Source organism: Onychostoma macrolepis, chromosome 22, assembly GCF_012432095.1.
Source record: "Onychostoma macrolepis isolate SWU-2019 chromosome 22, ASM1243209v1, whole genome shotgun sequence".
Lineage (NCBI taxonomy): Eukaryota > Metazoa > Chordata > Actinopteri > Cypriniformes > Cyprinidae > Onychostoma > Onychostoma macrolepis.
The window spans coordinates 5,717,174-5,789,262 of record NC_081176.1 but is presented as its reverse complement, the minus strand read 5'-3'; the positions used below and the strand labels follow the sequence as shown (position 1 = coordinate 5,789,262).

Sequence of the window (72,089 nt, the reverse complement as noted above, 5' to 3'; positions counted from 1 at the left end):
AGGAAATTCATGAATATTCATGCGTGCTCTGCCAAGTGACACCAAATAGTATCTCAAGATGTAGAATATTTTAGAACACCGGCCCAGGACTATTAGGCCATGTAGTCATTTGTTGTTGAACAATATAGGCCTACAAGAAGGTGCGCTACACCTTGATAAATGTGCTCACGTTTATTATATTTATAAACTCAGCAGGGAATAAGAAAATGAGGGAATAAAAAATGCGCATTTCCAGCGTGTAGAAAAACGAAACCGAAAGTGTTGCAGCTATGCTCAAAAACCAAACTTACCGATTGCGAATAATGGAAAAAGAGCAATTGTAAGTGCGCTTTTCATCTTGATGTAGAGTTGCGTGGTTATATATGATCCGTAGAGTTACTGAAATCCTGAGTGTTTGTCAGAGATCCGTTTCTGAGCCGCGCCCTGAACCGGAGATCTGCAGCATGAGCCGACTAACAGAAAAAAACAAAAAATGTAAAAAACATTTTTTTTTTTTTCAAAAACTTCTTACATAAAGAGTTTTACACCGATTAGCATTCATTAGTGAATTACATCAGTTGTTTACATTACTCTGATACAGTCAGGTCTATATTGCTTATTTTCGAGAACAGTAAAAAGCGCAGTTTAGTATGCTATATACCAGTGGTTCCCAACCTTTTTCATGGGCCCCCCCTACGTACACATATGATAATCTGAGCCCCCCCCCCCCATATTATATTTATACACGCCTATATATATATATATATGCAATAATAATAATCTAAATTTTTAATATTTGTCTCTTAAAAATGCACATTTGACATTGATTTGACAGTAGTAGTTTGAGTTAGGATGCAGATGTAAATTTATGTTCATTTTCAAAATCAGTAACATCTGTAAAAAAAATTGCAACAACCTCCTTTTTTATATGGTGAAATTTTAATTTTCTGACTGTTTGAGTTAAAATTAACCATTGTTCTTCCATAGTAGCATACATTTACATCATGATAACCAGAGTTAAAACCACACATATAGCACCTCAATGCTGTGGTAAAAATTCAACTATATGTTAATCATATGTAGCCTATTTATATGTAAAACAGTAGTCTACATAAATTTATTATAAATGCACAAACGATAACTTATAGCTTAATCACAAATATAGTGCAATTACATTCCATTACTCCTTTAATACACGTCTACATTAATATAATAAATTTGACATAAATACCACACATTTCTGCCACAATACCATGGTGCAGTTAATGTTACTACAGTAAATCCCTGGTAAATGATGGCGATTTGTAGCTTGAAAAGCCTTCTGACTGTATCGTTGCACAGTTTTTTTTTCTGCTGTTTATCAGCGCTGTTTCATCTGGATTTAAACTAGTTTATATCAGTTGACTGATATCGACTGATACTAGTTTATACCAGTCATTTGTGTTCCTCGCTGAATTCAAGTGCTTCTCACTGGATCTCACAGCGCTGTTTAGTGGTCGCGTGATCGGTGAGTAAACACCTCTGCTTTAGTGAGCTCGCTCTGCGATGTGCCGCTGTTTGAACCGAGAGGATATGGTCCGTGTGGCGCGGTTCAAATGAGTAGCGCTGTTTTGTTCCGCTTTTCCCGCATAACCATTACATTGAATGTTTATCGAACTTGTTTTAATTATAAATTGTATATTGTAAATTATAATCACTATAATTGTAGTTATCGTTTTATCACCCAGCCCTACCTCAAAGTATATCTGCTCCCGCGCCCCCGCTGTGAACTCTGGCGCCGCCCTTAGGGGGGCGCGCCCCCCAGGTTGGGAACCACTGCTATATACAAAGTCTCTATCAGACGAATGCGCATAGCGACACTATAACGAAAGCCACGAACGTCAGGAGGGTAGAAGTAAGATTGTGGTGTCTCTTTTATAGGCTATTGATTTATACTTGGAGCATATACATCTAAGTTAACTATACACTAATTGTAGATACTATGTAGGCCTATATGATGGGGGAAGATCCCCTTAAGAACAATGAATTTACTTTTAAATTGGCAACATTTTAACATGTTTAACATGTTCAGGGTGATGATGCATCAGCCGATGTGTTATTATAGGAATAGAAACATTTGCTACTTTAGTTGTCATAGCACAAAACGTAATAATTATTTAGAGAGACCATCTTAGGACAAGATACCAATGAATCTGTGAATCCATCCATTAACAGGTGCATTTCTTTCTTAAAATGTCCATAAAATTTGATTCTAAAACTGTAACTTGTTTCCTACCAAGCTATTTTCTCTCTTTAGTTTAAACAGGAAATGTAACTGTCAGCTGATGATTCTTCTCTTCTCTTCTCCACTAACAGAGATATTTAATTTACGATCCATATTATCAAATGTATCAATCCATATTGTAACATATTGGGTAACACTTTAGAATACTGTTCCATCATTAATGAATAACTACACAGGAACACATGACTAATTAACATTCTAACTACTATTACTAACAAGAAACTGATTAACAATTTAGTAAGTAATAACACTCAGTTGAAACTGGTAGTTCACTATTAGCTAATCAGTAACTATATATATCCTGGAGAACTACTGTATACAGGTTCATAATTCATGTGAATTATGCATAATGTATCATTAATTCTAAAGTGATGCTCACGGTAACCCACTAACTCAAGTGTTACTACATCATTCTGAAGAAACTACTAATTATTTGGATCAGTATTCTAAAGTGAAGATCACGTTAACCCACTTGTAGGAGCCAATGTGTTAATGTCGATGTATTTTGGGCTGTCACCACTTGGGGGAAGTATGTGCACATAGGGTTTTTAAGTCGGTGTTTCATTCATTCACATAGAGTTAGCAGGCTTGGTGTAGGGAATGTATACAGTTTTTTCAAGTATGTATTTATATTATGTTCAATAAAGTAATCTTAGACTGAAATCTACATGGATGTGTGCGTAAAGCGTGCGTTGCTATTCCAAGCCTTCGGCAGTTAGCTGCTGATACACCACTAGTAATGATTTAAGTGTTCTAGCAAAATTAATTACTAACCAGAACCTTAAAGTTTACAATGACTTAAGTAATTACTAGGGAGTTATCACGATCTTCATTTTATAATAGCCTACTGATCCAAATAATTAGTTATTCCTTTAGTAGAGTGCTTACAATTGTGTTACTCATGTGTTCTTGTGTTCATTAATGATGGATTCTGAAGTGTTACCATGTATTGTTTTAATTGTTACTTGGCTTTATGCATAAGCATGTCTGGTCACAAAATAATATTAAAGCCATCCCATGATTTATATCACTTTTTTTCTTTTAAAATTGTGAGGGGCTCACACTGTCCATTTAGCTACTTTTAGCTTTCATATCAATCATTTTAATTAGTTTTTAAACAACTGGAAGAGGCACACTGTAACTGTAAACTCAGTTGTGTATTTCAGATGCATCACATCCCACAACCATGATCATCTGCAGAGAAACTGCCACTCAATCACACAAGAATACACACATAATGATGGACTTAAAGGCATCACATAATTTCCTCATTACATTTATTTTCTTTTTCTATTTTGTGTTGTACTTCATGTTTTTTTTAAATATTATATATTCATAATAATAATTCATAATAACATTAATTATATAAATATTCTAATATTAATGAAAACAAACTGTTACCAAAAAGGTTCTATATAACCATTAAAGTATAGCACTTTCAAACATGTCTTTTTTTTATATAAATAAAACCTTAAAAGGGGTTCTGCTCTTCTTACAAGCTGAAGGATCCTAATTTGGTGCTATTTAGAACCATTTGTCTTGTAGCAAAACAAACAAAAACACACAAAAACACTGGCACTTGAACACGTATTTCCAAAACTACTTTAAATATCTAAATAATGACAATTTTAACAGCTGTGTTAAAGCTGAATGGGATACACACAAAGAAAAAAACTTGGACAACAATAACTGACTACTGAAAAAAAAAAAGTACATTATTTCAAAAACTATACACCCCACTATAAACAGATTTCAATGCACAGATTAAAGCACACTTTTAACATATATTGAGACTGTTCCAGTAGGTGGCACTAATGAGCTACATAAACTATGTTTATTTATTTATTGTTTTATGCCAGCCATGCATTACATTTTTTCCCCCCCAAAAACAAACAAACAAAAAAATAAACAAAAAAACAGCTAAAACCAGCCTAAGGTATAGTTGAATAATGTCATATTAGTTTAGAAGCTGTATTACTTACTGAATATTAATATTAAAATAATGCTAATATTAACAATTGAGAAGCCCCAGAGAAATCCACAGGTTAATTCAGCCAATGGGCACAGGTTTTTTTTTTTTTTTTTTTTAGCTTAGCATTAGCATCACTTTTCTTTGTGCACTTTAAAGGATTAATTCACTTCCAGAATAAAAATTTCATGTCATCCAAGATGTTCATGTCTTTCCTTCAGTCGAAAAAAAATTAAGGTTTTTGAGGAAAACATTCCAGGATTTTTCTCCATATAGTGGACTTCAGTGTGACCCACCGGGTTGAAGGTCCAAACTGCAGTTTCAACGTAGCTTCAAAGGGCTCTACACGATCCCAGCCAAAGAATAAGGGTCTTATCTACTGAAACGATTTAAAAAAAAATTAAAATGTATATACTTTTTACCCAAAAATGCTCATCTTGCACTAGCTCTGCGATGTGCGACTTCGCACATTACGTAATCACATTGGAAAGGTCTGTGTACTTCAGTTCAAAAGGTTAGGGTAGGGCAAAAAACTCCATCTCATTTTCTCCTCCAACTACAAACTGTCTAACTTTCTTTGCACGTTCGCTTTGTAAACACTGGGTCAGTACTTTTGCATATGTCACACATCACCTATCCATCATGATTACGTAATGCGTGAGGTTGGGTTGGTGCAAGACGAGCATTTGTGGTTAAAATATATATTTAAGTGACCTATTGTTTCACCAAATAAGACCTTTATTCCTCGGCTAGGATCATGTAGAGCCATCTGAAGCTGCATTGAAACTGCAGTTTAGACCTTCAACCCACTGGCCACCATTGAAGTGCACTATATGGAGAAAAATCCTGGAATGTTTCCCTCAAAAACCTTCATTTCTTTTCCACTTAAAGAAAGGCATGAAAATCTTGGATGATATGGGGTGAGTAAATTATCAGTACTTTTTTTTTTTTATTCTGGAAATAAACTAATCTTTTAAATACAGATACCACAGTGCTGTTAGATCCTGTACTGTCATCTATTTAAGTTGATCAGCAGGATCCTCTTTTTATGTAAAATACACTGACAGTAGTGACATTTAGAGAGAGGTCCACACAACAATTAGTTCCTGCCTAAAAAATAATAATAATAATAATAATAATGATTATTATTATTATTATTATTATGAAGAAATGGATTAATCATTAAAAGTACTAGGCTTTAATCTATAAATCCAGATTTTTGTTGTCTGAATTAAATTGCGGTCTGGCAAAACAATTCATCTGTGAGGGTCTGATGATGATGGTGATGATGTCTGTTCCGTTCTTTCCTGTTAAACTTTTCTGGATGTGATGTCATACACCACAATAAAAGCAGCAGCCACGCCCACCAGAACAGAGATGACCAATCGAGTGATAGCTTCAGGAACATGACAACAGAATGCGCAATCTGAGGAAATAAAAGAACAACATGAAACAGAACTGTATATTTAGACAGTTAACAAACAACACTTGATGTACCCAAGTCAGGCTGGTCATAATCCCCTTTCACACATACAGACTTTACTGGAAAAATACTGGTAAATTGTCGCAAAGAAATCATGTGTAAACAGGACCTTTTCAGAAATACCGGTAAATTTGTACAGTATGAGAAGTTGTAACATTACCAGTTGTGAATTGAACAATATAGAAGGATATTAATCAAGCCACAGCCATATCACCCTGCAGCCCAAGACTGGTTGCCCATGGAAGCTAAGCAGGGCTGAGCCTGGTCAGTACCTGGATGGGAGACCTCCTGGGAAAACTAGGTTGCTGCTGGAAGAGGTGTTAGTGAGGCCAGCAGGGGGTGCTCACCCTGTAGTCTGTGTGGGTCCTAACGCCCCAGTATAGTGACGGGGACACTATACTGTAAAAAAAAGCACCGTCTTTCGGATGAGACGTTAAACCGAGGTCCTGACTCTCTGTGGTCATTAAAAATCCCATGACACTCATCGTAAAGAGTAGGGGTGTAACCCCAGTGTCCTGGTGTTCCCTCCACTGGCCCTTGTCAATCATGGCTTCCCAATAATCCCCATCTACTTGATTGGCTCTATGACTCTCTCCTCTCCACCTGTAGCTGGTGTGTGGTGAGCGCACTGGCGCCGTTGTAAATAAAATACTCAATAAAATAATCACATTTCTGTGTGTTTTTGAAACATTTGATTTTGTCGGTTTAATAACGTTACCTTCTTTGCGAGTATGACTCGCTTGTGAATTAGCAGAACTTGAACAGGGCCTTTCTAAAACGCTTAAAGTGGCTTTAATGCACCGAGACAGTGATAATAAAAGATCACATTCTGTACACACCTTACTAATAAATCATAATATGTGCAGAAAAACAGATGAGCCCAAAATATGAACATTAAATATCACTGTCTTAATCCATAAGCGCTTTCTACATTACGATTTTCTAAAGGGAGGGAAACGCTTAACGTTTAAACATGTCGCTCACCTGCATGTCTTTGTGCATCACTGTCTTAGTACATTAAACCAGCATTTAAAAATGCTACAAAACTGTTCCCAAGATTTTGCTTGTCATTTGTTGAAATAAATATAAAAAGTACAGTGAATTCGTGACTGTTCGCTGAATGTGACCCGCAATCTCTGATTCTCCTCCGTGGCATGGAAAAATGAATATTTATAATGACAACAATTATACTTTATCATTTAAAAGTTTCCAACAAAGAAATGGATCGACTTCTGTCAGCTTGTTGAACACAACGCGTAAAAAGACAGTATAAATCATTATAATCAGTAATTGTGTCCTCACTGGATGCAACAAATGCCTCGTTTATAATGGGTTTTATTGTTTTTGTGTCGTGGCGTCGGGACACGGCGTCACAATACGGTAACTTGAATAAAGTACAAATCCCCCCAAAATAATACTTAAGTACAGTAATCAAATAAAATGACTCAAGTATTTTACACCTCAGCTGTTCGTGCATTACAGAAGTATATAACCAGGACTGTCTTTTTACGCGTTGCGTTCATAACAGGGTTAAAAAGCACATGTAATTTAAAGAGTAAAGATGTGTGAATTTCATAAAATAAGGATTTAGTTGTATTGGTGTTCGAAGGCTCCTCTCCTGTGGCTGTTAATAGTATTGCAGATATAGTATTTTGTCCCACTTCTCTTTTCCAGAGTTTCGCTGCTGTGGGTATGTATGATTTTCCACGCTCTAACTCATTAATGTATTAATTGTGGAAATATTATGTTTTATGTGAATATTTTTGATGCAATTGATTGAATTGACGTATTTGAACATGAGTATATAATGTATTTAACACTTTAAAGGTGGGGTAAGCGATTTCTGGAAGCCAACGTTGATATTTGAAATCACCAAAACAAACACAAGGCCTACCCCAAAAGGGTCTCGCCCCTATTTTGATAGCACCGCCCCACACATATGTAGCCTACGCAACCCAGGCAACGATTCGTTACTATAGAAGTCATTATAATCAGTGATGCTGTCTACACTGGATGCTGTGCAGTTCGACATGACAAATCTCCGACAGAAAACTGCTGCCGCGTTCTATTTATGACGTGCTGACACAAATTTCAAATGATTTTCAACGGTTGCTTTATCATGTCCAATGTAGACAGACTTTAGCTGTTGTGGCACAGCACGTCCGATGTAGACACGGTGTTACTCACCGATCGAGAAGAACCAAAGCAACCTCGGCGTCCGATCACAGGCCTTCCGCTCCTTGAGCTCTCTCCAGCTCTGGAAAGCTGATCCGATATTTACACGGGTCCTACTTCTTTCCTTATCGTTCCACAGACATTTTCCTCTTTTGTTTTTTATCCACCATCTCTATCTTTCTGTTGCTCGGCTCGGCTCTTCACTGAACGCTCTCTCCTCCACATCATGAGTAGACCAGTCCCTTACTGCTGATTGGCTACAAGTTTGTTTTGGTACTCGGCCCCGACTCGGTTTTCTAAAGCGTTTTTGAAAAATTACATACCCAACTTTAACACGGTTGTTGAGTTCATTATAAATGTGTTGAATTTCCTCGTGCATTCACAAGCGGGAATGAGTGCATTTCATGTGGTCATTGTGTCGGTCTTAAAATTTCTGTTAATTAATTGTAATATGAGTTGAGTGAAAGTGTCATTTCTATTTTTCTAGTCATATGTATATCTGCAGTATATTGTCTCCTTCAGCCAACCTGATCTGTACCCGTTTTTCTATCAAAAAGATAAATCAAACCTGAAGAAATCCCATGTGTACGTGTGTTCTTTCACATCTGTTACACGTTGCATCGAGTCTGCATTTGTGATTGGAGAAACAACAAACAACAAGCACTACTCTACACTCTAATATTTGGGTTGAACTGTTCTGGAACAGTGTTGTAAATATAACTTAACCACTGATTTCTAGTTGCGTCCTCTTTTGGAAGCCCAAACAAAGTAGTTTCACTTTCTCAACGAAACACAGCTCCAGGACATGGCGCCGGCAGCAGCAATAATACTACATCGAGAGTAAAAGTCACACCCCTTTCATTGCGTAAACATTTGGGTGGTGTTTTGCAAATCTCCCAACACCGTGACGCAGACATGTGGGGGCGTGTTTAAATGAGCCATTTTTGGGTGGCATGGTCAAGTCTTAACTTTTATAAAGAATAACTCTTTGGTTTTGAGACTTTAACCTTTGCAACTTCAGGGATCTTTATCTATGCACAAACAGCTTGTAACACTCCAAAGAGGAAGGAAACTTGAAATAGCATCATATGACCCCTTTAATTAAATAAAAATCTCCAAAAGTGTTTAACTGAAGATTTTATGTTAAATTAAATGTAATTCATGTTTAGTCATGTTTTTATCAGGTAGTGGATAAGTTGTATTTATAATATGTCATTATATGACACATTGAGTAGGATTTATATCTGTCAATTTAAATTTTTTAAATCTTAATAATTACATGATTTGCTCATTAATTAATCTTATTAGTTGCAAATAATTTATCAATATTTGCTGAGAGAGAAAAAAAAACAAGAAAAAACTCTAAATGCCCCAAATAACCAATTAAATGATTAGTTTTCCTATTAGACAGTGGTGTTAAATAGACAACACAGAAAATGGCATTTGAGAACTTTAATGTTGTAATTCTATGACACTCCTCATTAATTCAACACATTCTTGTATTCTGGAATATGTTTCTAGCCTCTGCATCACATCTAGCTCTTCAAAGGGATAGTTCACCCAAAAATGAAAATTCTCTCATCATTTACTGACATTTATGTCATCCCAGATGTTTATGACTTTCTTTCTTAAGATGAACACAAGCAAAGATTTTTAGTCCAGATAATGCAAGGGGACAGGACCACTTCAGACACCACACATCGTTTCACTTAAGACGACACTGATTCATTAACAGGGGTTGCATGAGTTACTGTCATATTCACTTTGTGTAGTTTTTGAAGTGTCATTTTTGGATGTCCCATTTTTTTTTTTTTCTAAAACTCTTAGTTTGTGTTCATCTGATAAATGAAAGTCATATGGGATGGCATGACGGTAGAAAGGATGGAGTTTCCTTTTAATCCCTTTCTCTGTATTTTTCCCCCTGTGTTCCACTGTGCTGCATTTTAATTGTTGTTGTTGCATATACGTGTTTGACCTGTGCCATTGCATTTTGTTTCATTTTCTCCTTTAACCAAACTTACGAATGTCTGTCATAAAAGAAAGTACTTCTACTTTTTTAATACTTGAGTACAATTTAAAGTTGTACTTTTTTACTTTTACTCAAGTATGTTTTAGGCCAGATACATGTACTTTTAATTGAGTAAAATGTTCACTGAGTGTCTGTATTTTCACTTGTTTTTTTGAGTACTCAAAAATAGCCTAGCTTTATTATGTTTTTCTCCGCTGCAGGTGCGTGATGTGATAGCTATGATGGCCATGTGAATCCTCATGTTCTGTTGTTTGCTGCTTTTTGTGCATGTAAAATTAATCCCCGGAAAACAAATGTTAGTATTTTAACGGGTCACAGACACTTATTCTTTCTAATTTAATTCAGTTCTAATTTAAAATAATCTTGTCGGTTAACGGTTAATAATCGGTTAACCAGGGTCGGTTGTCGGTTAGGAAAAATAACCGAAATGAACATCCCAAGCTCAAACAGCAACATTACACACTAACTAACGTTAAAAAAGTGAAATTGCAATCAACCACCCCTTTAATAAGACTGTGGACTTGTGTTATGGTTCTGTCAGAGGTGTATATAAGTCCATTAGTAATCCACCATTGGGGCTGTCTGACCATAACACTGTGTTTTAAAACAGGTTTAAAAAAAGTATAAGGCTGAAACCAAATCTATCAGGAAATGGTCTGAGGATTCGTCTTTAGCATTGCAAGGATGTTTTGAATGCACAAATTGGGAGGTTTTTGAAAATTCATGTTCTGATATTGATTATTTAACAGATGTTGTTTAACAGATATGCTTATCCCTCAAAAAACTGTGCGAAGTTTTGCTAATACAAAATCTATGAAGTCCCTCATGATTGAAAGAAACAAGGCATTTAATGCAGGTGACTTGGAAAGAAAGCATGATTTACAAAAACAAATAAAGTGTGAAATTAGGAGGACTAAAAATAAGCACCAGGAGAAAGTAGAGGGGGATCTTAGAGGAAATAGACTTGGCTCTGCCTGGGAGAGTATGCTGGATCTAAGAGTAAAAGTAATGCCCCATAAAATTGGTTGGTTATCAGTCCGATATACAGTTGGCACAAGAATTGAATACTTCTTATACTAGATTTGATGTGGAGGATTTTACTAGTGAAATGAATGTGCTTAGGAATAAGACTGTGTAATATGGAGTGTAATTTTTTTTTTAATCAGCAGGATGTTATAAACGTTTTTAAAAAGAGCAAGGTGGGAAAATCTTCTGGACCAGATAAGATTGGGGGACGTTTACTAAAGACATGTGCGGATCAGCTAGGTCCTACTTTTTATAATATATTCCAAAAGTCACTTTATCTTCAAAAAAATCCCTAAGTTGTGGAAAGAAGCCATTGTTGTGCCTGTATGGAAGACAAGTTATCCTAAGCCTCTAAAATGATTTTAGACCTGTTGCTCTGACATCATTGGTGATGAAATGTTTTGAGAAATTTGTCAGGGATGAACTTTTATTAAAAATGTTCTAGTAAAGAAATTAATTTCAGAGTTTAAATTAGAACTTAAGATAGTGGGGTGGTTATTAGATTTTTTAAGTGATAGAATGCAGAGAGTAAGAGTAAACAGTACCTTTTCAGATCCACTTATTACGTCCACAGGTTCTCCCCAAGGATGTGTTCTCTCACCCTTGCTCTACATTTTATATACTAATGTGAGTAGACACACAGACAGGTGCATTTTAAAATTCGCTGATGATACTGTCATTGTTAGCTTGTTGACTGGGGATGAGAATAGTCATGGTCCAGTGGTGAATGATTTTATGACAAGGTGCGACAGTGCCTTCTTGCAAGTAAACAACAAAAAGACCAAATATATGGTAATTGTTTTTAGATCCAGTCCTTCTTCTCCTCATCCAACTAGTGTAAAAGGTCAAATGGTGGAATGGGCCAGTAGTTACAAGTACCTTGGGCTTGTCATTGATAATAAATTACGTTTTGATACTCATATTGAAGCAGTGCGCAAAAAAGGCCAGCAACGGTTACACTGTCTTCGGAGGCTCTCTACTTTTAATATCAGTAGGACTCTTATGACCATGTATTATAAATATTATATTGAATTGGTGCTCTGCTTCTCTATATGCTGTTGGTATAGTAACATAAATGTTAAACATCGAAATTCATAGAATTTTATTTTTTAAACCGTAGATATGGAAATGTTTACGGTATGGTAACCATGCACGTTCAAACCACGATAAACTGCCATACCGGTATATCGTTACAACCCTAGTGCCAGTTAGAGCGGTTCTCGTTCTCGAGTCAAGAATCGGTTGCAACGGTTTTCGGATCACCAGTACACTGAACCGAGAACCGTTTCTTTCGGACACGTCCGATTTGAGAACCGATGAGCTGATGATACTGCGCATGCATGATTCAGCGAACAGTGATTGCCTACTATGACTGACACAGCATGTCTGAACCAAACTAGTTCTTTTGGACAACTGATTCTGTGCTAATGCTATGGCGCGTGTAAACCAAGGACCTGAATGAGGGCCCATATCACCCTGCAGCCCAAGTCTGGCTGTCCACTGAAGCTAAGCAGGGTTGAGCCTGGTCAGTACCTGGAAAACTAGGTTGCTGCTGGAAGAGGTGTTAGTGAGACCAGCAGGGGGTGCTCAGCCTGCAGTCTGTGTGGGTCCCCAGTGTAGCGTCTTCGGATGAGACGTTAAACCGAGGTCCTGACTCTCTGTGGTCATTAAAATTCCCAGGATGTCCTTCGAAAAGAGTAGGGGTGTAACCCCGGCATCCTGGCCAAATTTGCCCATTGGCCTCTGACCATCATGGCCTTCTAATCATCCCCATACACTGATTGGCTTCATGACTCTGTCTCCTCTCCACCAGTAGCTGGTGTGTGGTGGGCGTTCTGGCGCAATATGGCTGCCGTCGCATCATCCAGGTGGATGCTGCACATTGGTGGTGGTTGAGGAGATTCCCCCCTTTCACGTAAAGCGCTTTGAGTACCCAGAAAAGCGCTATATAAATGTAATGAATGATGATGAGGGCGAAACATAAGTTTATTTAATAACAAATAAAATCGTAATGGATTATGTATATAAGTGGATTATGGTTTCTGCGCTGATGACAACTAATTTATTCACTTTATATCTTCAAGACTTAAATCCTTGTATGCACATCACTGCCTGTACTGTATTTGGGTGCTTGCAAAACTTAATTGTAAACTTTAAAGATCGTGATTATGATGTTTTAACTGACTGAAGTTATGATTACTGATTTTATATATTTGAATGTGTATTTTCATCCCGGTGTTCTGTCGATTTGTGCCACTGCTACCCTGTCAGATTTTTCTACCTCCCATTAAAACAGTGGGTAGTAAATTCAACAACGAAAAATGCTACCTGTCAAGTTATGTTTTATTAATTTCTACACCTACCACAACCCTAAACCTACCCTTACAGTAATGCACATACAGTAATTGCATGTTATATTCGCGGTTGTGGATAGAAGGGATACAGCTACCGGAAACCAACAATAAATAATTTTTTCTACCTATTACATTTACATTTTACATTTACATTTTACATTTAGTCATTTAGCAGACGCTTTTATCCAAAGCGACTTACAATTGGGGAATACATCGAGCGATTAATCTTGAAGAGGCAATCAGACATACGAAGTGCTTGCAACACCAAGTCTCAGACATTGTTCAAATAAATACAAACTACCCAAGGAAGGAATAAGTAAAGATAATTTTTTTTTTTTTTTTTTTTTTTAAGTTTAGGATGAAGTCAAGTGCTGTCGAAAGAGATGAGTTTTCAGTTGTTGCTTGAAGATTGACAGGGATCCAGCATTCCGGATAGAGGTGGGAAGATCGTTCCACCAGCCAGGAATGGTGAATGAGAATGATCTAGAGAGTGATTTTGCGCCTCTGTGATGGTATCACGAGGCGTCGCTCACTAGCAGATCTCAGATTTCTGGAGGGATGTAGTTTGTTAATAGAGAGTGCAAGTAAACGGGTGCTGAGCCAGTGGTTGTTCTATATGCAAGCATCAGTGTCTTGAACTTGATGCGAGCCGTGATTGGTAGCCAGTGCAGGGAGATAAAGAGAGGTGTAACATGGGCTCTTTTGGGCTCGTTGAAGACCAGTCGTGCCGCTGCATTCTGAATCATTTGTAGAGGTTTGACTGTATTAGACGGAAGTCCAGCCAGAAGAGCATTGCAATAGTCCAGCCTAGAAATGACAAGGGCCTGGACAAGAAGTTGTGCAGCATGCTCTGTCAGAAAGGGCCTGATCTTTCTGATGTTAAATAGTGCAAACCTGCAAGATCGAGCAGTTTTTGTAATGTGGTCTTTGAAGGTCAGCTGATCATCAAAGATTACACCAAGATTTCTGACCGAAGTTGATGGGGTTATTGTTGATGAACCTAACTGGATCGTGAAGTCATGCTGTAGAGTCGGAGTGGCAGGGAGGACAAGAAGCTCAGTCTTTGCCAGGTTGAGCTGCAGGTGATGTTCTTTCATCCATGCCGAGATGTCCGCCAGGCAACCTGAGATCCTTGCAGTTACCGTTGGATCATCTGGTTGAAAAGAGAGGTAGAGCTGTGTGTCATCAGCGTAGCAATGGTATGAGAATCCATGTGCCTGTATGATGGGACCCAGTGATGTAGTGTATGTGGAGAAGAGGAGGGTCCAAGAACTGATCCCTGAGGAACCCCAGTGACCAGTGTATGTGCTTTGGATACCTCACCTCCCAGGCCACCCTGAAAGACCTACCAGTGAGATAGGATTCAAACCAGCGAAGTGGAATGCCAGAGATGCCCAGTGATGAGAGGGTGGACAGGAGTATCTGATGATTGACAGTGTCAAAAGCGGCAGATAGGTCCAGCAGAATGAGGACTGATGATTTGGAATGGGCTTTTGCAATTCGCAGGGCTTCAGTGACCGAGAGAAGCGCAGTCTCAGTTGAATGGCCCCTCCTGAAACCTGACTGTTTAGCATCCAGTTTGTCGTTCTGTGAAAGAAACAGTGAGACTTGGTTGAAGACAACTCGTTCAAGTGTTTTCGCTATGAACGGAAGGAGAGAGACAGGTCTGTAGTTTTCTATAAGAGAAGTGTTTAATGTAGGTTTTTTGAGCAGTGGGGTTACCCGAGCCTGCTTGAACGCAATGGGGAAGTTACCTGTGAGTAGGGATGTGTTGATGATGTGTGAGTGCAGGTAAGAGTGTGGGTGAGATTGCTTGGAGAAGGTGTGAGGGGATTGGGTCAAGAGGACATGTTGTAGGATGGTTGGAGAGGAGAAGCTTGGATACTTCAGCTTCAGTGAGTGGACAGAAAGAAAAGATGGGAGTTTTAGCAGTGGATGTGGTAGGGTGAGGGTCCTGTGTGCGTGGAGGTGAAAACTGACCACTGATTGATCTAGTTTTGTCTGTAAAGAAAGTGGCAAAGTCATCAGCTGTAATAGAGGTGGAGGGAGGAGGTGGAGGGGACAGAGGAGGAATTAAATGTTCTGAAGAGATTACGCATGTCTGGAGCGCTGTCGATCTTGTTGCGGAAATGTGAGGATTTGGCAGTGTGGACTTTAGCAGAGAAGGATGTGAGCATAGACTGGTACCTACTGAGGTCCGACAGATCGTTTGATTTGCGCCATTTTCTCTCTGCCGCTCTGAGTGTAGTCCGATGTTCACGAAGAACCTCGGATAACCAGGGGTTGGAAGGAGCAGCCCGTGCGGGCCTAGAGGAGAGAGGACAAATGTCGTCTAGACAAGAGGTTAAGGTAGAGCATAAAGTCTCAGTAGCTGCGTTTACATCCAGAGATGAGAAATGGGTGGGTGAAGGAAGAGAGGAGGATACCACAGAGGAAAGATGGGAAGGAGAAAGGGAGCGCAGGTTTCGTCTAAAAGTAACTGGTAGGGGGGTTGGTGGCACAGGAGAAGCAAAGTGTAATGTAAATGTAATGAAGAAATGGTCCAAGTATGTAGCGGTTGTACCAGAATGTTATCTGCAGTACAATTGCGTGTGTAAATTAAGTCAAGTTGGTTGCCTGATTTGTGCGTGCTAGTAGTGGTAAGGCGTTTGAGATCAAACGAAGCTAGGAGTGCATGGAAGTCTGTAGCATAAGGCTTGTCTAGGTGAATGTTGAAATCACCAAAGACTAGGAGTGAGTGCCATCCTCCACGAAAGAGGACAGCAGCCCGTCCAGCTCCTCTAGGAAGGTGGCTAGAATTTGGCTAGGGGGACGGTAAATGACCACGATCTGGAGTTTTATCGGAGCTGATACAGTAATGGCATGAGATTCAAATGAGTTGTAATTGCATAGGGAAGAGCGGGTTGAGTATTTCCAATTGTTAGAAATGAGCAGACCAGTGCCTCCACCCCGCCAACTTGCCGGGGTGTGAGAGAAAGAGAGATTAGTAGAGAGAGCAGCTGGGGTTGCTGAGTCTTCTGGACGAATCCAGGTCTCAGTCAAGCCCAAGATGCTGAGCGTGGATTTTAAAGAAAAAGCAGAAATGAAGTCAGCTTTGTTGACAGCTGACTGACAATTCCAGAGACCCACAGAGAAGGAAAGAGGTGTAGTGAAGGAGGTAGAGATAAGGCGCAGGTTAGCAGGATTACGTTGCCGTCTGCGTGGGACGTTAGAGCGTGGTTGAGAGAGAACCGGAATAGTTTGGAAACACATGATAGAGGTGGCAGGAAAGAGGATGGAAACGGAGAGTGTGTAAGGGAAGGGGGAAAAAAGAAAAGATACTTAAGTGTGTCGCTCGGAGTCGTTGCTCGGTTAAAGTCGCGCAGGAAAAGTCGATGGTCTTTACCCTCGTCTGTCTTCACACGAGGAGGCTGAACGCTTCCGCTGATGCTTCCGCCAGCGCTTAAAGCCACGTCAAAATTAAATGTTCACGGCCACATGAAGCTGTTAGAAAGCATATACAGGTGCTGGTCATATAATTAGAATATCATCAGAAAGTTGATTTATTTCACTAATTCCATTCAAAAGTGAAACTTGTATATTATATTCATTCATTACACACAGACTGATATATTTCAAATGTTTATTTCTTTTAATTTTGATGATTAGAGCTTACAGCTCATGAAAGTCAAAAATCAGTATCTCAAAATATTAGAATATTTACATTTGAGTTTGAATAAATGACCATCCCTACAGTATAAATTCTGGGTATCTCTTGTTCTTTGAAACCACAATAATGGGGAAGACTGCTGACTTGGCAATGATCCAGAAGACGAACATTGACACCCTCCACAAAGAGGGTAAGTCACAGAGGGTCATTACTGAAAGGTGTGGCTGTTTACGGAGTGCTGTATCAAAGCATATTAAATGCAAAGTTGACTGGAAGGAAGAATTTGGGTAGGAAAAGGTGCACAAGCAACAGGGATGACCACAAGCTTGAGAATACAGTCAAGCAAAGCCGATTCAAACACTTGGGAGAGCTTCACAAGGAGACAACTGAAGCTGGAGTCAGTGCATCGAGAGTCACCACGCTCAGACGTCTTCAAGAAAAGGGCTACCAAGCCACTTCTGAACCAGAGACAATGTCAGAAGCATCTTAACTGGGCTGTGGAGAAAAATAACTGGACTGTTGCTCAGTGGTCCAAAGTCCTCTTTTCAGATGAAAGTAAATTTTACATTTCATTTGGAAATCAAGGTCCCAGAGTCTGAAGGAAGAGTGGAGAGGCACAGAATCCATGTTGCTTGAAGTCCAGTGTGAAGTTTCCACAGTCAGTGATGATTTGGGCTGCCATGTCATCTGCTGGTGTTGGTCCACTGTGTTTTCTGAAGTCCACAGTCAACGCAGCCATCTACCAGGAAATTTTAGAGCACTTCATGCTTCCTTCTGCTGACAAGCTTTATGGAGATGCTGATTTCATTTTCCAGCAGGACTTGGCAGCTGCCCACACTGCCAAAGGTACCAAAAGCTGGTTCAATGACCATAGTGTTACTGTGCTTGATTGGCCAGCAAACTCGCCTGACCTGAACCCCATAGAGAATCTATAGGGTATTGTCAAGAGGAAGATGAGAGACACCAGACCCAACAATGCAGATGAGCTGAAGGCCACTATCAGAGAAACCTGGGTTAGCATAACACCTGAGCAGTGCCACAGACTGATCGACTCCATGCCACGCCGCATTGCTGCAGTAATTCAGGCAAAAGGAGCCCCAACTAAGTATTGTTGTACATGCTCATACTTTTCATTTTCATACTTTTCAGTTGGCCACAATTTCTAAAAATCCTTTCTTTGTATTGGTCTTAAGTAATATTTAATATTTTGAGATACTGATTTTTGACTTTCATGAGCTGTAAGCTCTAATAATCTAAATTAAAAGAAATAAACATGTTAAATATATCAGTCTGTGTGTAATGAATGAATATAATATACAAGTTTCACTTTTTGATGGAATTAGTGAAATAAATCAACTTTTTGATGATATTCTAATTATATGACCAGCACCTGTAGATTGAGGATTTCCTAGAAGCAAGGATAAAATAACATTTTTTGTAACCACCCTAACAAAATGAGAGCTGAAATGTGGTGCTTTGTTCACTAAAATAAGTTTAATCTTACCATATCCAAAAACTCGCTCACTCTGCTGTTATTTCAACGAAAATGCAGAATAGAAATAGAAGGAAACGAAAGTATTCCTTCCCAACAGCAGGTAAATAATTTAAACAACAGATCTATGACTAAGTATCGCAACACTTACGAGCTGCTGTCCGTCTCTTCTGGTGAATATTCGGCTTCTCCCGACTTGTAATAGCGAACAGGCAGTTTAAATACTTTTACAGTCGCTGTGGCCGGCTTCTGATTGGCCCAGCCAATAGCCTTGTGCAAATAACTCAAGACGAAACTAACACTTCGCTAGCAAGGAGCACTGAAAATGATCCAGGTTCCTTCTTAGCCGAGGTGCAAATTATTATAATTAACAGAAAGTGCAATCAAACAACGAAACCTCAACGAAAATGCAGAATAGAAATAGAAGGGAAACGAAAGTATTCCTTCCCAACAGCAGGTAAATAATTTAAACAACAGATCTATGACTAAGTATCGCAACACTTACGAGCTGCTGTCCGTCTCTTCTGGTGAATATTCGGCTTCTCCCGACTTGTAATAGCGAACAGGCAGTTTAAATACTTTTACAGTCGCTGTGGTCGGCTTCTGATTGGCCCAGCCAATAGCCTTGTGCAAATAACTCAAGAAAACTAACACTTCGCTAGCAAGGAGCACTGAAAATGATCCAGGTTCCTTCTTAGCCGAGGTGCAAATTATTATAATTAACAGAAAGTGCAATCAAACAACGAAACCTCAACGAAAATGCAGAATAGAAATAGAAGGGAAACGAAAGTATTCCTTCCCAACAGCAGGTAAATAATTTAAACAACAGATCTATGACTAAGTATCGCAACACTTACGAGCTGCTGTCCGTCTCTTCTGGTGAATATTCGGCTTCTCCCGACTTGTAATAGCGAACAGGCAGTTTAAATACTTTTACAGTCGCTGTGGCCGGCTTCTGATTGGCCCAGCCAATAGCCTTGTGCAAATAACTCAAGAAAACTAACACTTCGCTAGCAAGGAGCACTGAAAATGATCCAGGTTCCTTCTTAGCCGAGGTGCAAATTATTATAATTAACAGAAAGTGCAATCAAACAACGAAACCTCAACGAAAATGCAGAATAGAAATAGAAGGGAAACGAAAGTATTCCTTCCCAACAGCAGGTAAATAATTTAAACAACAGATCTATGACTAAGTATCGCAACACTTACGAGCTGCTGTCCGTCTCTTCTGGTGAATATTCGGCTTCTCCCGAATTGTGTTTTATTAATGTCTACACCTACCCCAACCCTAAACCTACCCATACAGTAATGCAGATACATTAAATATTGTTGTTCAGCATGAAAAAAAAAGACGCAACATTGATGTGCGCATGGGCAATAAGCCCTGGTAGGAAAATCTGACGGGTAGGATAAAATGTGAGGACACCGGCCCGGGACATAGATTATATCATTACGTCATCGCGAATGACGTCATTACGTTAGGGTGTAAAAGAATCGATGAACCGGTTTTTGAACCGGTTCATTGAAACAAACTGTCTGAAAAAAAAAAACGGTTTGCGGAAAAGAACCGGATTTCCCATCACTTACTCAAAGCCCCCCAAGGCCGTGCATCAGGCCGACCGCTTGCGTTTGTTATCAGAGGTAGTAGAAGCAGGGGGATTCTTAGCCGCGGTAAAGGATGTTTTCCCTTACAGTTTTGCAGGCTGGGGGTTACCGTGCTGCGCTGGTGGTTTCCCGCGAGGTTTGGCTCTGACTGGACCTGGGAAATTGCGACCCGCTGCAGGCAGGTTAGATGGCCGTGGAGGGGGAACTTGGCATGGCGCCAATTTCCAGGGTATACATAACTTAAATGCCTTGTCCTCTTTCTTTTATCATCATAATAACCTCGTTCCGTTTACATCCAGTAAATTGCCGGAATGATGCTGTGTGTGAACACAGAATGAAGAGTACCAGCATAAGCACATACGAGTTTAGAACGTGCTGATGTAAGACGTCTACTCCAGGTCAATCCAGAGCTCTGGGTCAGTCATAACATTCTGATGCACATGACGCATTACTCCGCGCTGTGTAGTTCAGTTTGAAGTTGTGTAATACGATGTCTCTGGACCAAAAGCGTTGCATGAATGTGTATACCCCTTCATGGTTTACAAACACAACACCGAGAGGCGCATCCGTTAAGAATGTCATTTCAAAAGGATGTGTGAATGGTGTTTTTCCAGAAAAAAGATGGAATCCTATTTTGGAAACAGCGCATTTTTGAATTTACCGGTAAGGCAATTCTGGTAATTTTACGCCAATTTACTGGTATTACTGTGTGAAAGGGGCTATAGTCTCACATAACCAGACCTTCAGACTGAGAGCAGAAGGTCTGGGAACCTTATATTAAAGAGTCTTTGCCACAAACTTTACATTTCACATACTTTTGAAAATCCAGCATTTAGTCATGATAAGCGCTCACAGTTGTAAACATGACGGCTTTCTTCCAAAGCCACTAGAAGGCAAGCCTGCAACTTTTAGCCGAAAAAGCGTAATGGCTAATGCTAACACTTCCGGTCTGACAGTACGTGGGAAAGGAGACCAGAGGCCGTTTTTTTTTAATGGATGTCAGTGGAGGAGATGCTTCACTACGTTGAATAAACAGCTTTTTAGAGGAAACGGCTTATTTAATGAATTGACAGCCTATCTGCTAATCTTCAACATGTTATACTCTAAAAATAGTTCAATCCAAAAGTATTAGTTTACCACAAAAAAAAAAAAACTGTTACTGTTGCTCCCTCATTCTTTCCTATTGCTCGGAAAGCGCTGCGCTATGAAACCCATTCATTTCAATGGCTTGTGCCGTGCAAGGGCGGTTTGTTGCTGCGCCGACCAAAGCGCACGCGCAGGTGGAGCGCATCCTTTGAGAGTTTGCGCACGCGCCACGGTCAAAGTTCAAAATAGTTTAACTTTCGCCGCTGCGCTCTGTGACGTTTATCCGCGCGACCAATAGAGTGGGGAAACTATGACGTCACTGGCGCTGTCGGAGACATTCAACATCATCACGCCAGACAGTTTATCAATTTACAGTATTTTCAAATTGTAGTATAATTTGTAATTCAATTAACTGTAGAACAACCAATGAATAGTTTCCCACATTTTGTATTGTTGTTCGACAATGTTTTTTTTCTTTGCCCCGAAATGCGACGCGAGTCTTCGGAGGGAAGATGCTCCTTTTATCGCTTACTGATGCGGAGACTCTGGGTTCAGACCATAAGGTAAACTCATATTATGATTATTCCATGTAAACACCACATTTACCAGCTTTACTTGGTGAAAGTGAAACTTTAATGATGCATAGCGCTTAAAGCCACGTCAAAATTAAATGTTCACGGCCACATGAAGCTGTTAGAAAGCATATACAGGTGCTGGTCATATAATTAGAATATCATCAGAAAGTTGATTTATTTCACTAATTCCATTCAAAAAGTGAAACTTGTATATTATATTCATTCATTACACACAGACTGATATATTTCAAATGTTTATTTCTTTTAATTTTGATGATTAGAGCTTACAGCTCATGAAAGTCAAAAATCAGTATCTCAAAATATTAGAATATTTGTGTGTGTGTGTGTGTGTGTGTGTGTGTGTGTGTGTGTGTGTGTGTGTGTGTGTGTGTGTGTGTGTGTGTGTGTGTGTGTGTGTGTGTGTGTGTGTGTGTGTGTGTGTGTGTGTGTGTGTGTGTGTGTGTGTGTGTGTGTGTGTGTGTGTGTGTGTGTGTGTGTGTGTGTGTGTGTGTGTGTGTGTGTGTGTGCGTGTGTCGGAATTTCCGAAGCTATACAATACAATAAAATAAATACGGTGGGTAACTCAAAGCGAGGGTTTACAGATCACAATGCAAGCGGGAGAAGTCTCATATTACGGTTGGTCATCACGATCGCGGATGACAACATGCAGGATCAACATTGTTCATGTATCGCAGGGTACGATTAAATCAATGTACATTTAACCAGTTTAATATGGAGATGCACTGAAATGTAGACCTTCGTTTATGTGTTTTTGACTTACACTGTACAAGACGCGAGAACAGTCCGCTATTTAGGTTTGTACATTAGCATGGACTCACTAACTTTAACGTTAGCTAGTTTTAGCCAGAGATACCTTGCTGAAGCACAAGATAACATAATCGTTCTGCTTGAGCAGATGAAAATTGTAACTTATTGAGGGTATGACAACCAGAACATTTTTGTCTTCATATGATACCTGGAATCAGTGTTACAAGTACCCCAGGCACATCGTTTTTCCATTTTTTAAGCATAAACCCCATAAAACCGATGCAAGCTTTTGTTTCCTTGTTTCAGGTTGTCTGTTCATTTGTTACTCTTATTAAACTGCTGCTGCAAAAAAATAAAATAAAATTCCAAGCCTCTGCCTGCTCCTGAACATTACAAATACAAGAACTACAAAAGGCACTAATGTGTCCCTTTTCCTGAGTAGAACAAAAATTAATCTATCCAATCCAGATGTTTTTTCACCTCACTAATTAAAGCATGTTAGCAAAGTGCATCAGTGTGTAGTACAGTATGTCAACTGCGAACATAATTCAAGGGAACTTGTACAATGTTTGTAAAGCTGAACTACTAATAAAATTATGTCAAGAAATATGTCAAATCTGTAGTATAACAGAGTAAGCTGTACTCACCATAGACAGCAACACTGAATCTGTATTTAGTCTCTGTACAGTTGCTGCTGATCTTAACTTCATAAACTCCAGCATGTTCAGTTGTGATGTTTGTGATGGTCAGAGATCTAGTCTGATGATCCAGCTTCAGTCTGTCTCTGAATCTCCCATCAGGACCATCAAGGATAGTACAGTTACATGTGTAACTGAGAAACAGTTTCTCAGTTACACATATTAAAGCTTTAGCTGTGCATTAAATCAACTATACAAACTATTTACAGTACATCAAATATAAGCCTGTGTCAGATATTTCCCATTTTGGACTTTTGTGTTTAACCCTCTGGCCCTCTTCGGTCATTTTTGACCGAAAAATGTTATATATTGAAATTTTAAAAATCTTAGCTTCCTCAGAATGAGATGACACTTGGTGACTTTTGTCACATTAGCAATATGAACACACAAAAAAATCATGGACATGATTCGAATATGTTAAAGGATAAAAAAAAAAAAAAAAAGTCACACTTGACTTGAATGAATGGGAAATGAATGGGAAATACAAAAAAATGTGAAAACTCAGTGAATCTTTTGGTGGTACAAACTACAAATCAGCCACTGGTCAGAAAAAAAGTGTGCAGCAATCAAGGGGTGACTCTCTAGAATATCAGGAGTGCAAAATAGACACACACACACGCGCACACATGCACACGCACACACATATATACACAGAAATGAACTGGTAAGACTGCAACAGAGCAAATTTTAAGGTTGGTGACTGCAGAGCTGGTGCCTCCGCGGTTCGTGCCTCAGTGACTCGTGTCTGTAGAGCTGGTTCCTCCATGGCTGACCCGTCCATGATTGGCCCCTCCACGGCAGATCCCTCTATGACCAGTCTCTCACAGAAAATAAAAAGGTGCCAAATGTGCTGGCCAAAGGATGTGAAAACCAGCAGTTTTTGCATAAAGTGCAAACATCCAGTGTGCATGAGATACTATAACACTGTCTGTTGCATTTGTAAAATAACAATGTGTAAAATAATTACTGTTTGTATGTAAATAGTTACAAATCTATTTATTTAAGGTTATTTCTATTTTTATTCCTCTTTTTCTTCAATTTACTGTTTGATAATTATTGCGTTTGATCTTATTTCAGCCTTACAGATGTTCCTGATATCTGTTGCATGTGCAGCAATGCATAAAATAATTACAGTTTGTATATATATAGTTAAAATTGTTTATAATTATTACATTTTTATTTCTCTTTGCTGTTGTTAGTTTATTATGTGTTTCATCATAATTGCTGTTCTCTTCTGAAGTTTTAGTAACATTTATTGAATTACATTGAATAAAATATCACTTACAAATTGTTTGTATAAAGTGTTTTGAATTATCACTATCCATTACTTGTTTTGTTAGATTGTTTAATTATCAAATACTGAGTAAAAAAAATGCTTTCTATGTGTTCCCTTTCTAACAAGATTTTAATGTTTGACTGTAATCATAATGTAAAACCTGATACTTATCTAACCAAAAATATCTAAACCTTGACAAAAAGTAGTCTTTTAGAATGTCTAGATATATATCTAAATGCAAAACCTAAAAAAATAAAAGAAAAAGAAGAAATTATCTAAAAAACAACGGTAATCCAAAAGCATCTATATATCTATACAGGGTGCTAATACAAGAAGGTTATACAACATTACACAAGTTTTTATTTTTTAATGCCTCCAGATGGCCCAATTATCACTTCAAAAAATGGATTTTAAATGCCTTCACTCTATTTTAATGTGAAATATTGCATTTATTAAAAAAATATTCTAATGGAGAAAATAGCTAATTAAAATTGTATAAATATTGCATAGTATCATAAAATTCCCTCAAAATCATAAATAACAAACAAAAAATATTATTGAACAAAAATATATTACATTGATTTTCCTGAAAAAAAGAAGAAGTTACATTTCAAGGCTTCGGTCACTTTTGACCGCGAAGGAGGCAAGTGTGACTCCTAGAGTGCCAGAGGGTTAAGTGTTTTATTTTCCTGTTTTGTTTTCTTGTAGTCTGTGTGTAGTTTGTTGATTAGTTTGTTGCTCGTTTCAACCTGTTTCTGGTTAACCTTGTTATCCCTGTGAACATACGGAACTAGTGTTGTGTATGTTCCTTGTCTAGTGTTTTCTTTCATGGACGTTATCTTGGTTATTGTTATAATTAAAATATTAAGCTGCACTTGGATCCTGCTCTCTCATGCGTCTGAATTTACTCAGTGTAAGAGCTCTCACTCTCATCCCCCACACATTTACATTTATGCATTTAGCAGACGCTTTTATCCAAAGTGACTTACTCTACTATTCATTTTTTTTATCAGTATTTTTATACACTACATTTTTATATTTCAAAGTATCTGTACTTATACAATAACAGTAAAGTTGAATATTCTAATCAAATTATGTTAATAAATATATGCCAAATCTGTAGTGTATATAATAGAGTGATCTGCAATACTTTACTCACCATAGACGGTAACATTGAATCTGTATTTATCCACTGAGCTGCTGCGGCTGATCTCAGCTTCATAAAGTCCAGAGTCTGTGGTTCTGGTGTTCATGATGGTCAGAGATCCAGTCTGATGATCCAGCTTCAGTCTGTCTCTGAATCTCTCATCAGTACCATTAAAGATCGTACTGGTGACTCCATTCATTTTAGCTATAAGACTCCTGTTAGTTCCAAATGTCCACATTATGTTATCATCGGTCTGTATTTCAGTGACATTAATCTGTAGAGTGACAGAATCTCCCTCCTTCACTGACACTGACTTCTCTGCGACTGTATCACCAAACACACCTGATGAACAAACAGAAACAGCAGTCACATATTAAAGTTAAGTTTAATAAAGCTTTAACTGAAATTAGCCATAGTTTTGAAATGAGTTACAAACTTTGGAAAGTTAGAAAGACAGAAACAGCAGTGTGGAAAATATAAGACTGGGTGCAAAACACAGATACTTGAATAAACAATTCTTCATATGTTTTACATGTTAACTTTTGGTATAGTGCTATAAGCTAGTAAATAGAACAGAGGAGAGCTTTATGGTGGAATTGAAGTTAAACTTACCAAAAAGATGCCAACAGCACAAACAACAAAAAGCAAATGGGTAAAACATTTTCTTCAACAGTTCAGTGGTCTGAAATAGTTTCAGTCACGTTTGAAAATGTGCGCACCTTATAGCACTTATATGTGCATCTTATAGCACCTATGAGCACCAGCAGTAAAGATGTGTATAAACAAAAGTCATAGACAAAGTTAACTATTTGCTAACTTCCTCCTGACTGAATTAGACCACACCCCATGCCTTCAGCCACAAGTTCTCTGTTCAAACCCCGCCCCCAAAACTTGTCAGCCAACACAAACACACAAAACTATTGACAGATATGAGAGCCTTTTCTGATTAAAAACTACTACAATTCCTTTTTTGCTGTTTACAGCCTGTTACCAAGGTCAATTGACAAGTATACTGTACATTATATTTGTTAATTCAAAGAAAACAAAACTCCTTTACACATCACAATACTTATTTTGCATTCACACTAATGAAAACACAGCTCTTAGATATACAATTTTCAATTAAATAAAAAAGCCACAGTATTAAGATTGTAATCACTACTTGCTGCCATTATTTCTGTCTATCACCACAATAAATGAACCGATCAGTGTTTGAGCTTTAGCCCCGCCCACTTGGAGCTGTTTCTGACCTTCATACTTGAGAAAGCACAGCTGATATCTGTTTTGATGCTGTGAAAAATGAGTATTGAAACTGTTTCAAATATTCACAATCTACATGTATCGAAAAATTAAAATGTATGACACTAGCTTGTATATTTAAGAGATATATTTTTAAATCTTGAACTGAATTCCTACTCGGGATGGTGTAGGATCTCTGTTTTAAAAAACAGATAATGTAAAAACCAGCAACAGAGACAGGTGAACATCGGGGACAGGTAGAAGTGGTGGACAGGGTCATAAAATCACAAACAAAACATCTAAATGTCATGTGGACTTCTTGAACATGCATGACTCAAGACTCGAGAAGAGATCACAAATCCACATCAACTGTGCCATATGGGACAAGGACTAATGTTAACATACCACTTCAAAAGTAAAATTATATCCCACACTGTTGCCCACTCATTTAGGAGGGAAACAGAGTAATTTTATATTTAGGGAGAAATGAAATATCTCAAGCAATAGAACTGGATGAATCAATGCTCTCTTGAAGAGATTTTATTATTTTTTTTATTTTTTTTGCAGCATGGTTATAACAACGGCGCAGCCCATGTTACTGTTGTGAAACTGGACTACACTTCAACACGTTACACGCATGCTCACTCAGCTGAGACACAAAGACAGAAGTAGATGTCGATTTTTCCTGCATGACTTTACTACAGACCACAACGCTCTCAGATAATCTTTTTAAACTACAATTTCAAACCCCAGAGCTGCCGGAAGAAAATGTTTAAAGAATATACACTTGTTTTTTTCTGTCTGTGCTTTTGTCATCTGGTTGGTAAGTTATACACATTTTTTCATTGGTTTGTTGTGATAGCAGTTAGTACAGATCAATATACCACTATTTAAATCAGTCAGAAGATTTGATCGTGCTTTTATTCTCAGATATTACTATGAGATGTAGTCTGGATTCAAGTTTGTGATTTCGCATCACATACAAATTAAGAGTAGTAGTCTAATCAACATTATTCACTATTTATCAATTATAATTATCCAGATTTGTTTCATTACCCTGTCAAGATAGGATACCAAACAGAACCTCTTCACTTTCAGTCAGTTATTCCCATTTGGTGTTTATATTTTTCCATTAAGATGTTATTTTTGTGGAACTAATGTTCAGTTTCACCATCAATAAAAAAAGAGATGTACACTGTTTTATTTAGTTGCTTTTAACACTAAACCAAAAGTTAAAATGTGAATTCAAGTATTTGTCTTTTGCATCCAGTCCTGTATTTTCTACAATGCTGTTTCTGATTTTTGCTGTTCTATCTTTCTACCTTTCCAAAAAAAAAATTATCATTTCAAACTTAAGTTAAAGCTTTATGAAAAATAATTTTACTATGTGTAACTGAGAAACTGTTTCTGTGTGTTCATCAGGTGTGTTTGCTGATACAGACACAGTGAAGTCAGTGTCAGTGTCAGTGAAGGAGGGAGATCCTGTCACTCTACAGATTAATGTTACAGAAATACAGACCGATGATGAGATCGAGTGGAAATTCGGTACTAAAAGGAGTCTTATAGCTAAAATGAATGGAGTGACCAGTACGATCTTTAATTTTACTGATGGGAGTAAAATCAGAGACAGACTGAAGCTGGACAATCAGACTGGATCTCTGACCATCACACACACCAGAACCACAGACTCTGGACTTTATGAAGCGGAGATCAGCCGCAGCAGCTCAGTGGTTAAATACATATTCAATGTTACTGTCTATGGTGAGTAAAGTATTGCAGCTCACTCTATTATATTCTACAGATTTGGTATATTTATTAAAATAATTCTTCTTAATATTGCAATATATACAAGTGTTATGGTGATTTTCAAACTCTTTTACACATTTCTATATGACACTATAATTACATGTCAAATGCCTGATAATGAGATAGGCCTCTTACTTCTGGTAGAAAATTCATGTGACTTTCATACTGTTTAAATTTTTTTAGATCATATAGCTCACTAATGAATATGTCTTGCAAGCACAGTCAGGTGCATATATGATGAACCATCTCCACATAAATGAGTTTTTGCAAGCATCTCCTCCACTGACTTCCATTCAAACAGAAATGCATTTAGTCACTCTGGAAGCTCAGCTGGGGACGTCTCTGGACTGAACGGATGCTTCAAAGTTTTATCACATGACAAATCAAATTGTGCTTGATTATTTGACATATAGAGATGATTGTACTACACACACACACACACACACACACACACACACACATATATATATATTAAAAAACAGTATCAGAAATCAAAACTTCTTTCTCACAAATAAATGACTGAATTTACTGAAACCAAGCTGCAAAATAGACTCTATTCATCCACATTATGACATTACACTATGAAACATATCATTAAAATACTGTCTCCATAGAAACAAATTATTGCCTCCATGTGATGTCCAGTAGGTGAAGTGATAAGAACAGAACAGCCTATATTTGTACACACTAACAAGTAATTATTAGGAGTTGTTCAAGCAAGACACATTCTTGCTCTATTATCTATCACTATAATTGTTGGTCTCCGTTAACACACTAGACCGCCATCTCTGAGAGTTTTATTGCCTAATTATTTTATTCTATGTGTTGTGTCATATACGGCTATTTGACAGGTTGCTTGTTATTCACATTAACCAGAGCCAAAACCAAGCTTTTCATTCAGATTATCAAGAGACAGGGTGGAAAGTGTATAATCAAATTATTAATTAAATAATGAGTTTATCGTCACAATAAACTCGTCCCGAATGACATCGCAATACACATTTAGTGCTTTGGTTTGATAGTTTGTTACAGATTTACTATTTTCTCCTCTTCATTTACTCACAATAATGACTGTCTCTCTTAAGCTGCTACAACACCAGCTCCTCCATCAGCTCCTACTTCAGATTCTCCTTCAGGTAATCATTCTTCTGCAGATTCAGATTCTCCAGACTCTCTGACAGTGCCGATCTCTGCAGCTGGATCTCTGTTGTTTCTTGTTGCTGTCGGGATCTTCTGCATCTGCAGGAAACAAAGAAAAACTGATCAACATGGCAAGTATTGACTACTGCTGAAACATCTGTAAAATTATACTTCATATTATAATAAATAATTTTATAATTTAATAATACACCTTAAATAATGTATCTTGTATGATGAAAATAGATCTTGTTGATTTAATGCATGTTATTATTATTTTTTAAATAGTTGAGACCCGTGAAGAGGAAACAACTTACGCTAATACAACATTCTACAAAAGAAACGCACAGAAATCGGTAAGATCGTGTCATTTTCAGAAGAGTGGCATTTAGTGTGTTTAGTGTTTTTCATTTTCAATTGAAAATGGGTATGCTTCCCAATAAAACTATATATTGTATCTCTGTGTTTTCTTTCAGAGTGCTAAACAGGAGGATGATGTGGTGTACGCTAGTGTCAATTACAGACGTTAATTAAATTACCATTAATTGAATGTTTCCTCATTAATGATGTTCTGATCACAGTCAGTACACATGCACACTTGGCGATTATTGCAACAAAGCTGTATAAAATTCGAGAATGGTGTTCATTCTTACTTGCACTGTGTTAGCAGCAGCTTATGTGTTCATGCAAACATGGAAGAAGCTCCTTGTTTTTTTTTTGGCTTGTTTGTTTTTTTGAAGAGTGCACATGTGAAAGATAACTAAAGTAACAGGTTAAGAGCATGAAACTAGCACAGCATTTCAGAACAAAGCTTTCTGTATTAAAAAAAGCAATACAAGTATTTATTGACTACACTCTTAAAAGTAAAGGTGCTTCACGATGCCATAGAAGAACCTTTTTGTTTAAATGGTTCCATAAAGAAGCTTTAACATCTGAAGAACCTTTCTGTTTCACAAAAGGTTCTTTGTGGCGAAATAAGGTCCTTCAGATTATAAAAAGGTAAGAAAGAGATGGTTCTTTAAAGAATGTTTGACTGAATGGTTCTTTGTGGAACCAAAAATGTTTCTTCTATGGCATGGCTTGAAGAACCTTTTGAAGCACCTTAATTTTTAACAGTGTATTTGTATGCATGTAAACTCTGAACTGCAATATTACCTTTTTTCACATTTTTCTGTTTGTTTTGTGAGTAATTTATTTATTTATTTCTGATAATTTTTTTAATGGTTTCCTTATTGTGATCCTGTTAATGTAATGTGTTTCAATTAAACTAAAGGTCAAAGATTAAGCATACTCAAAAACAGAGAAAGCTGATTTAGTTGCATAAAAAAATTAATTTAGTTACATAAAAACATAGGTTAGTCTCCGTTGAATCCAAAAAGTAAGACTGCTTAACCCTTAGCAAACTACTAGTTGGTCAGACTTGTTTTTAAGACACTGTATAGAGGCTACGTTTATGCAACTGGCCCCAGAGATTTTATTCTTGAGTTCCTAATTAACACCCTGTTTTGTGTACAGATTCTGCACATTTAGTTTAAGTTTGTAAGTCTAGTGTACTCTGCGCTCTTAGAAACAATTACAAATCCCATTCTCAAAAAATCCTAAAACTCATCCACAAGTAACAAATTATGTCAGAATAATGTTAAATACTCAAAAATAAAATTAAACACTTACAAACTTGATATAACAACAGTGGGGGGAAAAATACACTAAAAAATAAACAAATTATATTGGAATTTATTAAAAACAACATTTATTATAAACTCCAAACCTAAACTAATTTAAAAGTGAATTACTGGCATGTGAGAAATGTGCTATACAAATACACTTGATGTGCCTTACCTTGCCTGTATTAAATTTAAATGTGTGATATAAAAACCTAAACCCATGGAGTAATCTGTACAAATGGACAGACTAGTAATGTGTAACTCACAAACAACTGCGTTAACTGATATTCACTGTCATTTAAGGATGCAAATATTAAGGGAGAAAGATAATGTTTGTAGTATAAATAACTCCACAAAAAAAAAAAAAAAAAAAAGGACAGAGCATTATATGAGTGAGGATTTAGGAAGAGAAACAAGAGGTTTCATGTGTAGACCAGAGGAATAACTTATGGAATATTGTTAAAATTATGAAAAAACAAATGAGCAGCTTACAAAACAGATTTCAAGGCTGATCTGGCTTAATCCAAATGTACTGGCTCACGTACCTCTATCATTCAGCACAAATGCATTTTTGCAAGTTTCTATTTTTGCCATGCAACATTTGCTAATCTATTACTTATTGTAAATATATACAGTACGTTTCATTTAAACATGGCTTTGTACTAATGTTTGAACTTTTACATGTTAATTGCATCAGATAGGCCTAAATAGCTTTGTAATAATTTGCAGAATGTATTGCATAATAAAATTGTGACTAGTATTCTGGAAAATACAGGTATTTTTTTATTTATTTGTTGTTGTTTTTTTTGGTGGTGGTGGTGGGGGGGTTTGATTGATTTGATTATTGTGATCCTGCATGTTAATTAATGTTTCAGTTATATAAAATACATATATAAACATGTATCCTCTATATAGTGTCCTCTGAGCTCCTAAGAACTCAGCAATTCAATAATTCATTTACATGTAACAGAAATTTGCATACATTATTATACATTTAGAATTTAACACACATTTTGTCAAAAAGCACAATGTTACTAATAAAATCAGGGCTCGTAAAATCGCTAGCCCGACGTCCCGGGGCTGTTGTATCTTCCAGTCGGGCAACCAAAATTTATCACCGCCCTGCCCGAAAGGCTATCCTGAATAGTGATATAAAATTCCATCCTTGATTTATGTAGTTCACTCGCTTGTAGGGGTGAAACAGATTGTATTTGATCATTTGCACGTGTTGCCAATTCAAACATTAAAGCGTTTTAAACCACTGAAGCACATGAGGCGGCGAAGAAATTTTCATTGCGCATTCACTCAAAGCTTGCACATATTAAGTGGCATTTCAGAGAGTACGCAAACACAGAATTGATTCCTCTTTCGCATCTTCTTGAACTTGAACGGATACATTTACACAAAATTCTCTCAAAATGCCTATCTCAGCAAGTATTCTCATAAACACAGTCGGTTATGTCTTATGTGAACCTAACCAGTGGAGAAAGAAATTGCATGCGTATCACAGTGGCGAGCGGTGACCTTTTTAACCAGGTATGCTGAGTACTAAGATTAAGACCACACCCCACCCCCTCCCCCCTCTCCTCATCGTTTGTAAAACACACTCAAAGAAAACACCGTGGCAGGTGTCGATTTAAAGGTATGCACATTCCTACCTTATTTGTAAATGAAATTAATCTCCAATCCTTAGTCTATAGTTTCAGGTTTATCCATAGTTATTCCAATGCTAGAAAACTAGCTGCTTTTCCCAAGTAAAAACCGCCAAATAACGTTTACACGTATGTAGGTGGGGAGATGGGGGATTCCCCCTCTCTATAAGTCTCTGCATAGACTGAATTATTATTTTATTTTATTTTATTTAGGCTATTTATTTATTCATTTATTTATTTATTGCCAGTGAATAGGAGTTCAAATTCCCACCCGGGTGACACTACTCCAATAATAGGCCATGAAAATACAAATAAAAAATTAAATAAAATAATAATAATAATAATAATATTGCCAAGTAACGTTGCAAACAACAATAAAATCAGAGAAGGACTTTAAGCGACACAATACGGAAAACAAAGGTATTGTTTATTTTTTTCCTGATGTTTATTTAGAATTTTAAATACATTTTTACAAACCTTTTTTTTTTTTTTTATTTATTTACCACTTGTTGACAATAACGTCTTCAACATTGTCTATGACCAGCTATGTGTGGACTTTCAAAATTGGCTTTACTTGAGAAAGCGTGAAAATATACAGTTATGATGTTTTTTTGCATATGATTTAGTCGAGTCAGTTTTGCATCAAACACAATGTAATTTTCGGCAATCGAGATCTGGCAGTAACAGCGCGTTTTTCCGCTTGGGCGAGCGCTTCTCGGACAGCTTACCTCTTGCATGAAATCACGCGCATACCAGCAAAACACTGAGAACGCGCTACAATCCTGAGAGTCATAGCCACAGAGCGGAGGCGCCAAAGCTGCGGAGAATCCGTTTACCCGGAAGCTTCCGTCACTGTCTCACTGACGTAGATTTACAGAAAATTACCGCTGTTTGTCAAATACATAATTTTGCATACGTATTCCCAACACTTTATTAAGCTGTAAGTCACATCTCAAATGACAAGGATCAACTTATAATCATGTTTATATTAATTAACCCGTGAACTCATTCTCTCAGACGGCCTGGGTATGCGGCGCATTCGCAGCTTATATGGACTGAACGCTACTGGCGTACCATAATAATAGATCCGTGCAATCGGCCTTAAAAGGACTGCAGCCTATAAAAACCTGCTGGTGTCTGTGTCATTACTGTTAACCATCAAACAACAAAACCCAACTTTCAACAAAGATTAATCTATATGTAATTTATACAATGAAGACTATGCAATGTTATTTTACACTAAATTATCACATTTCCTGAAAACTAATGTTAGACCTTATTTTATTTGTAATTATTTATGCTTGAATTTTGTTTATTTGTTCTTAGTTTACTACTGACAGTTCACTTGCCTTTAAAATGTGTGATTTTTATTAGTTATGCTACAAGTTTTTTTTTTTTTTTTTTTTTCTCTGTGGTATCAAATAAGTACTTAAAGTGTTCTTTAAATGATAAAGAACCATATTTTTTGCTCATCCAAAAAAAAAAAAAAAGACCTAATCTGTGACTCAAAAACCATAATACAATCCGAACCATGAGTTGTGTGATCCATTGCACCCCTACTCTCTTGACTTGCTATTTGAAGGAAAAATACAAATCAAAGTTTTTGATCATGCTGATTTCTCCGCAGTGAATTTCAGATGATGTCTCTATTATTCGGGCTAGTTAAATACATTTTTTTACCTGCCTGAAAGTCAGCCAAGGATTCAGAAATGTTGCGAGCCCTGAAAATCTAAACTTCACAATATATTACCAAACTGTACGGATGTGAGAGCTCACATGGGAACGTCGATCAGATATTTGTTCACAAGTACTTATGTTTAGTTTTTTAGGAAATCCCAGTTGATTTTCAACAGCCATTATATATGTTCTCAGCTTATTCTCCTCAGTGCATTCAGATTACAAATCACTGGTCAATACATATAAAACTTGAGCAATAAAATCTGCAGAGTGACAGTATTTAATTTCATTATAAATATTAGCAGCAAACAGACGTTTTTGGTGTATTTTTACAACATTGTATTCTACAGACTCAAACCACAGAAGGCCTCATTTTTATTTATGGAAAGAAATGTAGTTTCATCTGTCGGGTAGACAGTTTGTGCATGAGAATGTGCCTATTACTGGACGTGTGTTGTGAGCATGTCTTGAGGCGCGGATAGTGAGTGTGAGATTCACTTGAGGCTGAGGAACAATTTCACTTCCTCTTTCTGAGAAATAACGTTTTACTGCAAAATAAAGTAAAGAATGCCAAATGTTTGACAAGAACATACTCTCTGTGAGATCTTACTGTGTGAATGTGAAATATTAAAAATATATTCTACTATGTGTATCTGAAATATAAGATTGATATTTAGTGGCATACACATCACTCTATATATTCATGCCCTTATTAATACTAATGCAGTGATCCTGCAGATAAGACGTGTTAGTTTCAGCAGAAGTTTCCAGCTCCAGCAACACTTAGTTATTTTTGAGAAGTTTCCACTCATCTTGTTACCATATATCTGTTTTGTGAAGAGTGTCATGTTCCTCAAGGACAAAAACAAGAGAAGCATTTGAATTATTATTATTTTTTTTAAAAGCACTGCAATGATTTAATGCAAGCTGTAAATACGCAGTAATAATTTATGTGTATTATGCTTAAGTGATCTATTTTGGGAAGTTTTTTTTAAAAACGGGGACTTTTCCAGTAACCTTTTTTAAACAATCACTAGCAGTGAAGCATGACAAACACCAACCACCAATGTCACATCACGTGATAGATCTCTCTATCTTAAAACTTCCATCAGCAGCCAGTGAAAAACAAGCATCTAATTTACATTATAAAGAGCTTTTATTATTAAATATACAGCAATGGAAAGAGATGGTTTCTGGTCACAAGGGCACAAGGTCATGCTAACCAGCTAAACCATAAGCCCCTGGAACTAAAGGGTCAAACTATCATTGGCATACACTGTTATACCAGCACTCACTAGTGTTCACAACAAGACTTGTTCTCTAGAATAAGTCTGCTGTTAACAAATAGGGGGCGCTATAAATAGATTTCACAGTAGAGAGCTACAGATTAATGATATTTGAATATAACTAGGAAAATGAATAAAAACACTTAAAGCAAGGAAAAAAGAAAAAAGCTGATTAATCACTATCAGTATTTTTTGTACATATTCTAAAAATGGTTTTATCTGCAGTAAAGTGTCTTTAATAAATATGCTCAACTCAATAAAAAAACTTCTTTATCACTGACAGGTTTTGTTTCAAATGACTGTATATAAAGATATAATTCGTCCCTTTCGGTTCTGTATTTATCACATTTCTAATGAGAAACCGCTCCAAACGATTCAGTGCCTCAGAGCTTAATGAATCATTCAGACTGAATCGTGAATTGATTCAAACCGTTCTGCTATTTCAACAATTCACTGAAGAGAACCGACTCAAAAGAATGAATCATTCATGAATCTGATGACTTGAATCTGATTGGTTTAATTCTAAACAGTCAACATTAAATAGGCTTCCGGACACATTATTTGATTGCAGAAATCCTATTAAATTTGTTTATAAAGATTTGCAGTCCAGTGTACAATGCCTCTTTCAGAAAACATGAATAAAACCGGTTTATTGCTATCTACAGTTCATAAATCTATTATTACATGAACTGCCTTCAAATGATTTACGTAAAACATTTATGCAAATTCTGCACTTCACAACGGAAAATACACAATTAAACGCATTTCAAATAGCCTGTAATGCAATCAGCAATTCAAAATAACACAATTTTAGCAGCACAGTCTCTGGAAAATGAAATATTATTATTATTAGTAGTAGTATTATTATTTTAAAAAGAAAATCTCACCTTGTGGTATCCTGATGCCGTCAAATTCCTGACATTGATTTGAAGATCTGCACCTGCTCCACCTGACCAGGTGATCTGCGGTTTCAGTGATTTCCTCTGCGGTTACTAGGATGTTCTGTGTGGTTGCTAGGTGGTTCACTAAAGAGCCACATCAATTATGATATTGCTCGGGGTCCAAGTCGATGCAAGACTGTGGGAATTTTTCACCTGTTTTATCGTCCACCAGGTGAAAAACGTAAACGTGATCACTACAATAAAAGCACATGCTATTATAACTGAAATATTATTTAAGCTTAATTTACGTTGTTCAGAAAGTGATATTTCCCAACGTCTATGAAGAAAAAGTGCAACACTTAAATCGAATTTAACTCAAGCGGAAGTCCAGAACTTCATTGTTGCAGAGATGCGCGTGCACGTGACGTCCCGCGAACATGGCGGCACGCAGCGAGATGATAAACACATGATAAACATTCACTTCTAAACGAGTAAATATGACACTATATTAAAACCTCACAGGAATCAATTGTGTGAAACGCTAAATGGCCTCTTTAACAGTACACACCCAGGCGTGTCCGCTATAATTCAGTAGCTAAGACACTTTTGGTTTGACACGTTTTGTGTTTGAGAGTGAATAACTACATTTACTGGCATCCAGCTCCACTGTTTCATGAGCTGGAGCCCAAAGAAAGAAACTCCCTCAGAAACTGAACTATATCATCTCTTCTCACAGAAATAAACGACGTCTGCAAATTGTGCCGTTTACTCTGGCAAAAAAAAAAAAAGACTATTTCAAGATGATATTACAGGCAAAAATGATACTAAAGTAGACCGCTTTTTAAAAAAAATAAAAAAGGAAATAGCATTTAAAATCCATAAATAATTTATCATGGTATTTGTATTAAGATCTTAAATGTAAGACGGTTCAGAATCTTTGCCATTCATTTTCTGATGACATCTGAGCATTTCTCATTGAAAATGTGAAGGACAAAACAACCTTTGTTTGGAATTGTTTGACATGAATCATATTTTGAAATGTCGGGAAAGTTTACAATATGCCAGCAATTCGCAAATAAAGTAAAAAAAAAAAAAAAAAAATTAAAATGCCTGTGTGTTTATTTACGACTACAAGCAGCATAAATACAGCACTATAGCGCCATCTACTGCTCTTAACCAGGAACTGGCTTCCCCAACTTTAGCTCCACCATCCAATATAAATAAACGAAAGAGAAAAGTTTATTAGACACTAATTACAGTTTATTTTGAGTTGAACAGCTAGTCAGCGTCAGTAAAGGTCAAAAGCTGAATCCTGAAATATTAAAGGTGAAAGTTTAGTGCATCAGAGAGTTAGATGTACAGAGAATCGATTACTCCATAAATGACAGCATCGCTTAGTTCAGCCTGTTTACATTTATATATTTAGCACGTCTTAGATTATAAACTATTAATATTGTTTTTGCTTGTTTTGAGTCAGGCTCAAAATGGTAAATACAAATAATTCAAGCTGAAGCTTGAAATGAAACAGAAACAATCAGAAAACAATTCAATAAGCTTACACAAGTAACACAACAGTGATAAATCATCACCTGTACCAGATTTCTTTTTATCAGTACTCAGATAATACAAAACATAGATAGATACATGTCAGTGCAATTAAGTGCAATGAATTTGTATAGCATAAAAATAAGGCACGGTTCATAATAAAAGCAAATAGAAAGGTAAAATGATATAAAAATGTAAAAATAAAAATGTGCAGATAATTCCTGAAATAAAGCATCACATAAGTTTTCACGCTGAGATTAACAATCAACTGGTTCTTGAATTAAACACAAACTCACGTGTTTCTAAAAACTGCTAGCAGTGAAGAGAGTGTCACATGACACAGAAGATGAAACATGCTTATGTTATATTAAAAAACACTTTGGTCAGAGGTTGTTATATAATACCTTGCTAATAATTCATTAATTAAATATCAATTAGTTTATCCAGTATGCACTACATGCAATGACTAATATTTATGGGATGTGAAATGTTGATTAAATGTACCTGCCCACAGTGGATTATAAAGGCTCACATGAGGAGAAATATGACTGATTTATTTTAAATCACTATAATGTTAAATGGGTTCACAAAGAAGCTGCCGGAAACATCTCAGGACTGTGTTCTGGCATACTATTTCTCCAGGAATCTGACCAAAAAAAAAAAAAAAGATATCAATAGACAGTTACAATAAAAATAAATATATAAATAAAAATAATAAAATGTATCTTGCATAAAATTGTTTGTTCATAGAATCCATGGGATGTTCTCTGGATATAACAGAATATCAATACAATATTATTAATGTTAAGGACTTTTTTTCTCCTAAATATCTCAAGATTTCATTTCATTTAGACATTATACATTTTTTTTTTTTTTTTTTAATAAACAGATGATATAAAACAGACCAAGTCTCTTTTTTCTGTCACACATTTCTAAGGAGAACTATTGATAATGGCACGATTAATCTGTCCAGTCACACAAACTCACAATCCTTCATCCAAACTATTCAACACATTACTAAAATAATAAATGTTAATGATGATAAATTCATTTATTACACCGAAATACTTGAGTTACTTACCAGAGAGAGTTATCATCTGTCACAGAAGCTCATACTGTAGAAACACAGAAATATAGAGCAAAGATCAAATATTTACAGAAATCAACTAAATCTGCCTCCTGCTTTCTGTCATATTACTGGCATCTTTAATATTTGTGTATTAATGATATTTCTTTCTAATGCTGCAAGATAAAGAACAGCTTGAATAAAACCATGCCACAAACATACAATAACAAAAGACACAAAATGGTTTAAGCCTGACTAAACATCACCTGCTACACCTTCACAATGTTTTCTCACATCACATCACCTGTAATACTTACTAACTTGACTTTTTTTCTTGTAAATCACACCACCAACAGCTGCAGCCACCAGCGCAACAAGAACACCAACAACGATCCCTGCTATTTCACCTGGAGACAGACCTGAGTGAACTAAAGACAGACAGTCGTTAGAGTAAAGCCACAATAACACTGACACGGATGGAGATCACAGAGCTGTTGGATTTTTTTTTAATAGGGAATCAGTCAGATCTCTTTTTTCTTGTGCTGAACACAAAAAGATATTTTGAAGAATGTTGGTAACCAAACAGTTGCTTGTAGCATCGACTTCCATAGTATTTTATTTATTCCCAATAATATGGAATTCAATGGGGACCAGCAACTGTTTGGATACATTCTTCAAAAAATCTTCCTTTTTGTTTAACAGAAGAAGGTTTGGAACAACTTGAGAGCAAGTAAATGAATGATGCCAGAATTATTTGGATCATTTTTGGCTGAACTATTTCTTTTAACACTGAAGAGCTTCATTTTACTGTATTACATCCCTGATAGCACACGTACATCAAGGAGACGTCTATTTGACATCTGCATTTACATCTGCAAGACGTATTTTTTAGGGTGTTTGCGCATCTGCAATACGTCTATAGGACGTCTCCTTTTAGATGTCAAATAGACGTCTATTAGATGTCTTTAAGATGTTTATGATTTAGAATGTATGTAAAACTGACATCTTATAGATGTCTGTCAGATGTTTGTAGACAGCAGATGCTTTCCAGATCAACAGATCTTTAACAGACATCTTGCAGACGTACGTGTGCTATCTGGGATGGAGTTCATCTGAAAAAAAATCATAAATACTAGCATTAAAAGTACATTTCTGAGAAAGAGATGGTTTGTCTTTGAGCTGATTACAGCTACAGGATGGTTTTGATGGTCAAACCTCCACTCAATCATATCTTATCTCTGTGAGCTCACATTATAACTAATGGTTGTGACGGTTCAGATCTTGACCGGTCCAAACCACATTTCAAGTCTGGAGGAGAAGACAAATAGCACCAACAGAAAAAGTACCAACCTTCATGGTTAAACTACCCAGATAGCACACGTACGTCTGCAAGATGTCTGTTAAAGATCTGTTGATCTGGAAAGCATCTGCTGTCTATAAACGTCTGACAGACGTCTGTAAGATGTCAGTTTTACATACACTCTAAATCATAAACATCTTAAAGACATCTAATAGACGTCTATTTGACATCTAAAAGGAGACGTCCTATAGACGGATTCAATGATCTATGCTAAGCTATGCTAAAAGTGCTATCGCCAGATCCAGAGATCGGCTGAATGGATTCAAAAACGGTAAAACTCAACTTATTAACTCTGGGGGAGTTGGAGAATGAGCCTATTTCCAAAAAAAGTGGAGTGTTCCTTTAAATATGCTGTCAATTTGTCAGTGATCACGTGACTTTTGTTTTGTAAGGTCTTGCAGATTGCGTTTTTTGGGGGAAAAAGAGCATATGCGATATATAAAATTTGACGTGTTTAAACTTTGCTTGGAAAATTTCTAGATTCATCAAGACACATGGACAAGTTGTACATCTTGCATATTTAACAGTTCAATTCCAGATCATTTAAGTTGAGAATTTATGTTGAAATTATGTAAAAAAAAACTAATAATAACACTGAAATGCATTAGACACTCACGGACGACACTGAATGTCTTCTTAATGGTGTTGATGCTGTTGGATACTTCATATTCTCCAGCGTCTGTGGTTCTGAAGTTTGTGATGGTGAGATCTCCAGTCTGACCATTCAGCGTCAGTCTGCCTCTGAATTTCCCATCAAGAGCGTCCTCATACACTGAGAGGTTATTGTTATTTCTTACTCTAGCTATGAGAACGTCTCCAAACCTCCAGTCTATCACTTCGTCTTTCTTTATTTCAGTAAGCTCGGGGAACAGAGTGACAGAATCTCCCTCCTTCACTGACACGGTTTTACTAAACACACCTGAAAAACAAATAGGAACAGTTACACAGACAGAAAATGAAATTAAAATCCTACGTGACTTCATGTGCTGCATCTGAAATCTGGTAAATCATTTTTTTTTCAGAATGCGTACTGAAGCACCAATGCATGTCTGAATGCTATGATACGATTATGTTACATTCTTCATATGAACACATTTTGGAGGCAGCTTAGTCACATTTCTACCAATAAATCAGTAGTAAATAAATATTTGTTTGGTTTTACACCAAAGTCTATGGCTTGTTGTGGATCGTTAGACCTTTTGCTACTTCAGAAGTCTGTCTGAAATCTGTTTTGTGAAGCACCTTTGTATGCAAAAGCTGTAGGTCATATCAAATTTCAGCATACATAAGTAAAATAAAAATTATCCGAACAGTTTAAAGTTCTGGGTTTCCCATTCTGTGCTCATGAATGCAAACTAACAGGGTTCCAAAAGTAACACTGACATAAATATATTTCATATAGGAATGAACAACATGTATGTTGACAAACTATCAACATCTGCATTCTCAAACCCAAACAATAAACACTAGGATAAACAGGCGTCATGCCCATTCAGATTGAAGGAGCACATTTCTGAGCCAAGTGGATTTTGAATGCAGCTTCCAAAACACAAAAAATAGCCGAATAAACCATTGTTGAGCTTGTTGAGTTAAAGAATGTTGAGCTTATGAATGCAATGACCAATCAGAGGTGTTCAGATGAGTCATGGCTAAAATGCAGGTGTTTTGAATACCTCTTTCTGGCGAATTATCTCGTTAGAAACAATGAAGTGCAAATGTGTTTACGAATATGTAAGTTAGATATTAATTTCAGTGTGTAGACAGCTTCAGTGATTTTAATGGGAGTTTTTGAGAGTGCTTTAACTCTGTCAGTGAAAATGTTCTTTGCTCTCTTTCTGAACAATGAAAGTGTTATGTGGCCAAGCATGGTGACCCATACTCGGAATTTGTGCTCTGCATTTAACCCATCTTAGCACACACACACAGCAGTGAACACACACACACAAAATGTTAATGTCAATGTTAATTCACATTAAATATAAAGTCAGTCATATTAAAACTATGGCATGATGCCCATATCTGTTACTTAAGTAAACAGACATAGTTAAAATATTACATTATTAGTCTACTTTGACCATCGCCCACTGTAGATCAACATAATCTATAAAGGTGAGAATCGAGATGTATAGTTAATGAGTTTGGAAATGTTTTGAATAAAAAGGAAAATAAATAAATAAAACATAAGAACATAGGCCTAAGTGCTGTGCTTGTGGCTGCTGTGTGTCACATGACGCCCCTGAGGATAAACACCTAAAAAAATGTACTAGCCTATATAGCCTTAAAAACACGGAATTAATTTAAAACTATAATAGACATCTTTTAAGAATGCAGGGCTCCAGACCAAGACTAAAACCAAAAAATATTAATTTGCGAGTGAAGTTTTTTTGCTGAGGTCGCCACTGGCGACTATATACATGTTAAGACTTAAAAAAATTGCATGCATTGCATTTTTTCTTTATTGTTTTACGATCACATCTTTTGTGCACGTATTAAACTTAAAATTAAAAGACGATGCGCATCAAAGTTTTAGTGTAACTAAAAGTTTCAAACAGTCCTCGTCTCTGCCGCACAAGTCTGCTAAACGGAGATAGGTATAAAGCCAGCTCCAAATGTGTTGGGCCTTGTTGATATGCCCTACACCAAACCCAACCCTAAACCTACCCTCGCACTTGAAGCTGTCCCAACCTACTTGCGGCATAAGTCCCTCCCACTTGGCGGTCTCCGGGCTGCAGCGATATTTGGCTAAACGCAGCTCAGTTGTGCAGCGCGACGGAGACGTGCAAGTGAAAATGCAGAAAAGCTGTCTATTTCGTGCACAACTTAAACTACAACAGGTAAAGCTGTCAGCTCTGTGGATATTGGCAATATCGTCAACAGTTCTCGTTCATTACATATACGTCGTCCTCATGCCATCAGGAAATCTTTATTTGTTTCCTAATTATGTTTCAGTATTTTAAACATAATGTCCACTGTTACATTTCCACTGTTTTAAATGTGCTGGAACCGGAACCCAAAGACAGCAGATCTAAACTCCCTCAGAAATATTGTAACATCATTCGACCACTAGAGGGAGAAATCATATCCCACTGAATGAACGACGCCTGTAATATGCTACTTGTTTAAAATGGTGGGTTTTTGTTAAATGTGAGCCAAAATCATCACAATTAAAAGAACCAAAGACTTAAACTACTTCAGTCTGTGTGCACTGAATTTATTTAATACACGAGTTTCACAATTTGAGTTGAATTACTGAAATAAATGAACTTTTCCACGACATTCTAATTTATTGAGATGCACCTGTAAATAGATGAAATAGCAAGTTTTAAAATCGCAGTTGATTTGACACTGTGTTCAGGATTGAGTTGAATAGCTAGTTAGCAGTTTGAAATGTTAAAAGTGAAGGTTTAGTGCATCAAAAGGCATCTTTACACATCTAAGGCTGCTCTGAGCTGCTCAAAAAAAAACATAATGCCAGAGAGCCTGACTAAATTATGCCTGCTCTGACCCACTTCAGCCCCTAGTATCGAAGTATACTGTTATTCTTGCTGTGTAAATGCTTTTATGCCACCTCTGAGCAGCAATAAACAGCCACCTTAACAGTGTACATTTGGCAAGAGTGTTGAAATTCCATCCAATTCCATTCACATTTATTGCACATTGATCACTTTAATAGCTGAAATTAATATAATGGTTGACAGCATCATTGTATATGATGGTGTTCTTGATGGGAGATTCAGAGACAGATTGAAGCTGATCTAACTGGATCTCTGATCATCACAACTCAACATGTGTATAATGTAATTATATGTTTTAATATGATGTTGATTCGGTACAATGATAAAATTAAAAATACCTATTTAACTGTGGAAGCAGTATGCTGTCTTTTTAATATCAGACTTAATATTAGTAGTGACTTTACTGTCTGTTATATGGCAGATAAGAAGTGCCAAAATGGTGCCTTAAGTTTAAAAAACAAAAAAACAAAAAAAAAAATTACAGACTGAACATAAACTAGATAATAGATGATGAATATTGTATTATTACTATAATAATAATAATTATTATTGTTTTATTCTGTGATAGCGTGAAGTCTCACAACAGTACATGTACAAAAAATATATATATATATATTCAAGATAAATCTTTGGTCAAAGAACAATCAGAACTCGATAAGGTCCCACAACAGTCAAAATCATCAGATAAATATTTACATTCACAACTGATCAGAAACACAGATGGGATTCACTTCAGTTAATACAAAACATAGATGGGTACAAAATCAGTGCTATTACGTAGTATAACAAAAAACAAAGCAATTTTAAAATAAACAATCAAAAAAGCAATATAATTAAAATTAAGTAAAAAAACTAAAATAATGTACCAAAAATCCCTGCAATAAAAGCACTGCATTCACACAGTGTCAGCCAATGACAATGGACAGTTCTCAAATTAGACACACACTTGCGTGTTTCTAGCATGTTCTAGAAGTGAACAGAGTGTTAAAGTGTCACAGAGAGACATGACATTAAGAATACATTGAATAATCTATACATACACCAACTCATCAAGTATTTTGATTAGCAAGTAATTGAGAATTGAGAAACAAGTATGAAATGTGATATTTTGATTAGATTTCCATTAGAGGGTCAAATAACGATGAGTTAGCCGGCAGATCAGTGTGAACTCCCTTCACATGAAGAGAAATATGATTTTGAGTAATCTTAGAAGATGGTATATTCTTTGCATTCTGAAGCTGCGTGTCTTCACTCATCAAAGGCATGCATGTCTCCCCTTGGTCATAGCAACTGCAGTCTGGAGAAATAAAAGATGAAATTAAAAATTAAGATTCCTAAGTTACATATATAAATAAATATATATGTTTGATATATATCTAACTGCAATTTGGTGCAGTTGCTGATACTTATATGGCCTATAACTAAGATGAAATTCTGATATAAGAAATTCTGTTGTTATTACCAAAAAAAGCAAAATGACCAGTATTTAAAATTCTGAAGATTTCTGGCATCTTTCTGTCACACAGGACACATTCTTTTGTTCATAAACAGCTGCATGCAGTAAAGCAGGTCTTTTATGTCAGTTCAAGTTTAAAAAACAAAAAACAAAACTTAAAAATGAAGCACTCATGATGCAGAATGAACAATTAAAACACTGCAGACTGACACAAAAAATGACCTATTTATGGTCTCTGATTAACACAAATCAAGTGCTTTCCTGTCACACATTTCCAAAGATAATAATTTACAATGACGTGATTAATCTGTCTAGTCATACAAACTCACAAACCTCCATCTACGCAGATTCACACAGGTAGAATAAGAAAAAAAAAAGATATCAGATGAATTTATTACACCGAAAAATTTGAGTTCCTCACCAGAAACGGTCGTCATCTGTCACAGAAGCTTATACTGTAAAAACAGAGGATTATGAAACATAACTTTTAAGGAGAACACTACAAACGAACAGAAATGAATGCTTTCTACTCATTAAATCAGTAGTCATATTCTGCCATTTCACCACCGTCTTTAATATTTGAGCACAATAAATCTACAGCACATTAAAGCTCATTATTTTTCTCATGCTGTATCAGCTGTAATACTTACACACTTGTCTTTTTGTCTTATAGTAAACCACACCAGCTCCAGCTCCAGCTAGCACCAGCAGTACACTAACAACTATTCCTGCTATAGCACCTGGAGACAGACCTGAATCTGAAACAACTAAAAACAGACAGTCATTAGTGTAAAGCTAAATCACCAGCTTTCATTTGACTATTAACCATCAGAAATATGAATCTGATTTTCTTTAAAACGAGAAGCATTAGTGATTGTAACTTCAAATTCAATTCACACATTATAAGAAGTAAATAATCCAGATTTAACAGTTAAAAATAATTCATAAACATGCCAACAGTTGTTATTAGACTTTTAGACTGACATGTGTCAATCATGTCATGTGTTCTGTTCACAGATATCATTAAATACTTTAACATTAAACTTAAATTTTCAATGCACGAACACCAAAGCGGAACTTCATTTTACTGTCTTAGAAGGAATTAAGTGAGAAAATGATAAATACAAACATTAAAAATACATTTTAAAGTTACAATATGTAACTTGCTTGTTCAAAAGTAACATGAAGCAACATGAAGCTGAAAGTTTATCACAACGAGTGAAAAATAGTGCAGATGGACCAGCAAAAACTCCAAATACAGCTTTAAGCGAAAAGGGAAGTGAAAGAGTCAATAATCCTGAATCAACACTGGCTTGGCTTTTAAAGGTGGCCAGAACCACCTTTGTTTGATTTTATTTAACCAAAAGTTTGCCATGTAGCTCTAACAGTAGCTTAAGTTCATTAAATAGTGTATTATATATATATATATATATATATATATATATATATATAATTTCATTATGGGTTGTTGTAGTATTATGCAGGATATTATTTGTCAAGGATGGACCGATGGACCGTGCCAACTCATCTTCAGCTGTCTAAAAAGTCAACTTGTGTCCCTTTCCATCTTAACAGGTCTTGATATTGGGAATATATCAATATGCAAAAAAAAAAAAAAAAAAAAAAAAGTTAAAGGATTAGTTCACTTTCAAGTTAAAATTTCCTGATAATTTACTCACCCCCATGTCATCCAAGATATTCATGTATTTCTTTCTTCAGTCGAAAAGAAATGAAGGTTTTTGATGAAAACATTCCAGGATTTTTCTCCATATAGTGAACTTCAATGGACTCCAAACGGTTGAAGGTCAAAATCACAGTTTCAGTGCAGCTTCAAAGGGCTATAAACGATACCAGACGATGAATAAGGGTCTTATCTAGCGAAACGATCGGTCATTTAAAAAAAAAAAAAAATGCATCTGCTTTATAAACACAAATGCTCACCTTGCTCTGTGATGTGTGTTCACGACGTCATGTAATACGTGATTACGTTGAAAAGGTCACGCTTGACGTAGGCTGAAGTACCGAGTCAGTGTTTACAAGTTGAACATGCAAATACTAACGTTAAGTCAAACACCGTTTAAAAAGGGAGTTAAAAGGTAAAACAACGATGTTGGACGATTTTGTACTTGGAGGAGAAGATGAGATGGAGCCTACGTCAAGCGTGACCTTTTCAGCGTAATCACGTATTACATGACGTCGTGAACGTGCATCACAGAACAGGTGAGCATTTGTGTTTATAAAGAATATGCTTTTTTTTTTTAAATGGCCGATCGTTTCGCTAGATAAGACCCTTATTCATCGTCTGGTATCGTTTATAGCCCTTTGAAGCTGCACTGAAACTGTGATTTTGACCTTCAACCGTTTGGAGTCCATTGAAGTTCACTATATGGAGAAAAATCCTGGAATGTTTTCATCAAAAACCTTCATTTCTTTTCGACTGAAGAAAGAAATACATAAACATCTTGGATGAGCAAATTCACATTTGAAAGTAAACTAATCATTTAACTACATACAAATAAATCTGTAAATAAACGGATTTATACTTAAGATAGAAACGTGTTGATTCAGTACTCCTATTCATTATTATTCTTTTTCACAAAAGACTAATAATGAAAAACGAACACAGTAACCAACAGTGCACTCAGTAAACTAGTAAATCTGTTCGGTAATAATATTGTTTCTCAAATAAAGATCAAATGCACCAAATGTATTAAACACTCACCGACTGTGAATGTTTTCTTAAAGTCTGCGATGGTGGTGGTGACTTCATAATCTCCAGAATCTGTGGTTCTGGAGTTTATGATGGTCAGAGATCCAGTCTTGTCATCCAGTTTCAGTCTTTAAAATGCCCACCAAGAACTTCATCATATGTTTTGGTCACACCAGCTGCTTTATTGATTCTTGCTATGCGATCCTGTCCAGCTCCAAACCTCCACTCTAACACATCATTTGCCTGTATTTCAGTAAGATCAGTGTTTAGAGTGACCGGCTCTCCCTCCTTCACTGATACTGACTCACCAAACACACCTGGAAAACAAAGAAGAACAAATACACAGACAACAATTAAAATAATAAAACACTGTCAGCATACAGATTCAGATCATTTAGTCTTGTCTTGTACATCTAATGTGGCATAATTTGCTGCGTCCAAAAGCTAGAAAATGTTGCTTGTAGAGGCTGGGAAGGCATTAATGCACATCGAAACCATGTTCCTCCAAAATCTACTGTATATCACACATGTTGAAGGCAACCGTTATATCCGTTGATATCTATGAGGTTCAACTATTCTGTGACACAAACAAAACCCAAAGAAAAACTTCTTATTCGATTTCTAACAATAAATCATTATTGTAGAATTTGCAAAAAATAACTTTATTGCACATATAATTAGAAAGTTATAGAACGCGAAATGTGTGAATGTTGTGAAAGTGTGAATATAAAACCAACTTTACCCATGTTCAAAAGATGTTTTCCTTTTGATTCTTAATCCCATTGTTTTTGCCATTCTTTAATCATTCTTTCCCATACAGTAATCTTCACTTCTAAACTTGAAATATCTATCATTTCTTCTTTTAAAGCGTGTATGGCTATTTTGTGTAATTTCCCATAATGCAAGGATTTAGTTTAGTTTATTTAAAACATTCTCATCCAAACTGGGCAGCAGATACAGATGGATTTATAAGGGGTGACAACACCAAAGCAAGCCCCCATGCATAGTTTTTGTTGATTTATTGCCTGACATGCACAGTTGTAATATTGCACAAATATTGCATTACCATTAAGTCGTCATCTATACTGTTTAAAATGAAAAATAAATAACAACATTTCAATATCCATCATGGCACCAAGTCGATACACAATATAAAAAACTTCAAGAGGTTATAATGTTTCTGAGCTTGTATCATTACATCTCTGTAATCACCCAGAACACTATCAATAGTCTAGCAACACCCCAACAACTGCATAGCAAACATCTAGACTAGAGCATCTAACTGACCAAACTATTTATGTTTCTTAAACAAGACTTTAAGACAAGCCAGCATAAATTTGTCTTTCAAACTTTTCAATCTAGTTATTACAGGTATTCTTAAATGCTTACGATTCAAATACACAGATGACTTTCCTGCCCAGTGAACACTCATGAGATCAATAACACTTAACAAACATCTCTTATTAGGATTCAGGAATTATTTTTGCAGCTCAATGTCTATTACAGTATACAACTTAAATTAAATGACAGATAATAATAATAATTCAGCAATGAACTTTGGGAACAGATCGTTTTCATTTTACTACTGTAAAGTAATCTTGCAGTAGATGAAAAACACTAGAAAAGTTCAAATACCAAAGAATTGTATGAACTTGGTATGCACCACAATACAGTACAGTACAAAATAAAATAAAAAAGTAAATTCAGCATCTTCTGCAGGTTTGGTCAAATTTCATTACAGTGTACAGTACTATAGCAGTTTCCTGGTCTCCTGACACAAGACTAGCTATATCTCTCATTTCACAGGTCTGCAAACATGCAGTGCACATAAAAAAATGGTTACAAATAAAATTTGACAGTCACACGTTTGAAGGTGTACAACATGTGCTACAGTTTACTGTACATATAGAAGAGTGAAATTTTCATCATCTAATGTACTGGTACTGTACTGTAATTATACTGAATGTGTAAAACCCATGTATATTATTTGTTCAGCTCTCTCCTCTCAGTTGTTAGGATGCAGAGATTATGTTAACAATCGAGAAAATTGCAATACGATATTCTTACCTACTGTAACTCTGCTATTAGTTTTTGTGATCTGCATCTTCTTATTGATTTCATGTTATTGTTTCGTCCGATATGGCAGAAAGGCCTCTATCCATGATGAAAGTGGAGCGAGCGGTCGGAGAATCGATCACCAAACAATCACGGGATGAATCTCAGACATATCCGGACGGGATTAGATTAGAGGATTTCTGAATAAACCGAGAAGCAGTATCTGATTCACGAACGCGTTGTGTTTTTGACTCAAAAAGAACCGGTTCATAAGAGTCATTTGTTAATGAAGCCGACTGCACTGGGCGCAGTTTTAGGGTTGAAGAAAATGCCTGTAAATTTAACAGAAAGTTTACTGGTAATTTTCATGCAGGACATGATCTGTTTTTCTACAGGTTTTTTGTTTTGTTTGTTTTTTACAGTGCATTAATGCAAAGGCAAGCAACTCTGTGAAAACATGAGAGACTGTGGTTTAGGAAGAAAAAAAAAAAGCAGAATTGGAGTACAACCCACGACTGACACATACTTAACACAGAAGTGGTTTTCATCTCTGTGTACATTTCTACATTTCTCCCTTTCTAAACTGCCAAAAAAAAATGTTTCGCTCGTTTGTTTTTAGCTGTTTGTGCTTTTGGCATCTGGTTGGTAAGTTTGAAACATTTCTATGGTTTAAATTGTACCAGAATCATAAATCAAACTAGGCTATCGCTGTGAGATCCACTGGTGTCTCATTGAGTGAATTAGTTTTCTATTATCTCTTAGCATCAGTTGATTGTTTCCATCTGAAAGTGTAATAAACCTGCAACAAATAAAGTTTATGTCTCATCAAAATTTCAACCTGAAAAGGACGTAAATCTTATTTAAATAAGTAAAACAAAGATTTACTTTTGGTTTTTCAAAATTCAAATGTAGATAATACAGTATAAGCGGATTTATAGATTTATATTAGTAATGTAAGAGTGTTTGCGGCAAGACTGTACTGTAATTATTGTTAACTGTTTATTCAACATTCGGTGTTCTCTCACATTTTTTGTTATTGAAATAACTGATCATTGTACGTGCCAATATGAAAGAAGATCATTCTGTTGTGTTTTGATGAACATAAAACTAATCTTATTTGTTGAAACAATGACTGTGTGAAAGTAAATATATAATATAAAAGGTGAAAAGGGTTTTCTGAAATTCAGAGATCTGTACGTAGTGCTTAATTTGTCGACTTTTGGGCACCAAACACAAGCTGACTGATCAAGGCGATGTATCTTTGCAATGCTTCACACACATTTTATTATTTAAAAATGTGTTTTATTATAAGTATTTAAAATTATCACTAGAGATGCTGACGTTCAGTTAAATGTACTCAAAACACATCTGCTGCTGTTGTGTTTGGTTTTGTAACGACTTCCTGAAACTTTATTTTACTGTCTAAGGATCCTTTCCACACAGATTTATGAGCTGAACTAGACTCAAATCAGCTCAAATACTCACTTTTGTCTTTTAAGAGGATCTTAATGAAAGCCAGAAAGAGTATTTCCAAAGCTTGTAATAATTTTAAAACTACAAGCTTAGAGTTGCAGCTTGATTCTTCTTCAATAATGTTAATCTGTGACTGAGAAATGTGTTTCTGTTCTTCAGGTGTGTTTGCTGATTCAGATGCAGTCAAGTCGATATCAAAGACGGAGGGAGATTCAGTCACTCTACAATCTGGTCCTACTGAAATACAGAGCGATGATCTGATAACATGGACGTTTGGAGATCCTGGGGTTCGTATAGCTCACATTAATAAAGAAGCTGGACACTTCAACACATGTGATGCTGTTCTTGATGGGAAATTCAGAGACAGACTGGAGCTGAATCATCAGACTGGATCTCTGACCATCAAGAACAACAGAACCACAGACTCTGGACTTTATCAAGTAACCAACAGCGGCAGCAAAAAGACCACACACAGATTCAATGTTACTGTCTATGGTGAGTCACAAGTACAGGTTTGATTGTTCTGTTTATTACAGTATTTATTAGTAAAACTAAATTTAAAGTGAGATGGTTAGCACTCAATTATCCCCTACATATTCTTAATTATATTCATTTTAGCTCGTCTGCCTGTTCCTGACATCACTGGTATTTCTTCAAACTGTCCTTCATCATCATCTTCATCACAGCAGAATTGTTCATTGTTGTGTTCAGTGGTGAATGTGGGTCATGTGACTCTCTCCTGGTTCAAAGGAAACAGTTTATTGTCCAGCATCAGTGTGTCTGATCTCAGCATCAGTCTCTCTCTACCTCTGGAGGTGGAATATCAGGATAACAACACCTACAGCTGTGTGCTCAACAATCCCATCAGCAACCAGACCACACATCTGGACATCAGTCAACTCTGTCACACATGTTCAGGTACAGCAGCGCACAATTAAGTCACCCATATTTTTTTGTTTCACAAAATAGGGATAATTTTTATAACATTATGCAAGTTTTGAGTTCTTCACTCTTTGGAAAACAACTGTTTTACCATTGGTTTTTCACCAGAAGTCCACATCTATTGCTGTGGTTTTACTGAAGCTGTGATCCGATTGGTCGTCTCTGCTCTGGTGGGCGTGGCTACTGTGGCTGTTCTGGTTTATGACATCAGATCCACAAGAGGAGGAGACAAGCAGATATCATACATATTATCATGACATATCTTCAAGTTCTGTAAAGATTAAAATATATACAAGGATTTAATTTCAAATACAGTTATCAATAAAATCAACAAGAGGACAGGTATCATTTGTTTTATACTGTACTTTGATTAATCATATTATTCTCATCATAGAATCTTGTTTATGCTTTTTATAGTTGTATTCAGGGGCCTTGCTAGTGGGGGGAAAGGGTGACGGGATCTCAGTCTCATGCACAGCGCCGCGCTTCTGCCACGATTTATAAGAGATAAACAGCGCAAGTCACTTGATCCATTCAGATGTGACACAGGATTGTTATACAGTCGTGTGATATGAGAAAGGTTAGTGATTCTGGCTGAAAACAGCCACGGCAATGAGGTATATTGGAAAACGCTAATAGGCTCGTCAATTCAGCACCATAGTAATTTAACTTGAAGTTATTAACACTGTATAAATAGCCTATGTGTTGGCAGAAATGTATTTATTATGTTACTGTTATTACATATTGGGGAATATGCTATTTTAATTTCATAGAAGCTGTTTTGTAGTTTCTTCATGTTTAGTGGGTTTTTTTTCTTTCTTCTTTTTTTCTACAAATGTTGTAGTTTATTAGCCTATTAGGTTACTTATTTTAAAATCCATATAACCATGGAAATGAGGACCATGGTTTTACTTCTTGTGACCACCATACTAATACTAGTTAGTTAAAGTCTGGATACTTCTTTCTTTTTAGATGTTTAGTTCTAATGAATTTTAATTGAAGTAAAATATTCAATAAGGGCCTGATTAAAGATAAATATCTTATAAATAATATCTTATAAATATCTTTAAAAAATTATTATATAAAATAGGTGCTTCTTATTTACAAATAATAAAGTTCTTAAAGGGATATTCACCCAAAAATGAAAATTATCATCATTTACTCAACAACATGTCATTCCAAACCTGTATGAAATCTTTCTTCTGTGGAACAGAATTTGAGAAATTCAAGAAATTTTTGTCCATACAGTAGAAACCAATAACTAAAATGGTTTGGTAACATTCTACAACATTTTCTTTTGTGTTCAACAGAAGAAAGTCATTTGGAAGGACATGGGTGAGGAAATGATGACACACTCAAAAAAATGATTCGGTCTAAATTGACATTTTATGTAATTCAATTGCATTACAATTTTCCATTCATTTAAATTACATAGTTTTAACATAAACAAATCAATAAACTTAATGTGATTCATATGCATCAGTCATACGTGAATGAAGCAGGTAAATTTATGTAATAATTCACAGTAACTGCTCAGTGTTCATGTGTTTCCACACTACAGAGTGTTCAAGTAGAATTGAAGCAGTGCTGGAGTTAAGAAGATAATTATGTGATGATTGATCATTAATGATGAACAGCTGCTGTTATCAAGAAGAATCACCGAAGGAAAGAGAAACACAAGAACTACAACTGACTTCAGACACAGACGAAGATCAAATCAACTGAAATAAAAGACATTAAATCTCTCAAGATCTGATTAAACAGCTTCACAAACAGCATCAGACTGACCAGATTGACTTTATTTCTGTCAGACTTCTAGAGAAGCTCTTATTGAGAATTAACAGAGGTTTAGATGCTTTATTGTTTTGTTTGAAATCACCATCAAAGAGACCAGTGTTTCCTTTTGTTGGGCTCTTGACCCTTGATACTTTGGTGTTACTATTGTATTGGTTGCTTTAACTGTGTTTCTATAAGACACACTTAGTTTAGCCAGCAAAGCCAAGGAAAAAAAGAGTTGTGGGCAGATGATCCACCGATCTTATTTCAAGTCCAATATCTGATTGTATAGATGTCATACCGCTTTAGTTTTTTTTTTTTGTTTGTAGATTTAGATCTTGCAGTGTTGTAAATATCAGATAATTTGAATAATTTACAAATCACTTTGTGCACACAATGTTTTCATCTGTAGCAATTCAAAGACCACAGACATCAAGAATCAGTGTATGAATCTCAACAATGGTGACAGTCAACAAAATATTCAGATAAAACTCTAAACATCACAAAACAAGCTACTAAAACAGCAAACGTAAAATAAAATAGTAAGAATAAAAGAAAATAACCAGACAATTCAGTTGCATTGTTTATTCATGCTGCAATGCATGCTGGGATACATGGGAGAGTCTTGTACTATGGTGTTGCCCAGCATGCATTGCAACATGAAGCATTTTCTTGACTGTCACCATTGTTGAGATTCATACACTGATTCTTTATGTCTGTGGTCTTTGTAGTGCTGCAGATGAAAACTTTTTGTGCACAAAGTGATTTGTAAATTATTCAAATTATCTTTTACAATGCTACTAGATCTGAAGCTGTAAAACAAATCCACACATATTCATAAGACATTGGACTTGAAACTAGATCGGTAAATCATCTGCCCCCAACTCTATTTTTTCTTGGTTTCACTGGCTAAACTAAGTGTGTTTTACATAAACACACAATTAAAGCAACCAGTGTAATAGCAACACCAAAGTATCGAGGGTCAAGAGCCCAGAGCCCAACAAAAGGAAACACTGATCTCTTTGATGGTGATTTCAAACAAAACAATAAAGCATCTAAACCTCTGTTAATTCTCAATAAGAGCTTCTCTAGAAGTCTGACAGAAATAAAGTCAATCTGATGCTGTTTAATCAGATCTTGAGAGATTTAATGTCTTTTATTTCAGTTGATTTCATCTTCGTCTGTGGCTGAAGTCAGTTGTAGTTCTTGTGTTTCTCTTTCCTTCGGTGATTCTTCTTGATAACAGCAGCTGTTCATCATTAATGATCAATCATCACATAATTATCTTCTTAACTCCAGCACTGCTTCAATGCTACTTGAACACTCTGTAGTGTGGAAACACATGAACACTGAGCAGTGTGGGGACTTTGCTGTGAATTATTACATAAAACTTACCTGTTTCATTCACGTATGACTGATGCATATGAATCACATTAAGTTTATTGATTTGTTTATGTTAAAACTATGTAATTTAAATGGATGGAAAATTGTAATGCAATTGAATTACATAAAATGTCAATTTAGACCGAATCATTTTTTTGAGTGCAGTCACAGATTAGCAGTAATTTTCCAGCAGTCTAGCTCAAAATCAATGCTTTACTGTCAAGTGCTTTTCTATGTGACAAAAATGCATTATTAAGTTTGTTGCATTTGTTGTGAATTCGGTAATATCTATAATTTATGTCCTGTGCTATTTATTCATTTATTTACTCCAACTGTAGGCCCTATGACCCATCACCCCAAACGTGTAAGGAATAATTGACAACGGGCCGTTGGATTATTAGAAAAATAATGCACACCCGAGGTGGTGATGCGGTCACGACGCGAAGCGGAGTTTGCATAATAATGCAATTATTTTTCTTAGTTCCTTTTGTTCACGAACAGCGCCATTGTTGTTACCTCGCTTGTGAGAAGTCATGTAGTTTTTAAGCTGTTTACTGATAAATCATCAGAGTAGCGCTAACAGCATTAGCGCAATGTATGTTAGTGTGTGCAAACTGTAACTGTTATGTATGTGCGGTCTGTGAGGGAGAGAGCGGGAGAGATAGAGTATGTGCTTTCCATACATAATAAAGAGTAATTTTGTGGCAAAAACATGGACATGATCTGTCGTTTTTATCATATTGTTTACTATATTCATTTATTTGGCCAGTGTTGTTGTGGGTTTTGGTTATTTTGCTGTTGTAAGACCTTTGAAATAACAGAAATCGTTTGGCGAAGTGATATGGTCATGTAATGCGTTTAAGAGCTGCCTGGAACTACGTTCGCCGTGCGTTTCCCTGAAAATAATTGCACACCTTAGAACGTTCGTCAGCCAATCAGATTCAAGCATTCAATGGCCCCGTAGTATAATATTTGATATTTTACGATTGCAACTCATACGGGGCCCCATAGCAAAAGCAGTGCACAGGGCCCAGAATTCCTAGCGACGGCCCTGGTTGTATTTAGATGTCTGATCTGAATAGATTAAATATTATAGTGCAATCTGTGGTGTTTGATGACCTCTAGCGTTCAGTTTGAGAAACTGCAGGCACATTTTACGCCGGTATGATGCTGTTTGGGCATCATGAGTACTGCACATATTTAAGCTATATGTTAACCAAAAAGAAAGTCTAATAAAGTGACAAAGATAAATAATAATATTGGCGATATCATAAAATCGAGATCATAGGCGAGAATAAAAATCTAAGATCCACCTAGTGATATAATGAACACAGTATGTTAAGATTTTTATATCATCTCATTAGATAAGCATTACTTTAAAATTAAAAATTTAATTCAACATTTCATGAACTAAAAATATCTGATATTATCATCATTCAGAAATAAAATAGTCACATGAAAATTAAGGACATCAGAGACCCGTGATCATGTGAATATGTGGTTTAATTAATGTAACTAACTTAAAATCTCCGAACAACTTCAAGTAAATAGTACTGTATAGATAGTGTGTGTTTAGTGTGGATGTGTTGAAGGTATTTACCAGAGGTGGGGGCAAGTCACACATGTTCAAGTCTCAAGCAAGTCTCAAGTCACAGTACAAACAAATCAAGCAAGTCAAGTCGAGTCCTGATAAGGGTCAAGTCAAGTCACAGTATCAGACAGGAACAAATATATTTTTGCCACACAACCTTATTAATTTTTCCTCAGAAATGTACTTTTTTAATTATACATTTTAAATAATAATGTTTTAAATATAACATTTTAAAATAGGCAAAATACTACTTTGTATACCAATAAGTATAATTAAGAAAATATTGATAAAAATAAAAGATAAAAATATGTCTCTCATATTTATGTTATATTGAGTTTGACCATCCTAGGAGACAAAGATAATAGATGTTTGAAAATGATTTCGCACTAAATATCTCCAGTGAACACTGGGATTCAGTCTGGGAGCACGCTAAAGAATTTCAGTGTGTAACAAAACATGCTATTCAATTTTAAATAATATGCTGACTACAAATCACCCCTTATATCAGAAATAAAATGGACCCAAAATTTTTCATCGGATATAGACACCCTATTTGGACTGTTTCTTTCACTTTGCATGATTGCATACATTGTTCTTGAAAACTACTGTCATCATGGCTCAAAACAAGAAGCCTATTGCTGTTAATGTTTATGTATCTTCCCCTGTAGCTTATCCATTTCTTTGACTTTATCTTAATAAGAACTAAATTGACAGCTGTGCATTTAAGGTCTGCTTAAGCTTTTTGTTTTGTTTCGTTTTTGTTTTCTGTTTGTTCTGTAGTAAAAATAATTAATTAAAAAAATTGAATATAGAAATATGAAATTAACTGATAGACCAACTCTATGACATTAATGCCGTCAGTAAGTGGTGGCAAATCACAGCTTTATCACAGAAGTGTTCACTGAACCGATTCATTCAAAACATGCAAGAAAGCAAGGGCTACTGAATCACTCAACCGATTCGTTCAGTATTCAGTGTGTTGCTTTGAGACGCGCGTAAATCTAGCTATGGGCTCAACGGAACTGTTGGCAGCCGCGCTGAAAATATTACTAAATATCGTATGTTATAAATATAAAAACTCACACTAGGGCCATTTTGACAACATGTCTTGGATTTTGGGTTCAAGAGAAATATCACTAATCGATAAAACACTGTGGTTTCCGTGGTATAACAAAGAGGGATAAGTTACTCGACACTAAAGCACTGTTTTGAGAGGCAAACGCCAGCGAAATTAAAGTTTGACGTCGTTAATTATAAACACGAGATTAATAATTTATAATCACTTTAATTTAATGACAGACCTAAACTGAATTTAAGACCAATGCTGTTTTCAACTAACGAACAAGCTTACATACCTTTCCTTTATGAAGTGGTGATGTCCTGGCTTTGCAAATGCATAGTTATGAAGTGTTAATCCAAACATCGCGAGATTCACTTGCTCCCTGTATTTGGCGCGCTGTGTTCCTGCGCTCGTGCAGTGTCAGCTGCGCAGACTCGGATCACTTCTGCCGCTGGTTCAGTGGCTTGCGTTTTGTTTACCAAATTATGTCGTAATGATTTATAATAATAATTAGAGTTGTTATAAAGTCAAGTCCTGCCGAGTCATGAAGGTCAAGTCAAGTCTCAAGTCACTGGATAGTGGCGGCTGGTGATGGAAAAAGTAGGGGGGGCTGAAGGACAATGTGGTTTTAAAATTTTTATTTTAACAATTGAACAATTTCTGCTGTTTATTTATTACATTAACACCAAAGTAACGATTTAAAAACAAATAGCATCTAATGTAATTATTAAAGTATGAATTTAGAATGTCCTTGTAGATTTCAAATATTGTTCTTTCAAAGACAGAAAGATGTGCCAATTTGAGATTCATCAGTTTAGAAAGAATATATCGATTCTTGTCCACTTCCTCATTGTGCCTTCTTATACAAAGTCGATGGCCATCATCCAACTGAGTAGCAATGTTAGCCTTCCCCAGCAACGCAAATTTCAGGCAGTTGTCCATATGCATCTTTGTGTGTTCGTGTTTTTTTATTTTTTCCGAAAAATGTTTCATGTCCTGAACACCGTTTTCACACCAGGCTCGATCGGTCGCTGCAGTTTTAAAAAGCAAACAAGGGAAGCAAAACAGCGAGTTAGTTACTCCGCAGCCAGTTAGCCACGGCTTCCTAGTGTACCATGTCCGCGAAAAGCCTCTAGTATAAGACGCTTCCTTGTCTTTCACCTGCTGTCTGATGTTAATTTGTGGCTGGTCCGGTCCCATTTCTTTTATTTTTTGTTTTTCAGCCAGTGGTCTTCTTTCAAACGGAGTTTGAAGAAGAGATTGCACGGTCTCTTTCTCGTGTGACGCCGGCGCCATTGTCAACTAGAATCTCACTGCCACGTGACCACACCAAACTCATGTTATTCTCCGATGGGCGCAGAGGCAAAGCGCCCATCGGAGAATTATTACTGCGCGTCACTGATTGGTTGAATTGATCATATTTAGTGACGTTTTATAGCATATAGCATATTGGTTAGATAGCGTGGGCGCCCTTTCTCGGCGCCCCGAGCATAAAACTACACATTTATGATGTTATGCGGCACATGATGAAGCTGGCAGACAAAAAGCCCCTAAATAAATTAATAATAACAATTGCAAAATCAAAAAGACCAGAAGTTTAAGACAAATTCAAATTCAAATCTCATTAAAAGAAAATATGAAAACTACTCAAAACTAATTAAAAATTTGAATGACAAATATATAACAATATAATTAACAACATATTAACAATACAAAAATAACATAATTTACTTAAACAATGATCGTTTATAACATTCAAAATGTTTATTTAAAACTGCATACTGTTACATTTTTTTCACATTATGCCATTAAAAGCAACAGTATATATGATGCAGTCATGGCCAAAAATATCGGCAGCCTTGGTAAATATGAACAATGAAGGTTGTGGAAATTAATCTGCATTGTTAAACCTTTTGATATTTTATTTAAAATATTCACAAAAATCTAACCTTTCATTGGAGAATAAGAATTTAAAATGGGGGGAAATATCATTATGAAATAAATGTTTTTCTCTAATATACATTGGCTACAATTAACGGCACCCTTTAATCAATACTTTCTGAAACCTCCATTTGCCAGTTTAACAGCTCTAAATTGTCTCCTGTAATACCTGATGAGGTTAGAGAACACCTGACAAGAGATCAGAGACCATTCCTTCATCCAGAATCACTCCAGACCCTTTAGATTCACAGCTCCGTGTTGGTGCTTCTTCTCTTCAGTTCACTCATTTTCTATAGGGTTCAGGTCAGAGGACTGGAATGGCCAGCAGAAGCTTGGTTTTGTGCTCAGTGACCCATTTTTGTGTTGTTTTTGAGGTTTGTGTTTGGATTATTGTACGGTTGGAAGATCCAAACATGGCCCATTATAAGATTTCTAACAGAGTCAGTCACTTATTGATTTTTTTATCTGTTGGTATTTGATAGAATCCATGATGCCATGTGTCTAAACAAGATGTCCAGGACCTCCAGCAGAAATATAGGCCCACAACATCAGAAATACAGCAGTATATTCCATTGTGCACCCTGTGTTCACCAAACCCATCTTGAGTGTTTGCTGCTAAAAAGTTCATTTTTTAGTTTCATCTGACCATAGAAGCCAGTCCCATTTGAAGTTCCAGTCGTGTCTGATAACTGAATATCACGGAGTATGTTTTTGGATGAGCACCACAACATGTGGTGATGTAGGTGCTGTTTGACAATTTTTTTTTAAGGTTTTCTGACCCCGAGGCTCAACTATTTTCTGCAATTCCCCAGCTGTGAATCAAACTCTCCTTCTCACCGTGCATTAGGACGTTTTAGACACACGTCCTCTTCCAGGCAGTTTCGTAACATTTTATGTTGATTGGAAATTCTTAATTATTGCCCTGATGGTGGAAATGGAGATTTTCACTGCTCTAGCTCTTTTCTTAAAGCTACTTCACTAATTTGTGAAGCTCAATTATCTTTTGCTGCACATCAGAAATATATTCTTTGTTTTTCTCATTGTGATGGGTGATTAAGGGAATTTGGGCTTTGTTTTCCCTCCTGTTTATAGTTCTGTGAAACAGGAAGCCATGGCTGGATAATTTCATTTTCATAATCACCCTGGAGTGCTCAAAATTGTGAATATGAATGGGAATATACTATTTTCTAGGGGTGCCAATAATTATGTCCAACGTGTATTAGAGTAAAATCATTTATTCCATAAAGATATTTCCCCCAATTTTAAATTCTTATTATCCAATGAAAGGTTAGATTTTTGTGAATTTTTAAATAAAAGATCAAAAGGATTAATAATGCAGGTTTATTTTATGAGCCTTCTTTGATCATATTTACCAAGGGTGCTGATATTTTTGGCCATGACTGTAAATGTAGAATGCAAACATTCAAATAAACTGCAAAAGTGTCAACCAGATTCATATACTATGGAAATTATTTTTCCAATTCATTTTCTCCATAAGGGTTTTTAATTCTGATGAGTTCTAATGAACCAAACAAACCAGCTCTGCACTGGATCACAATCATACAAAGCTTGTTTTGAAGCAAAACAACATGTATGAATTATTATGCACTTTGCACGCTGTAGTATGTAAATACAGTACATTGACGCAGTGTGCGTGACAATTCAAGTAATATGTTGACTGTCCTGAGAACACACGGTAGGTTTGTTTTAAAGGTTTACACTTTTATATCTGTGTAAATTCAGGCTTAAATGCTGAATTGAGTGTTTCCATCTCATTGTCACAAAGCATTTGTTGTATGGATTTATCAAGATAAGAAAACACTAAAAATAGGTTATGTTGGTGGAGATGGTGGAGTGCATGCAGTCATTCAGGTTTGTGCTGAGGAGCTGAGACGATCTCGGCATTCGGCAGGGTTCAGCCTTTCCCTTCTGCTGACCTCCAAAACAAACAAAGAGCTGCTCAGAGCTCCTGAAGCTCTGGGTGTGCTGGCAGGAGACAGGGTAATTACTGCACTTAACAGTGCACCAGCAAAGGTGAAACACTGCTAAATGTGCTGCAAGGCTGTGCCTTCCAGACGGATTTCCCGATGCTTTCACTCACAGATGTGATAATGGAAGAGCGTTCTGGTGTGAAATCTTGTGCCAGACCCACACCATGGGACTGGCAGATTCACAAGGAAGTGATTCAGTCAGTTTGGGACACCTATGGCAGGGCGGAGAACAGACAGACAACTTACTGTCCAGTGTGGTTTTCAGATAAAGACTAGCAAGAGGCTCTGGGCTAGGATGTTCTAAACAGCATCAAGTTCTAAATTACCTTATTGTTTCCTTAAAATGGAACATTTCTTCACTTTAAACATTTGATATGTTTTCTCTGATCTATTGTGAATAAAATATGGGTGTATGAGATCTGCAAACCATTGCTCTTCATTCCTAATGCCGTGACAGTGCTTTAGCTCTCCCTTGTGTCTGAATATGGAAATATTTCAATAAAGGCATCAGTTAAGGTTCAGATTTGATGCTAATATGTGATAATGCCAATATATATATATATATATTTATACACACACAAATGTATTGGAGTGACCATCAATAAATCTGTGTACTTTTGTATGCAGTTTTTGCATTTTTAAATAGATTTAAAAATATACATATTTTATAGACTTCATAGACTAATTTTTTTCACTTTGTTTTTTGAATCTGTTCACTGAAACAACTACTTTAGATTCGCTCACTGATCAATTTCAACATAACACCAGTTTCATTGTGAGTGTTCAAAGAAAAAACAAAAGTGTTTTGTCTACAAATTACAATAAGCAATGAGGCCTTATTATAAAAATGTGTATAAATTTGGGTTGTTTACTCAAAGCTTTTTAAAACTTCTACTGCCATCTGGTGTTCATTAAGATGAAGTGCCTCTATGAAGCCTTTTCTTGGCTTGATGCAGCACTTGTCCAGACTGTACTTTCCTTAAATTGTAATTCACTTTTAATAACATGCAATATTCCAATTTACCATGAAACCATTATTATTTAGTGTGGTTCCATAACCATATTTGGCGAATTGTTGAACGACATCTGATTTTGAATCCCATTTCATCTTCAGAGTAGTTTGAGAACACAACTAGAGAATAATTTTAGTTTTGAGGTGTTTTTCTCAACTGTATCTGGTCAGATTCAATCTACTCTAAAGATCTGTAGTATGAACATTTCACAAAGTTTTACTTATTTTTTTTTTTTCATATTGTAACAATACAACAACTGATAAGCATGTCTAGAGGACAGAAATGCTTAGTTTTTAAGATCAAAGGCTAATTTAAGTGCTTCGGCATGAATACAAATCACTCTAAATTCACATTTACACATTCAGATATGATTCACTTCTACATTCACATCCGATTCACTTCAGAACATATCTTTTGGATAACATTTAACTTCACTTATTTAATACAGCACAAAAAAGGTACAACATTTACAATTTAAAAGTAAAACAATACAAATATATATAAATATATATAAATAAAATTGCCATTGTCATTGCCAAATCTTAACTTAGAGGAGTAGTTGGTTAGTTTCAACAACACATGTGTCAGATGCAGTGATGGTCAAAGATATTTCTGAATCGTCTCACAGTCTGATGAATTTCTACACATGAGGAGAAGGTCATGTGATCTGACCTCAAAGCTGACCATGACCATGAACATTAACCTGATGTTGGTGTTAATTATTACATAAAACAGCACATATAATGATTAGAGAAATACTGTTGTGGTAAAATATATATTATAAAAGCCATATATTATATTTCTGACTACTAATAAGCTATGAAGATATGAAGCATATAAAATGAGTTTTATCAGTAGATTTCCCAGTTAATCTAAAACTAAAGGACATGGTTCATTTCTTACTTTCTCTGGACGGATTCTAGAGGCTCAAAAAGGCAGAAATACATTCTGTTGTTGTAGCTGGAGCTCAAATGTTGAAGATGTCAGTGTTGCTCATTCACTACATCAGAGACTTCACTAGAGTCACAGATTCATTCACTCCGTTTCCTGTGGAATCAGTCAGAAAATACAGAGACAACCCACTAAACATTGGACGTCGGATAGACGTGCAGATCATGTCTATATTGGGTCCGTCGGTCCATGACCAATTCTGGACATCTATTCGACGTCCAAACTAGGTCCTCTATTTGGACGTCTAACCATGACCCAAATTGGACGTCAGATTGACGTTCGACATTTGACCTTTGAACTGGGTATTTTTTTGGACGTCATTTGGACGTCTAGGTGCAGGAAATGTACATGATTGTATGTAATATTTTTTTTATTTACAAATATCAACATTGTTGTTATCAACATGATTGATACATATGAATACAGATTTTTTTTTAATAAACAGTCACGATATATTATGTGTATGCCAAATAGGCCATGTTTTTTTTTTTTTTACATTTTCCTGTTGAATCTAGCTGCTGAGCCAAACAAAACATAGGACTACAGTTATAGAAGTTAAGTAAAAATTATATATAAAATAAGTCTAAATTTGACGTTGAAAAGACGTCCACAAACGACCACATTTGGACTATAAATAGCCCTTACACGGAAGTCCCACGGACGTCAATATATGACGTGCTGTAGACGTCGAAAAAAGACGTCGCCTGGCGTTACAAAACAACCCCTTCAGTGGACCTAAATTGGACGTCCAAAAATAACATGGAAAAGACGTCACTCCGACGTCACATGGCGCAGTGGGAATGACTAATTAAAAAGAGAAGATGAACTGATCTGGATGTACTCATACATGAGATGTCAAAACTAAGATACAGCATACAAAATCATTTAACACACTAGCACATTTGATAGGTTCAATTTATGCAAACTGTTCATTTACATTAATTTACACTGTGTTTGAAATGTGTTTGAATGAATCAACAGAATGAAGCCACATCGCACTCATCAGATCATGATAGTTTTAAAGTTAAATCTTACCATTCATTTCCTCCTCCTCTGATACCATCGCCACTTTGTTTGTCACAGCAGCACACAGAAACAGAGAAACACAAAGAAAGTGTTGCCATTAGATCAAGTCCTTCTCGATAACATATCACAAAATAGTTACTTTTTGTTGTTAAAAAGAACAAAGGATTCAAATTACACACAAAAAGACATACAACAGTAGGCTATCAATTAAATTATTTAATTAAAAATATGCATTGATTCCTATTAGTGCAGTGAGTAATTCAGTAGTTGATAGCTGATAATCTCCAAAATACAATCCCATTCACTTCTATGGTCACTTCTCACTGTAAACAATATTGTTATTATTATTATCATCATCATACATTCACACTTCTGAAATAGTACATCATCTCCGGATCCAAAAACAAGCGAAGAAGCAGAAACTAGTAGTAGAAGCATTGTTTACATGTAAGGTAAAGCAATCATCAAATAGCATTATTCAGTAAGCATATAAACCAAAACTGCCTAACATTACCAAATTAAATGTCAAATCCACAAAGAGGTATATAACTGTGCAAGATTTAGGAGTATTGATGGACTCGATATACTTAATCTATGTTTTGATCATGGTTCTGAAATGCAATTTTCTCACCTTACTTTCAATTTTTTTGTCAATGAAACTGACCCACATTTAAGCGTTCATAAAAAAGATTTCCTGAAGTGAGAATAAAATGATTTTTTTTGTTGTTGTTTAAAAGCAGAGGCTCTGTTCTTTCTTTTGATATAGACTAATGTATGTTCAGATATTCATACAAGATATTCTGGAAAATTTTGTGAAATTTTTTAAAAATGCTGCTGCTTAATGGCAAATTTAGGAAGAAGAAGAAAAAAAAAAACACTGATGGGACAAGAGTTAAATGGTTTATTAATTTCCTGCTCTGAATTAATTTCCTCTGAAAAATTTAGGAAAATGAATATCAAATTACAAAACACACCATTATATGCACCTTTACCTTTAAAGTTCGGTGTAAATCTGTGTTCATTTCACTGATCGTCACTCTTACGCTAATGTGCATTTTAAAAGACAGTTACTCACCAAGCATAACAACCATAACAACCTTGAATTTCTTGTATGAGGTCCTTCCATGGCTGATTATCTGTGCTTTATAGGCTCCAGTGTGTTCAGTTGTGATGTTACTGATGGTGGGGGATCCAGACTCTTCCAGCTTCAGTCTGTTTCTGAATCTCCCATCAGCAACATCATGAGTCTCTCTGGTCTCCCCTTTGATTTGAGCTATGAGGGTCTCTTCAGCTCCAAACATCCACAGAATCTGATCATCCTTCTGTATTTCAGAATCCGTCTCTAGAGTGACATTCTTTCCCTCCTGCACTGATATCGTCATCTCTTCATTAATGACGACACAACATAGAAACAGAGAAATACAATGTTGCCATTAGATCAAGTGTGTGCATGTGAGCAGCATAGTTTGCTATTACCATATAAAGATAATTTAGATGTTGTTTTATCAGTTTGAAATGGATGTGATTGTCCGTCTTCTCACAAGAAACTTCATCTACATAAAAGCTGACGGAAAAATCATGAAAGTGAATCAGCAACAGAATAGTGTTTATGTTCAGTGGTGTGAAAAAGTGTTGGCCCCCTTCCTGATTTTTTATTTTTTTGCATGTTTGTCACACTTTAATGTTTCAGATCATCAAACAAATTTAAATATTAATCAAAGATAACACAAGTAAACACAGCATGCAGTTTTTAAATTAAGTTTTTTATTATGAAGGGAAAACAAAATCCAAACCCACATGGCCCTGTGTGAAAAAGTGCTTGCCCCCTAAACCTAATAACTGGTTGTGCCAAGCTTTGCAGCAACAACTGCAATCAAGCGTTTGCGATAACTGGCAATGAGTCTTTCACATCGCTGTGGAGGAATTTTGGCCCACTCTTTGCAGAATTGTTTTAATTCAGCCACATTGGAGGGTTTGAGCATGAATGGATTGTTTAAGGTCATGCCACAGCATTTCAATTGGATTTAAGTCCAGACTTTGACTTGGACACTCCAAAACCTTAATTTTGTTTTTCTTGAGACATTCAGAGGTGGACTTGCTGCTGTGTTTGGAATCATTGTCCTGCTGCAGAACCCAAGTGCACTTCAGCTTGAGGTCACAAACTGACGGCCGGATATTCTCCTTCAGGATTTTCTGATAGAGAGCAGAATTCATGGTTCCATCAATTATAGCAAGTCATCCAGGTTCTGAAGCTGCAAAGCAGCCTCAGACCATCACACTACCACCACCATGTTTGACTGTTGGTATGATGTTCTTTTTATGAAATGCTGTGTTGGTTTTACGCCAGATGTAACGGACACACACCTTCCAAAAAGTTCAACTTTTGTGGCATCAGTCCACAGAATATTTGCCCAAAAGTCTTGGGGATAATCAAGATATTTTTTGCCAAATGTCAGACGAGCCTTTGTGTTCTTTTTTGTCAGCAATGGCTTTTGCCTTGGAACTCTCCCTTGGATGCTGTTTTTGCCCAGTCTCTTTCTTATTGTTGAATCATGAACACTGACCTTGATTGAGGCAAGTGAGGCCTGCAGTTCTTTAGATGTTGTTCTGGGTTCTTTTATGACCTCCTGGATGAGTCGTCTTTGTGCTCTTGGAGTAATTTTGGTAGGCCGGCCACTCCTGGGAAGGTTCACCACTGTTCCAAGTTTTCTCCATTTGTGGATAATGGCTCTGACCGTGGTTCGCTGGAGTCCCAAAGCCTTAGAAATGGCTTTATAACCCTTTCCAGACTGATACATGTAAACTATTTTGTTTCTCATCTGTTTATGAATTTCTTAAGATCGCAGAATGATGTGTTGCTCTTTAAACATGCTTCACTTTGTCAGACAGGTTCTATTTAAGTGATTTCTTGATGCAACAGGTCTGGCAGTAATCAGGCCTGGGTTTGGTTAGTGAAATTTAACTCAGCTTTCTAAAATAATGTGGTTAATCACAGTTCTTTCATGATTTAATAGGAGGGGGCAAGCACTTTTTCACACAGGGCCATGTGGGTTTGGATTTTGTTTTCCCGTCATAATAAAAAACTTAATTCAAAAACTGCATGTTGTGTTTACTTGTGTTTTCTTTGATTAATATTTAAATTTGTTTGATGATCTGAAACATTAAAGTGTGACAAACATGCAAAAAATGTAAAAATCAGGAAGGGGGCCAACACTTTTTCACACCACTGTAGTTCAGTGAGAGAAACATAGTTTTTAAAGAAATGATCTAAAGAACAAACTCTGAAAGGGAGAGTTCACCCATAAATGAAAATGTGCTGTTAATTTCCTCACCCTCAGGTCATCCAAGATGCATGTGACCTTTTTCTTCAGTAGAATATTAAAGAAGATTTTTAGCAGAAACTGCGGCCCTTGGTGATTCAAGTCAATGCATGCAAACATATACAGGCAAAACAAAATTAATACCCGTGGCTCCTGATGATACACTGAGGTCTTATGAAGTGAAACAACAGGTCTATGCAAGAAACTGAACATTATCTACAATATTATTACCTTTAATCCAACGGTTCTCAAACTTTTTGACCCCCCATTGTCCACAATAACATTCAAAGGCCCCAAGACTTTTAAAGTTGTTTGTAATTCTAATACGTTTACTCAGTTTTTACCTGATACTGTAAGTATAATGATTGAAAATGTAAAAAATAAAATTGTGCCTGTTGTGAATGGAATCAGGTCTGTTTGCAGAGGCTGTAGATTAAGGCAATAATGTTGTAAATAATGTTTATTTTCACTTCATAAGACCTCAATGTATCGTCAAGAGCCCAGTATAAATTTTGTTGTATCTGTATATGTTTTTTTTTTTACTCTCAGAGAGATAGTAGCTGTTGTCATGGATTATATGAATCACCACAGTTTTAGCTAAAAAATCTCTTTAATGTTCAGCAGAAGAAAATTCACCTACATCTCAGATGGCCTGAGGGTGAGTAAATGCACAGCAAATTTTTGTTTTTGGGTGAACTATCCCATTGATCATTATTATACTGACATGAGCTACTCACCACTGACAGAAACCATCAACATCCTGTATATAACCCCACTGCAGTGTTTGATCTGGATTTCATAGAATCCAAAGTGTTCAGGGCCGGTGTTCTTGATGGTCAGAGATCCAGTCAGATGATCCAGCTTCAGTCTGTTTCTGAATCTCCCATCAGCCTTACCCTCATATGTAAAGATCTCTCCGGTCTCTCCATTGATTTCAGCTATGGGAGCCATCATGCCTAGATCTCCAAACAGCCACTTTATCTCCTTATCTTTGCTTATTTCAGTGCCAGTATTTAGAGTGACATCATCTCCCTCCATCACTGATATAGCCCTCTCTTCATTTGTGCCAACAGCACATAGAAAGAGACAAATACAAAAGCAAAGTTAGATCACGTGCATGTGAACACCAGTGTTTGACATTTCCACACACTGATCATTCAGATGCTGTTTTATCTGCAATATTCTTTACACTGCTCAATGAAGATGAAATGCTGTATAAAAGCCATAATTAAAAACAGCATCTCTGATCAACACCATCCGCTAGTATCAGAGATGATCTAGTTCTGCACATGAAATGCACTGGAAAACCAGAACAGAGGCTTTTGTCACTTTGACACAAAGGTGCATTTTGGTGGGATCACAAGTAGACAAAGAGGAAGAGACACTCCCATTTACACCTGGCATTTTAATCGGTCTCTACTGTCCACTATCCTGATTTCTTTGAGGGAAAGGTCTAGGCAGGTATACTGTATGTTTTAGCAAGAAAGCGGAATGCTACAAGTAGATTATTTGTGATACAAATATATAGCAGAACAATTGTCCTTTGTAAATGAAGATAAAAAAAGCAACACCTAGTTACATTATGGTTATAAGTCTCTTTACTTCAAACACATTCAACTTCCACTGAAATATGAAACCGCTGAAGGCAAACCTCCACAACAAGCCCTTAACTAACCCACAACCATTAGATAAAGGCACTTACTATAATAACTATGATAACGACTGTGATAATGTTATGATGTTCATTATTTGACACTTCTTAAATGAATAAATGAGCACCAGTTTAAAAAGCTGCAGCTATCCACTCATTAAAGGGGGGAGGGGGTGCCATCTGCAATCGAGTACAGTTGCTGACGCTCAGGAAAGCGTGCAATTGCTTTCGTATGGTCACTGTTTTATTCACTTTCGCTTTGAGGTAGAGGATGGAAATTGACGTTAGAGTAACTCATTTGGGAGGGCACGGCCCACGAATACCCCCCCTTGGCGCCAGCCCTGTGTTGGGATCCTCTCCGATCATGAGGGCTTCCTTCATCTGTACAAAAACAAAGGCCTTTAATTTTCAGCTACAGAAACCAGTGAAATCACACACAATGAAATGCTAATTTTGCAAATAAAGGTTTTCTTCTCACTATACTATCTGCAGGTGATATATGTCCAAATTTTGTCAATTTCATATTTTTTCACAAATCGATGCTATTGGTCAGTCACCACGTGGGTCTGTTATTTTTTTTTACAAATTATTAACCAATCTAAAGTGTTGAAAATAGCTTGAGAGCAAATCTCTTAACTCCATTGTACACTTCAACTGTCTGAGAAGTCCTCTTCTTCACTCCGCGGGAGCCTCGCAGCATTATGTCTCCTCAAGATTTAAATCTTTGGATATCTCTGTCTGTTTTTTAGACACTAACGAGTGAAAATAGTTAGGTTAGATACATTTGGGTAGGCCCGTTTTGTTAAAAACCGATAATGCTTCGGTGCAGAAGGAAGCCACGATACAATGTTTAACAACTCAAAAAATATGCCGTTTTTTTAATTTCCTGAAAAATAATGGTTTTGGAGATGCGAGGATTCTGCCTGACAGCGACGTCATGCTGACTTGTCCACAGTGAATTTCAGCTGTTGTCTCTTTTATTAGGGCTAGTTAAATTCATTTTGGGCAACTAATATCTGAAAGATGCCTGCCCAAAGGGCTACCAGGGATTTAGAAATTTTGCGAGCCCTGAAAATCTAAACTTCACAATATATTACCAAAATTTACTGATGTGAGAGCTCACATGGGAACACTGCTCAGATATTTGTTCAAGAAATGTTTAGTTTTACTCTGTGTATGTTCAGGAAATCCCAGTTGACTTTCAACAGCCATTTTATATGTTCTTGCAGCTTATTCTCCTCAGTGCATTAGGATTAAATATCACTGGTCGATACACATACAACTTGAGCAATAAAATCTGCAGAGTGACAGTACACATTTAATTTCA

The 72,089-nt window shown here is 36.3% G+C and overlaps 3 protein-coding genes and 1 long non-coding RNA gene across 16 annotated transcripts in view; 2 read left to right on the top strand and 2 right to left on the bottom strand.

The window, feature by feature from the left end:
- Positions 1-643, bottom strand: part of LOC131529825 (uncharacterized) — a 113,920-nt gene extending 113,277 nt beyond the window's left edge. For 9 of the 10 annotated variants that reach the window (XM_058759749.1, XM_058759752.1, XM_058759744.1 and 6 more), the window contains exon 1: positions 291-643. In XM_058759749.1, the coding sequence (XP_058615732.1) occupies positions 291-336 (46 nt within the window). In that variant the 5' untranslated portion in view covers positions 337-643. The remainder of the gene's footprint in view (positions 1-290) is intronic. The other variant, XM_058759745.1, reaches the window with a different exon arrangement.
- Positions 644-27,500: 26,857 nt separating this feature from the next.
- Positions 27,501-32,513, top strand: LOC131531157 (uncharacterized). The gene is made up of 5 exons (XM_058761731.1): positions 27,501-27,657; positions 28,257-28,595; positions 29,726-29,911; positions 30,066-30,133; positions 30,254-32,513. Exons 1-5 carry the CDS (start codon positions 27,603-27,605, stop codon positions 30,305-30,307), a joined length of 702 nt encoding a protein of 233 aa, XP_058617714.1. The 5' UTR covers positions 27,501-27,602; the 3' UTR covers positions 30,308-32,513.
- Positions 32,514-44,880: 12,367 nt separating this feature from the next.
- Positions 44,881-59,429, bottom strand: LOC131531408 (uncharacterized). 4 transcript variants are annotated; one of them, XR_009268678.1, is made up of 6 exons: positions 59,165-59,429; positions 53,151-53,330; positions 48,602-48,906; positions 46,530-46,646; positions 46,301-46,334; positions 44,881-45,720 (listed from the first exon to the last, which is right to left on the bottom strand). It is a non-coding gene; the product is annotated as an uncharacterized LOC131531408 (long non-coding RNA). The 4 variants fall into 4 exon arrangements; XR_009268679.1 differs by having other exon boundaries at positions 44,882-45,720; positions 53,151-53,253; XR_009268681.1 differs by lacking the exon at positions 53,151-53,330.
- Positions 51,083-54,456, top strand: LOC131531381 (natural killer cell receptor 2B4-like). The gene is made up of 4 exons (XM_058762095.1): positions 51,083-51,289; positions 52,277-52,612; positions 52,736-53,035; positions 53,168-54,456. The coding sequence occupies exons 1-4, from the start codon at positions 51,241-51,243 to the stop codon at positions 53,314-53,316; spliced, it is 834 nt and encodes a 277-aa protein (XP_058618078.1). The 5' UTR covers positions 51,083-51,240; the 3' UTR covers positions 53,317-54,456.
- Positions 59,430-72,089: the final 12,660 nt, after the last annotated feature.

Excerpts from the sequence above, each read along its gene's own strand:
- LOC131531157 (XM_058761731.1), top strand. The coding sequence starts at position 27,603 with ATGTTTAAAGAATATACACTTGTTTTTTTCTGTCTGTGCTTTTGTCAT. Across the intron at positions 27,658-28,256 it reads GTGCTTTTGTCATCTGGTTG|GTGTGTTTGCTGATACAGAC; the intron begins GTAAGTTATACA and ends TGTGTTCATCAG. Across the intron at positions 30,134-30,253 it reads AAAGAAACGCACAGAAATCG|AGTGCTAAACAGGAGGATGA; the intron begins GTAAGATCGTGT and ends GTTTTCTTTCAG.
- LOC131531381 (XM_058762095.1), top strand. The coding sequence starts at position 51,241 with ATGTTTCGCTCGTTTGTTTTTAGCTGTTTGTGCTTTTGGCATCTGGTT. Across the intron at positions 51,290-52,276 it reads GTGCTTTTGGCATCTGGTTG|GTGTGTTTGCTGATTCAGAT; the intron begins GTAAGTTTGAAA and ends TCTGTTCTTCAG. Across the intron at positions 52,613-52,735 it reads ATTCAATGTTACTGTCTATG|CTCGTCTGCCTGTTCCTGAC; the intron begins GTGAGTCACAAG and ends TATTCATTTTAG.